Here is a 72,089-nt window from a genome sequence, read left to right as displayed (position 1 = left end):
AGCTAGTCGCTGCTAGAGAAACATACATCGTGGCCTTTTCTTGCACAAAAATAAACATCAAAAATTAAAATAAGTTGAGTTAAATGCTATTTAGCTCTACTACGTGAATCAATTTGTGGTCATTACAGCCAAGTTATAAATTGGAATTTATTAGCAATAGATTGGATATTTTAAATTTAAGTAAATTATAAACATAAGCTTTTTAAAATTGAAAAAAATTTAAAAAAATAAAATTAAGACACAACATTTCGATTAATACAATGTGTAAAAATTCATATAGTTAGTTATTTATTTAGTTTAAGTAAAAATTTATTTTAAACAGTTTGATGTAAATTAGTTCTCATTTTCAACTAGTTAATTAACTAAATTATGTTATCTACTGTTAATAATTTTTTATGGTAATTGTTTACGTAGCAATGATGTAAATTTGGATCGAATTAATTGTTTTAACCAAAAATCAACGAATCCACATGTGTTTGGTCACGTAATATTAATAAATTAATCGATCTAAAATCAGTAGTGGAGACTTTTATTTTTATTAATAAAAGTTATTAATCAGTGTAAGATTATGTGTTACTTAAAGGAATCAAAATATATTTATATAAAAAGTGGTGTAAAGGTGTACCTTACACCAATATAATTTAATATTCCTATGATTATTTATGTCAAAGTTGGTTGAAATTAAACAACTACAAGAATACAATCAAAATATTCTCATTTTCATATGTTTTAAATGTATATATTATATTAGTTTTGATGCATAAGAATAAAGTATAGAATAATTTAGAAGAACAAACTTTTATAATTATATTTTATAATGAATGATTAAGATTAAAAGATATAAATTATGTAAAGTTTTTAAAAGTGACGTGATTTCTTAAAAAAGATTAAGCAACTTATTAAATCTAACATTTAATACATCTCTTATGTATATACACACAAATATAATAGTTTATTATTTAATTATTAGAGTGTATATATATATTATATTTATTTTAAAATAAAATATTTGTATATTATATGAACTAATACTTAAATAATTTAAAAACATTAGATTTATTTAATATTTTTAATTTGATAATTAGAAAAAATTATAAAAATTATAGGAAGAAACTTTGAAGTTATTCTTAATAATTTGATGGAGTGAAACCTGAACTTTTGAAAAGTAGAAGTACGTATTAGTGAAATGATTTTGATGAGAAGCTGTGCAAATTATTGAGTTGGATAGCAATGATTGTTGGAGATATCTACATGAATGAAGCGAATCCCATTGTGAGTCGTACCCTACATTTTCCTCAGTTGGAGAAACTTCAATTATTGGTGCGCGCAATCTCAAGCCCCACCCATTAAAACTTCTGTCTAGAGTCTCACATTTAATATTTTAAAAGATAAATTTAGCTCATAAAATTTAAAAGATATTAAAAATATAAAACTTAGGATACTGTATGACGTGAAAATTTGTCAATAGTAAATGTGTTAAGTGTCTTCAAAAGCCTTAACATTGGTTAAAAGATTTATTCATTTTTCAAATCACGTTGAAATATATTGAAAAATATATAAAAATGTGTATTAATAATCATACTGGTTAATAATATATCAAATAACATTATAAAAAAATATATGAAATGATAAAATTTAAATATACATTTTTAGATATTAACACTATTTCTTATTCAAAATTAGAATTTTACTTTGATAATACCTAAATAATATTAAAAACAAATTTTAATTAAAATAACACTATAATTTTAATTAATAATACCTAAATAAGAATACATAAGTTTTATTCTATATAAATTTTTTATTAATTAATACTTTTGCTATGCTAGTTATATGTGCATGTTTAAGTATGATAGTGTCCTATCTTACCCATATTCTACATAGCATATTTATTATATTTTAAATTTAAAATAACTAAAATTTTAATTAAGTAAAATACATTTATTTTTAATATCTTATACTTTTAATTAGTGCTCTCTTATTTTTTTCCTTTATTATTAGTGTTTGTATTGTAATAACATTAATTTATGCTTTTTAACTTGTAAAAAAATGCATACAAATTAACAAGAGTCGTATTCAAGTTAACTAAAAGAGTCGTTAATTAGCTAAATATAATTTTTAAATACCAAATAAATAAAGGTATAAATATTAAAATGATGACCCACAAAAAAACAATCAAGAACAAATATTTTCTTAAAACGCACGTCTAGAGTTGAATATTAATTAATAATTTACTCAAACTCATTCGGTGTCATCCTTACTTGCAAAGTGTAGTTACTTTTTGACAATTGCTATCATTAAAATAATAATAGTACAATTTGTTATTTAATATTTTTATATATCTTCACAATATTATTTTAACAAGTGTGATTTTCGTAAATTTTACATAAGCCCATGGTTAATATAGTTGGTCAACGAAGAGATAAATAAATAATTAATTGTCGTTTTTAGTTCACTTACTACACTAAGAAGAAAAGAAAAGAGCGACAACATGTATCAGATGCGGCATCTCGAAGGAGATGCGTGTCTTTATAATAAATAAATAATAGTTTTGATAAAAAGAAAAAGTCAGCAAGGCAATGTTTGATATACCTTTTGATTAGTTAATGATTTTAGGTATCTTTTATTTAAAAAGAAGTCCTAATTTTTACGGAGTCATATAAAATTTTATTAATAAAAAATATGTGGAAAATGTGTAATCAATTAAAAAGCTTTTGGCTTTACTATCCGTGTGCGATTTGGACTTTAGAGTTACGACATTGAACTAATCGACGATGCGGTTATGAAGCCAATTTTCATATCTGAGATGTCATCATCGTATGGTGTTGCGGCGTATACGACACGACACTGTTGTTGGCAAATTGCAATTTGAAATTCCATAAATTCTACGAATTCGAGTTGGTCATGCAATGTTGCACACACACATGTGTCAACACATTGGCACTTTATGATGATGATGTTACATACACATGCATGATTCAATATTTGGTTTCAGTAAAATGATTGGTTTGCTTTGGCCGTTTGGTTCGTTGAGGAGCTCACTTTGGGGTTTGGGCCCTCTCTCGGAGCTACTCTTTCACTGCTTCTAAGAGCCACTTGGGGGAATGTGAATAAAGTCATCAACCCTTCAGTCGGTTGCTAACCTGAAGTTAGTAACATGTAAAAATAAAGCAGCCAAGGTCAAAATATAAATTTCAATTATGATGGGTGAAATTGATTTTTGGCTAAAGAATAAAATGATTTTCAGTGACTATCTTGATATAATGGTGGAGACGAATTTTGTAGTAGTTTAAAATTATCACAATTTTAAAACTCTTTGCACAGGTAATATATTTAGTCTCACATATTACACATAATTGAAATTAGTTATGGATACAAATGTACTGATGGTTTACAATTGCCACAAAATTAGAGACAATAATGCAAATGCAATACTAATTGGCAGGTGTTAGGTGTGCGATAAGTCTTGTCTCTATCGAGTGCGAAACTATTAATGATACGATAAATTGCTTTTCAAAAAATATTATTTTGATAAATAGTCTTTAATTTAAAAAATAAGCTTTGATTTTGTGACAACTTAATTTCAATTTTTATTATATACCTTTATTTATCTTTCAAATAAGTCTCTTACTATTTTATTGCTTTCGTTAACTTGAATTTTTTAAATTAAATTTAAATATTTAAAAATAACATTTTTAAATATATTTATTTTATTAAAAATATAATAAATTATTTTTAAATAAATTATTTTATTATTAGTTTTTTAAATTAATATATTTTTTTTCTATAAATGTAAAAGTGTATACGTTTATCATCATGAAAACATAAAGTATATTTAACACTTTCATGATTCAGTAATTAAAAAAAATTGTAAGAATAAAATGTAAGAGAACTTATAATTAGTCTCTTTTGAATAAGACCCTTTCAACCAAATTATACAAATTAAAAAATATATTAAAAAAGTAGTTAATGTATAAGTTTTTTTTTTTTAAATAATCACATTTTAAATTCACCCCTAATTAAAGTCAAACTCTATTATACCTTCACTACAAGAAAAAACATATTTAGTTACGAAAAATTTTCTAGCTAATCTCTAGCTAATAAATTTAGCTATGGATTAGCTACGAAATTGTCCGTAGCGTAAAACAAGTCGCTAATTAGCTACACGGATTAGCTACAAAATTATTCTGTAGCTAAGCTATAGCTAATCCATAACTAATTCATAGTTGATTATTCAGTAAACAAAATAACAAGTCCGTAGCTAATTAACTAGGGATTATCCTAACTATTCTGTAGCTATTAATTTTTAGGTTCGTAGCTAATCCATAGTTAATCCCTAACTGACTTTTAATAAATAAAATAACAAATCCGTAACTAATTAGCTAGGGATTATCCGTAGCTTATTCCATAGCAAAAGTTTCTAACTATTTCTAGCTATTTCATAGCTATTCTGTAGCGAAAGTCTCGAACTATTCTGTAGCTATTTCATAGCTAATCCGTAGCTAAAGTCTCTAACTATGCCGTAGCAAATCCATTGCTAATCTGTAGCTAATGTTTTCAATTATTTCGTAGCTATTCCATAGCAAATCTGTAGCTAAAGTTTTATTTTAGTCCGTAGCTATTCCATAGCTGATATGTAGCTAATGTCTTCATTATTTTGTAGCTATTCCTTAACAAATCTACAGCTAAAGTTCTATTTTAGTCCGTAGCTATTGCGTAGCTAATATCTTCAATTATTTTATAGTTATTCTGTAGCAAGTTTGCAGCTAAAGTTTCTATTTTAGTCCGTATCTATTCTGTAGCTAATTTGGTAGCTAAAGTCTCTAACTATTCTGTAGCTAATCTATAGCTAATGTTTCCAACTATTTTGTATCTAATTCGTAGCTAATCTATAGCTAAAGTTTCTATCTTAGTTCATAGCGATTCCATAGCTAATTTGTAACTAAAGGTTCTATTTAGTATCTAACTATTTTGTAGCTAATCCATAGCAATTGTGTAGCTAATTTTAATCCAATATCTTATTTATCATTCATAATTAACTTCTAACCACAACATAAATAATTTAAAGTCCGCTATATTAAATATCCAAAAGCTGTAAATACAAGAAAAGTGTATTAAATATCTGATCATTAATACAGAAACAAAGTCTAAATTCAAGACATACAAACATAAAGATAGTAATCAGTCTAATCCTAAATCATTGTCATCATCTTTTGCCTCAGCAACTTGATCTAATGGTTCTTCACCTCGAGGGGGTTGTACTGGAGTTAAATTTGGAGCTCGAAGGCCAGTCTACTGGGATAAAATTCCCTCCAACATCAGTGCCAACTAAGTACTAAGAAAAGATGTCGTTGCTGCATTTACAGCTGCATCTATGGCTACTTGTGATGCAGTAGACATAGAAGAGGAAGTAGCACATGCTGGGGTTGTAGACATTGATGATTCATCAGTTGACAGCTCTAAGCCGTGACCCAAGCCATGAACCCGTCCCTTTTTGGTGGGACCCGCAACCTTTAACCACACATCTGGGTTAATCTTAGGATAAGATGATTCTTCACCATACTTTTGTGACATTACATTATCAAGGTTGTCCTGCATATATTACAAGCAAAATATTTACCAACTCTACAAATATACTTTATCTATAACTTCTATGATTATACTACAGGAGCAAACAACACAAGATGATGTAGTGTCAATCTAATGCAAAGGAAAGAATGTAAAAAAAGCAGCTGAGAGATCATAATAGGAACACCAAAAACATTAAACAATATGATTATTATATTACAACTCTATATTCAGTGATAAGGCCACACATTCATTACTCACTATGAAACCCAAATAGAAATTATTGATAAGTAATAGACAAAAAGTCTTCCACAGCTAACAACACATGACCAAATTCAAAACAAACAAAAGATGTACATCACGCACTTTAGAATAATATTAAGTTCATTGAAAAAGAGAAGATAACTATATGTTTCTTGAGATCTTCAATCCATATTACAGAGCACACAAGAAAAATAATAACAAAGCCAAGAATCCTGAAACTGAAATCTTCAACAATCAGAATAGTAAAATCTCCCCTACATATGAAAGTCAGCAAATGATACAAGAGAAATAGCAAAACCAAAGGCATGGGCAGCTAATGATAATGTACAACAATACTATAAATCATATGTTCTTATATAGCAAATAGTATAAAATAACTAACAGTATAAAAAATTAGGTTTAAGCCACATACAGCAAATTGCTTAGAGTGCTCAGATACAAATGCTCTAGCATTGTTCTTATGTGTTTTATGGTACACATCTCAATAAGAAACTTGCTAATTTCTCTCTATCTCCTGTAATCAACATTCAATTAGATAGAATACATAAAAAAATATAATTACTGAATCAAATTTGTTATATCATCTTCTTTTGTGTTCATGAAAACTAACGGATCCTCTTGTGTGCAACATTACATCAGGCATGGAGGCTCTATTCCTCCTAGCAACTTCTGACTTCCTTTGTCATTGAGGGGACAACTAGATGTCAACTGTAACGCTCTGAATTTTTGTAATATTAATTATAATACATAAATCTAAATGTATATATGTATGTGGGTATTTTTGGATATGTGTTGTGGATGTGTGTATATATATGTGTATGCATGACTGGATAGGCTGAAAATAGGCTAAATGCCTAAGTGCAGGGTGTAATTCTGAACTGTTCTCGATGTAGCGAGAGGGCCCTAAGAGGACAGACAGTAACTGTCGCCTTCTCGCTGTAGTGACAGAGCGACAATTTGGGGTGCATTTTTGTAGTGAGATTCTGCAGAAACCAGAGTGCAATTTCGTTTGAGATTTTCGCTGTGGTGACAAAGGGTGTCGCTGCAGCGAGAGTGTCACGACCAGAAAGGATTTAAAGGGGGTTAGGATTCGGGGAGAGTTATTTCTCCCTCTCCCTTCAAAATCCCTTGGATCTTCTCATACCCAAAGCCCTATTCCACCGATTAATTGCCTCCAAAGTCGTTCGGGAGCTTGATTGAAGGTTGAATCAGCGTGGAGAATGCTTGGAGGTGAGTTTTAATGATTAGGGTTTCGTTTCTCATCCCCTTTTCTCTGTTTCTTGGTTTCCTTGGATTGTCATAGAGTTTTTCCATGTGTTTTAGGCTGAAATCTGTGTAGGGAGCACGTCCGTGGTTGAATCTGAGTGTGGGTCTTCAATGCAAGGTAAAAGGGGACTCTACCCTATCTCAATGTATTGTAATTCTTGTGTGTTTTGATGATTAATGCAATGTGGCTAAAATAGAAGATAAAAATTGTGTGTTTGATAGAAATTGATATGCAAAGTAATGTGTGATAGAATAATTGGACCTCGTGAGGGTGATTGTGTGTGATGGAATGTCATTGATTGGTGAATTAGTAATATTGTGAATAAATGTGGACTATGTGCCATGTAATGTGAAATGAATGTGGGCCAGGTGCCATGTATTTGAGTGCCATGTGGGCTGTGTGCCGTGTGTAAGCATAACTATTTCATGCGTGAATGGGCATGTTAGTGTCATGGTAATGTGCTGTGAATGGTTTAGCGATACATTGGGGATGTGGGAGATGAGGACGGTAGAAATACCTTGGGAAAGAAGGAGTGGTGGTGACACCGACTGCAAAATGGGTGCACCACGGGCCACACACTTTCTTCCTGACTAGACCTCTGACCACTATCTTTGCTGAGCGACCCGTGACTGCTCACATGGTATCCGTAAGGCAAGAGTAACCGGCGACTATTCATGGTGTAAATCTGTGATCACAGTGCCACAGTGAGTATGGCTAGCGTGCATGTGCATGGGTTTATGACTTGTACTTATGAATGTGAAATGCTGCTTGTGATTGTGTTTGTTTAATGTGTTGGAAATGTTTTGGAGGTGAGACTCTACGTTGATTGTGTGTTTTTGGGTAGTGTAGAGTACTCACCCTTACATTCATTTTTCAGGTAATTAAGACGATTAGTACCAGACTCAGTGAAGGGACAGATGGACTGCTATAGGACTTAGATTTATTTTGAAATTGTTGTAATTGAACTAATCCTGTAGTAGTTATTTGATATTAATTTGTAACGCTTCACTTATTTCAAAATCTTTTATAAAAATTTGGTTTTCTGATTTGTGAAATTATTATTTAATTGAAATAAATTTAAGGTGTTGCATCAACTAATCCATCCTAAACTTCAATTTTCATCCCCTTAGGCCCATGACCCTTTGCATCAGTCAAATTTGTAGAGTTTGCAACCACTAGTGCTTTAGCCCTTGCCTTTTTCAACATGTCTGAATAGCGATCATTGCATGTCATCTCCCATACCTGTCTTGCCATATTGCGATCATGTTATGATGCAAATTGATATTTTTCCTACAATAATAAAGGAATGAGGTAATATCTCTTTCATTTTTAAAGCATATATAAAGAACTCAATTAAGATATTACCATAAACTCTTGAAATAATGCATCTTTCATATCAGTGGGATACTCTTTCCACTTTTCTGCTGGGCTGGGCATCCTCACTAGCACAGAGGACATAATGCCACGAGTCATCTCGTTAGGGACAAACTGTTTCCTATATGTTGTGAAATATAAGAAAATAACAATATGATACATAATTAAAATTATAATATTACTATTACTATTACTTACGGATTAGAAATGACCTCTATAGATATAACTTTTCTCCTATCAGTTACACAAGACTCAGTTGAACCTATTGAAGTTGGGCTACCCATCATTGAGTCAGGTATGTGGGTGCTTGCAGTCTACAATTCCGGAGATAGAGAAATAGTAACAGTAGGAGTAGAATCACCTGGGCTAGAATCACATGGCCTGGCAACATCTGATGGGATAGTTAGTGGGGCAACAGTTGATACGGTAGCAGCTGGTAGGGCAGCATCACCTAACATGTTTATTGCAAAAGAATTAAAAATATTATGCAATACATTTAAGTGGAAAGAAATATAGAATTAATTATTCAATGTATAATAAGATATACCGTGAACAGGTTAAGAAGACCGACCTCTGCCTTGGACTCGTCGACTGCCTCTACCTCAAATTGGCATAAATATCTATACAATGCATTATATAAGGTAAAACACTAAATGATAATAAAGATGAATTTGAAATAATTAAATAATTATATAAAGTACCATTTGCAAGAAAAATCAAACGTTCAAGAGTCACTACTTGAGTCTGAATCAAGTACTTCATTGTCTGAATCCAAGAACTCATTATGGTTAGTTTCTTCATTGTCATCAATAAACTGATCAACAAATGAAGTATGATTCAAATTAGATAGCTCATCTACATTCACTTCTTCCATGAGATCATGTGCATCAAGTAAGCTAATCACTTCATTGTCTAAAGTGATATTATGTACTCTTAGAGATTCATCATCTTGGTAATAATCGGAAGTAGATAACTCATTAGATACTTCACCAAGAGACTTAAATGACTCATCCATGAAGAGTTTTGCTCTAACCTTACAAGCTGTCCACCATTGGTCATTAACTCTACTCCACTTACTTGGTTTTTCGTATAGTATACTTGTTGTGCTTGCTTAGCTAATATGAATGGTTCATTTGATTGAAGCAGTAATCTACAATTAACATCAACCACTCCATATCAGACGTGCTCCTAGGCCCATGCATGATAGTAGAAGAAATCGCCTCGCATTGACGCGGCGCTGGTGAAGTATGCACCACAAAATGAATAGGTGGTGAGAGCTAACATTATCTGTGCTCTGGCTACGTGCAAAAATAGAATGCACAAGCCACCTGTGGACCACTCACAGAGCTGGGTCTCGAATGGCTGTGCTCTTCGCGAGTCAGGCCCTGTAGACGTCATGGGTGCCAGTAATCTCCTGCCAAGCTTTGTCCTTAGAATAGCCTGGAGGAATCTCTACCAATGCCTCTCTATATGCTTCTGCCTGGACTGACTCCTCTGTCTCAAATCGGTAGTGGACGTTGAACTGTGCCAACGTCATGTCGCGCTGGGTGGTCATGTGGAAACGCACCCGTAAGTCGTTGATGTATGTGATAGAGCTTAGGAACTCCAAGACTGGCTCCCTGTATGTTAGTGCTCGCACAACTTAGACGCCTTTCCATCCTATGGCTGCAATGTATCTGGAGACGTCCTCCCACAGACCATGTTCTTGAAGAACATTCTCATCCAAATAGTATGTTGGGAGGAGCTCGAAACCTAGCAAAGTGTCCAGGCGCTTGCGGTATCCTTCTACTGTACCCTAGTCACCTTGAAACTGAATCTCGTACGCTGTTGGTATAGTGGAGGTGCCTTCACGAGCTCTTTTAGGAGGCATTTTCTGCAAGAAAAATATATAGCCAATGTTAGTCTAAGTGAACATGCACGACCGTTCTCCTTGACAGCACAGTCGTGCTTGTAATGCAAGCATGCCATGCTCGTCAGAGTGCATCATCCAATTTTAGAGACCAATCTTTCGTGGAGTTGTTAATAGTGTGCTCTAAAATTCTTTTCAATTCCTTATTAGATATCTCAACTTGCCCACTAGTTTGGGGATGATATGGAGTGGCCACCTTATGGGTGACACCATATTTTGTCAAAAGAGCTTCAAATTGTTTGTTGCAAAAATGGGTGCCACCATCACTAATAATAGCTCTAGGGGTGCCAAATCTGGTGAAAATATTTTTCTTTAAAAATTTAATCACAACTCGAGTATTATTGGTGGGTAATGCTACAGCTACTACCCATTTGGAAACATAATCAACAACTACTAATATATATTCATTATGCATGGATTTGGGGAAAGGCCCCATGAAGTCTATGCCCCAGACATCAAATAATTCACAAATTAAGATATTACTAAGAGGCATTTCATGTTTCCTAGATATATTTCCACTTCTTTGACACCTATCACACGACTTAACATATAAATGAGCATCTTTAAACAAAGTAGGCCAATAAAAACCACACTGCATGACCTTATGAGCGATTTTCGATGGGCCACAATGACCTCCCACCTCCCTAGAATGGCAATGGTTAAGAATCTCATTAACTTCACTCTCTGAAACACACCTCCTAATCATATTGTCCCCACAAATCTTAATGAGATAAGGTTTATCCCAAATATAATGCTTCACATCAGACCAAAACTTTCTAAGCCTGTGCTTGTCAAGTAGTTTAGGAGTTACATTACCTACCAAATAGTTTACAAAATTCGCATACCAAGGTGCCTTAGAGATTGCGAGGAGCCTCTCATTAGGAAAAGAATCCTTGATCTCCTTCACCGTGGGTTCCCTTACTGAAGCATCTAATCGAGACAAATGATCTGCTACAACATTTTCACTCCCTTTCTTGTCTCTAATTTCTACATCAAACTCTTGAAGAAGAAGAATCCACCGTATAATCCTTGGTTTAGCATCCTATTTTGACAACAAATACTTGATGGCAGAATGGTCAGTAAAGACAACAACTCTGGACATTATCAAATAAGAACGAAATTTATCAAATGCAAAGATAACAACCCTTAATTCTTTTTCTGTAACGGTGTAATTACGCTGAGCGTCATCTAAGGTTTTACTTGCATAGTAAATGGCCTGAAACACCTTATCTTGCCTTTGTCTTAGAACTGCTCCCACAGCTGCATCACTAGCATCACACATTAGCTCAAAAGGTAAAGACCAGTCAGGGGCCACAATCATAGGAGCAATTATTAATTTCTCTATTAATTTCATGAAAGCAGATAAACATGTTTCATCAAATTTAAACTCTACATCTTTAGCCAATAATTTAGAAAGGGGTTTTGTTATTTTTGAGAAGTTTTGTATAAACCTCCTATAGAACCCAGCATGCCCTAGAAAACTCCTGACTGCCTTGACACTTGTAGGGGGAGGTAGTTTAGAAATAACCTCAATCTTGGCAGGGTCTACTTCAATACCTTTTCCTGACACCTTGTGTCCCAAAACAATGCATTCATCATCCATAAACTGGCACTTCTCCCAATTTAAAATCAAATTAGCTTTCCTGCATCTCTGTAAAACTAAATTCAAGTTATGTACACAACTATCAAATGTGGTGCCATATACAGAAAAATCATCCATAAAGATTTCAATATAATGCTCTAACAAATCTGAAAATAAAGCCATCATACACCTTTGAAAGGTAGTAGGGGCATTACATAATCCAAACGACATTCGTTTATATGCAAATGTACCATAGGGGCATGTAAAAGTAGTTTTTTCTTGATCTTCAAGAGTTACAGGAATTTGCATATAACCAGAATAGCCATCTAAACAACAGTAATACTCATGCCCAGCTAACTTCTCTAACATCTAGTCAATAAAGGGTAGAGGGAAGTGATCCTTCCTGGTGGCTTCGTTAAGCTTCCTATAGTCAATACACATCCTCCATCCAGCTACCTTTCTGACGGTGATGAGCTCCTGTTGTTCATTCTGCATAACAGTAGTCCCTCCTTTCTTTGGTACAACCTGCACAAAACTCACCCAAGGGCTATCAGAGATTGGGAATATGATATCGGCATCCAATAACTTAATTACCTCCTTTTTCACTACTTCTTTCAATTGGGATTTAATCGCCTTTGGGGTTGTACTTATGGTTTTAACTCCTCCTCCAGGTGAATTCTATGAGTGCATATGGAAGGACTGATGCCCTTAATGTCATTTATGCTCCACCCGAAAGCCTCCTTGTTCTCTCTCAATACTCTCAAAAGCTTCTCCTTCATGCTACCTATCAGATTGGCAGAAATAATTACAGGTAAGTGAGATAGAGGGTGTAAAAAGGCATATTTAAGATTCGAGGGAAGAGGTTTAAGTTCTAAATCAGGAGGTTCTTCGACTGATGGCTTGGTTCTTTTCTGGGGGTGTTCTCCTAAATCTTCAAATATCCTTCGCCCGAACCATCTTCCAGGCGCCCCACTGTTCAATGCTAAGATCTCATCTATTATTTCTTCAAGGTCGTGCAGATCCCTCCTTTCCAATGTAAGTATCCTCTCCAATGCATCTTTTATTAATTCATCTTGTACCTGTGGTACATCCAGGGAGAGGGAGGTAGCATCTGCAACTGTCACAAAATTACATGAATCAAAAGTAGAGGGATGATTAAGTGAATTAAAAACTCTGAATACTACTTCCTCATCATTCAATCTTAATGTAAGCTTCCCCTGCTGAACATCTATTATCGTTCTTTCTGTGTCTAGGAAAGGCCTTCTTAGTATGATGGGTACTTCGTCATCCTCCTCCATGTCAAGGACAATGAAATCTGCTGGGAATATGAACTTATCTACCTTGACCAGGACATCCTCCACTATGCCCCTAGGATACGTTATCGAGCAATCAGCAAGCTGCAAAGAAATTGAAGTTGGCTTGGGTTCTTGTATACCCATCCTTCTAAACACAGAAAATGGCATTAGATTAATACTCGCGCCTAAGTCGCAGAGCATTTTATCAAAATAAGAGTTACCTATAGTGCATGGAATCGTAAAACTCCCTAGATTCTTAAGCTTAGATGGCAGCTTCCTTAGTAATATTGTTGAGCACTCCTCATTCAATCTAACTGTCTCGAATTCTTCCAATCTCTTCTTGTTGCTTAGCATCTCCTTGAGGAATTTAGCATATTTAGGAATCTGTGAGATGGCTTCAACAAAAGGGATATTGATGTGAAGTTTTCTGAGGATCCTAAGAAACTTATTAAACTAAGGGTCTCTTTAGTTACCCATCAACCGTTGTGGGAATGGAACTTTCGGCCTTGGCATCACTAATGTATCTTTCCTTGCTTCTTTCTTCGTATTTGGGTGGCAAGCACGACCTTGCTCATCATGCAGCATGGCCGTGTCTTCGGTGTGTTGTTCAAAGCATAGTCATTCTTTGTTAGCCAACATGAGCGTGTAGGGTGATGCAAGGGCGTGCTAATCAACAAGCACAGGGGTGCATGAATCATGTGTTTGTGTTCCATTCAAGTTTTTTCCACTTCTTAAAGTAATTGCCTTAGCTTGTTCCCTGGGATTCGGTTCTGGTTGGGACGGTAGTGCTCCTAGTGCTCTTTGACTGAGGAGACTAGTGATTTGCTCTAACTGGAATTCAAGCTTTAAGAACTGAGTCCTCATCTCAGCTCTGATTTATGCAAATCTCTTATCTTCCCTCTCAATCTGTTGTTCCATTTGTGCCTCAAGTTTTGATATTCTCTTGTCAGAGCTATGCACGTATTGCATCATCTGATCTTGAAAATTGGATTGGAGTCTAGGAGCTTTTCTTCTTTCTAGCTTCTCCCCTTGATTTTGCACATGGGGGGTCGATAGGGCGCATTCTGATTTCCTTGGCGGCTTCCCCAAGGAGTTGTATTACTATTGCATCATCCTGGGTTATAATTATTACTCATAAAGTCTGCCTTTTCCTGATCAAACTATGTATTCTGTGCTGACTTTGTGGGTTAATCTTGTGCTCTTATTAAGCACTCTAGCTGCTTTGTGACAGCTTTCATTTGGGTTACCAGTGGGTTGTTGCTCTCTGCTTGATAGACTGGTGCAACTTCCTTTCTCTTGAAGTTATTTGTGTCAGCTGTGTGCCACTGAAAGCTAGCAGATGCCATTTCATCTATCAATCTGTATGCATCATCTGGGTCTTTCCTTATAAGAGATCCTCTTACGACGGCATCAATCGTGGCCCTGTTATGGATGGATAGGCCATTGTAAAAGATCTGCACTTGCCTCCAAGTTGGAAAGTCATGATGCGGGCATCTTTTTAATAATTTCCCAAATCGCTCCCACGCCTCGAATAGTGATTCTGTCTCATTTTACTGAAAGCAACATATTTCTGTCATCAGCTTGGAAGATCTTGATGGAGGAAAGTACTTTCCCAAGAAGTGTTGAGTGAGATCCTCCCAAGTTGTTATGGAATTGGCTGGGAGTGAGAAAAATCATACATTCACTCTTTTAGACACTGAGAATAGGAATAGCCAGAGTCGAATAGCATCGTTGGAGACTCCGTTGTATTTTATAGTGTCCGTCAATCGGAGGAACTTTGTCAGATGCAGATTGGGGTCTTCGTTAGGCAAGCCCCTAAATTGTATGGAGTTCTGAACCATGGTTATGAGTGCTGGTTTCAACTCAAAATTGTTTGCCTCCACATTAGGTGCCGCAATGCTTCCAGGAGCGCCTCTGGCATTGGGTGTCATGTAATCTTGGATCGATCTCCTTCCCTCTTCCATTCTTTGCTCCCTCACTTCTTTTCTTTGTCTACGAACTATCCTTTCAATTTTTGAATCAAACAAATAAGTTGTAGAACACTTAGAACGAGTGAGCATACATCAAAAGTAATTTAAAAAAATGAGAATAAAATAAATACGAAAATTATAAAAATATAAAAGAAAATTCTAACAATGAACAAAACAAAATAAAACAAAACACAAGTTGCTCAAATCAATTAAATTCAAGATTTTCTTAATATTGAAAAAATAATAATCTCTGACAACGGCACCAAAAACTTATTCAGAGGGCAAGTGTACCCATCGAGAAGTAATAAAGAGTTTTCAACTAAGTTCCCGAAATATCGTCCCACAAGGATTGTTTATCAACTACTAAGAGTTTTTCTAATTTAATTGTTTGAGCTTCAAATATGCGAGACTAATCAGGATGAGAATTTATAAAATCAATTGTAAAAACTAAGAGCAAGAAACACAGAGCACGTCTTGGTTACACTTATCAGAGAGAAACCAAGGGCGTATGGGTGTTCTCATTCAATCCTTTATGTTATTTTTCTATTTAGATCTAAATTCGATTTCCTGATGATTACTAATCATTCATACTAATACTATTAATATCCACTGGTCATGCAATATTAATATTCTTTTTTTTAAGTTAATATCCCCAATGGTCATGCGAGTTATCAATTAGAAAAAGCCTAAAGAGCCTATGAATTTGTTAATTCAATAACGATTAGAAGATGAAGATTGGTTTGGTCTACCTAATCTTTTATCTCGTTTTATCCTATAGATCTATTAATTAACCGAGGTACGATTGCCTGACGATGTAATTAATTAGGGTTAAGAATGAGAAACGATAAGATAAATTCTAATTACGAAAGCGGAAATCAAATTTAGATTCAAATATCAAAATTCCATAAAGTCATGAACAATAATTCTCATATCCCTAGCTATAGATTTAGTTACTCATGTAGAAAGAGAAAGCTAAAATAATCAATAACATATCCATAATGAAGAGAAAAGCAAACGAGAACAAGAGATGAATCTTCGGTGTTCGAGTATGGTCACTTGAATCTCCAAGTGTCGCCAAGGGTGAGCCAAAGGTCTGTTCAAGAGAGGTGAAAGTGATCAAGAATCTTGAAGGGCCTTATGTGAAATGATGCTTAGGAAAAAGATCATTTCTACGATGCCTCCCCCTCTTTATTTATAGAATTAGAACTCCTTTAAACTAGGCAAGTTTGGCTAATGCAAACAAGCACGGCCATGCATGATGGTGCAGCACAGTCATGCATATTGTCAAAGCACCCCTATGCTTCATTAGGCGTGCATATTGCTGTGAAGCTTTTAAACCCATTCATTTGGGCCTAAAATGAATCGAAATCTACTCATGGCCTCTTTATATCAAATTGCACAACTAAAAAATAAATTAGTGTAAAATCCAATAAAAATAAAGGTCAAATATGAATAAATGACTGTAAAAGAGGGCCTAATTACAAACTTATTAGGACTCAAAATAATATTTATATGACCAAAATAATTACATCACAAAAAGTAATTTAAGTCCTAGAGCAGCCCCAAAACATATTCCAACATTGAGAACTCGATACTATTCATTTCCATGCCAACTCTCAATCTCTACTAGGTCGTTAGAATCAAGATCATCGTCTGATCCAAGATAACGATTACCTGAATTAGCTGTGACCTCTGTGCTAGTAACTCGCTCAAAAGTCTATCTATACAGTCTTCCGAGATGATCATGGTCGTGATATGTAAATAGATATGTGAAGGCTATTGGAGTTCTAACAAAACCTCTATAGATATGGATACATAGGGCATGATGTATTCTACCTATAGGAAAAGCAAAAGGAATACTATAAAAGAAATCTATCTCTAACATGATAAAAGTCCTAGTTATATCTTCAACAAGGACAACAAACTTAAAATAACAAGTCCTCTAATATTCATTAAACACATAATTAAGCCTATTATGTACAAAACTATCTATTAGTCTAATTCTTTCCTGATGCTCTATCATCCTGATTTCCTGAAAATGTTAGTAAGGATGAGATTCTATTTTATCATTTAAACATAACACTAATTTAAAGACTAACATTGCAGCATAATCATAACCATAGAATAAAAGATAACATCAATTTCAACAACAATGTATTAAATACACATATATTCCATTATAAATCATTATGTTCCCTTTTTTCATATACGCACTTCCAGTGTGCTGCGATCACAGATATACAATGCCTCCAGCAGTTCTTGAGGTCTTACACAATTAGGTATATAGTCGTCGATTACCCATGCATACGGATACAACATATACAACAACGGGCCTCTTAGCAAAGATATAGGTAGGAGTCTAGTCAGAAAACAAGTGTGAGGCCATATGGCGCATTCACTCTCAGAAAGAGTGTGTACACATGTGCAAATGTTGCTCACCACCCTATGTTTCTCCTAGATTTTCCATCATTTCCAGACTCTATACCCTCAGTGTATTTTTGTAACTATTCACACTAGCTTCATTCAGCTTTTTACACTTATCCCATACTCCTTTTTGTACCAAATCCACCATTCAAGTAAAAGATCGTGCTTAGTAAAGCACTTCCGGGCTAAGTTCCCAACACTTATCAGAATATATCATTAATACCCAAAATCAACTAAACATACTTTCATAACAATCCAATGTCATTCAATCATAAAAAATCATAAAAAACACATACACAAAGTACTATCATGGGTACAAAATATTTATTATGCTTTAAATAACAAAATAGAGCCCTCATTACCTTGAAACGAAGTTTTGAAAGAGGGTTTATGAAAGGTTTTGATGAAAGAACCAAGATCTTCTTGAAGTTGATTGATGTAGTTCCCAAGCTCGAATTCAGAGGGGAATTGAGGTTTTGGGGAGATTTTTCTGAGAAGAGAGGTTAGAAATCGAGAGAATAGAGGAGAGCTCAAAACTTAGATTGTAATCCAAGTTTTCTAACTTGAAAAAATTAAACAAAATTTCACTTTGCTATCTGTCATTCTAGCTATAGTGAGAGCTCCTCGTTACAGCAAGAGAGCATCAAAGAGCTTGATTTTGGACGCACTTTCTCGCCACAACGAGAAATATCTTGCTACAGCGAGATATCTGTAATCTACATCATTTAAACTCTAAAAAATTCAAATAACTTCACATATACAATCAACATTCAATGTTATAATAATAAATATAAAAATAAGGATGTTATAGGTGTTACGGATATTTTAATCTCTTAAATTTTATTATACTTTTAATGGTCCTTAAGATTGTCCTTTGTCTATCAATTTGGACGTTGAAGTCATCTACCATTAGAAATTAGTAAATGAATCCTACGAATAAACTTTTAAATTGGTCCTGGAGATTGTTGGAGTCAAGAATTTTAGTCTTTAAGAATTTAAAATGCCTTTAAAGGTCCTTGGGAATTTTTTTTGTTCATCAATTTAGTCTTTGAGGCACTAGTGCAAGAAACACATTCTACAATAAGCTTTTACATTGTTTTTGCATCAATTATGAAACAAATGATGTAAAAAAAAAAGAAGGTAGTGACATTTTTTAAATTTATGAAAACTTTATTACATCATATCTATATTAACCAATTTTGAAAACACTTATTACATAATTATAAAAAAAAATTAAGCCTTTTGAAAATAGCTTTCACATTGTTTTCTTGCTATATTTTGTTTGAATTTTATGAACAAAACACTTCCTCTCCCTCACATAACAGTACATATCAGCTTTCTAGGCTTAAGTTTCTCTCACTCAAACTGGCAATAATGTATGTCATTAATCATTGGACAATAGCAACAAAATGTCATTAAGTAATATGTAGAAGAAAAACTATGTTTCCCAAATATCCTAATTTTCATTGTTCTATAATCGCCAAAGTCGTTTCAAGAAATATTGCTTCAAAAACTACTTAACCTCAATATCTTAATCCATTAACAACATTTCTGACAATCACTCCCTTGTCAACCTTTTTTTGAGATTTCATTGCTAAGTTCGTAGATAGAACAAAACATTGATGAAGTCGCAATTTCAGTTTGGGTCAATAATTGTGACTTCATGTTAGCTTTGAATATGGTTATTGTAAAGATTTTGATGGTGGTGATTTTGATATTGAGTATGAAGAGGGTCCCAATTAGGATTAAAGTGTTGGCATTTATCCTTATATTTCTTGAACATGTAGGGAAACACATTGTTTCATCTTCCAATTTAAATATTTTTCAAAGGATCTTTGACTGTATGTGATTCTAGAAGATTCTTTTTCAAGTTGGAGAAGCTAAATTAAATTATAATTCATTAGATTCTGTTAATGATAACATGACTTGGGGTTGCAAACACTTGTTAAAGGATGTTGACTTTTCACTGAATTCTTCTAATTGCTCCTAACAATCTTAAGCTATGTTTGGATGTTACGTTTAGGAGGGGAAGGAAAGGGGTTAGTAGAGTTTAACTCCCATTTGGAAGTTAACTAAATAGGAGAAGAGTTAGGAAGTTTTTCTAAACCTCCTAAAACCCTCCTAACATTAGTTTTTTGAATTCTCCGAGTGTTTTTTCTTTTCCACTCTCTCGTGCTTTTTCACAATTAGAATTTTTTTTTTTCAAAATATATTGGTTTTTAAAGTGAGAATATTTTTAAACAATTATAAAAATAAAATTTTTTTATTTTAATAATATTAATTTTTAGAGAGAGAAAAATATTTAATTTTTTGTATTTTGAAAAAAATATGAATAAAAGATATAAAAGAAAATAATATTATTTATGATTAAATTCTCTGGTACCCTTCTCTCTCAATATTAAACATACAAACAAGGAAAAACTTTAACATCTCTTTTCCTCTGCTCCTTCCTCCTCCAAACTCTTTCCTTCTCTTTTCCTCCAAACAAAGTCTTAAGGACCAATTTGGAGGTTTACTCCTTTTATACAATGTTGTTTTTTTGTTAGAGGATGTTGATCTTTCATTGAATTCTTATAATTGCTCCTAATATTCTTCTATTTTACTTAATGTAACATCTCATAATTTTGTTGCTATTTTCTATCGTTTGATGTTCTTAAGGACTAAATTGATGAAGAAAGAGAAATCTCAAGTGGTGTTCCTCAAATTTTACCAATTTATGATTATTTTAGTAAATTTAATCATAAAAAAGATATTTCTTTGATTAGACAAAAGTAAGAAATAACTCAAGGAGAAAGAATTATATTTCTCATGTAATTTTCTTAAAACTAAATTACCAAAATAATTTATTAGTTTTAGAATTAATACGCAATAGGATTTAATTTTTGGATTTATTTAAAGATTAGTGACCTTATTTAGTAAATTTTATGAATATAAAAGAATAAAATAAAGTTTACTATATCGTATAGGCTTTAATGTACAATTGAAGTGACAAAATCAACATTCAAAATGAATTAATCTAAGGCAATGAATATGATTAAAAATCAAAGCATAGAGACTTAAAAAATAATAGTCAAGGAAGGTTTTAGGTGTGAATTGATTCAATTTGGATTTAGTGTAGCCTTGGGAGGTGAAGTGAAGACCTTGATAAAATCCAATTCAATTTGAACTTAACACTAGAAATTGACATGTGAACATATTGTTTAAATTTAATTTATTTAATATTAACTGTATCAAAATAATTAGCTTAAGGCCAGAGGAAGGGATGACCAAGTCCAAAGAATTAGGTATATAGTTTATGATAGAAGTTATAAGAAATTTTATTTAAAATGTAATGATAAAAACTTGATTAAGAAGCCAAAAGTAAAGTAAAGGGAGCCCATGTAAATTTCTTAAACACACAAAGTATCCCAATGATGAAAATTAAGCTTCTATGCACAAGTTTAAGAATTAAATGAGGATTTTTTTAAAGTTAAATTATAAGTCAACGAAGGGAGGTTATGTCAAAACGGACCAACTAAGTATTGAAGTAGTATGTCTAGTTAACCAACCAAATTGATTACAAATTAACTAAGATTGGATTAAGGGAGTATAAGTGAAATATAACTAGAAGACTTAGTGAATAAGCTAACAAGTTAGGGAAAATGTAGGATTTTGGTGATGTAAGGAATTAGATCAAAATTCAATTAGAATTAAACTTAGCCTATTAAGGTAAATGAATGTGACACAAGATTTCAATTTATTGTCAAAAATCATAATAAGGATTAACCAAACTTAAGTTCAAAGTCATTTAGGGAATCCTATCTAAAGTACACCCATTAAATATTTATGAAACATATACTCATTATTTGTGTTTATGTGATCTTTATTCCATAAATTCATGAGAACATATGCATAAAAGACTGGACTGAGCTAGGGAAGAAGCCCAAGAAGACATTAGGTTGATAAACATTTTTTATCTTTTGAAAATAGCAAAGTCTTGGTCCTTAGTTATGTACTTTTTATTTCTTTTCCATTTTATAATGAAAAGAATGAGTTATAATAATTCAATAATTGTAAGCTATAATGTAAAGTTTTTGTTGTGGATGAAGCTAGTACTCACCATTATTAGCTTAACTCTTTTCAAGCTCATTTAACTGTAATATTTAATTAAAATGAGATGATTAAGGAGTGTCTCATCACGGACCATCAAAAATATTTTAAAATATAAAGAACTAAAATGTACAACTCTAACAATCTTATATACTAACTTCATAGTTTACTCAATTTTTCTTTTGTCAAAATGTGATTAATATATTACATCAATTAAAAACTTTTTAGTGCCTATTTTAGAAAAGTTATGAACAACTTATAAAAATAAGTTATGACTCTCAAAGTTGTTTTTAGCTTAATTTATTAAGCTTTTTAGTATAAATTATCAAAAAAAATTATTTTTATCTCATGTTAAAAATTGTATCATTAAATTTATGACATCATTTAAAAAAACTTATTAGTTCACTTAATAAATAGTACTCAAACACACATTTAATCTATGTGTAGGAACCTTAAATAACAAAACATATGGAATGAGAGAATTAGTATATTAATTGTCAAAAAGTTAAGCACCTTCATGTGCTTATAAATTAAGCATGACTGCTATAGAGACATGACTATAACAGAGACGTGGATGCCACTACCATGTTTGTGTCCACGTAAACTTATTCAAATTTTGAGTGTTCCTTTTCTTGCTTATGTCACAAGAGTAATTGAGAATCTTTGATGTTCCATTACACTACGTGTTCAATTTCCAACAACATTAGATTAAAAAAAATTCAAATAATAACATCTTTTACTTAAAAGGAATGACAAAAGATGATTTATATGATAAAAGTATAACAAAATGTAGTCTCAACATTTAATGAAGTCATGTACACAACCATGCATGTCTGCAACAAAGAACATTCTTAGACCAATACAATACTTTCTTCATATATTCTTGTACATTATTCTTGTTATACTACGAAATCAATTTAACTCTTAATTTATTAGTTTGCTACCCTTGCTCATCTTTGCATATACGAAGATAGTAGCAATTTTTTTTCTTATTTTTGGCGAGATATGTAATGCCCCGAATTTTGGTAATATTAATTATTATTATTATATATGTATATATATTCATATGTGTGTGAATTTATTTGATAATGATGTTTATGTGTATTATATGGATGTGTGTATTTATGTGTATACATGACTGAATAGGACTGAGATGGGCTAAGTACCTAAGTGCAGGGCGTGATGCTGGGCTGTTCCCCAGCGAGAGAATTCTTGCTGTAGCGAGCTGGGAGGAAGGACTAGAACTGTCGCCTTCTCGCTGTGGCGACAGAGCAACAATTTGGGGTGCATTTCTGGGTGCAGTCTTGCTGTAGCGAGATTCTGCAGAAACCAGAGTGCAATTTTATCTGAAATTTTTGCTGTGGCGACAGAGGGCGTCACTGCAGCAAGACACCTCTCGCTGCAGCGAGAATATCTTGTTGTAGCGAGGGTGCGCGACCAGAAAGGATTTAAGGGGATTAGGGTTCGGGGAGAGTTATTTCTTCCTCTCCCTTCAAAATCTTTTGGATCCTCTCATACCAAAAGCCCTATTTCACCAATTAATTGCCTCCAAAGCCATTCGAGAGATTAATTGAAGGTTCAATTTGTGTGGAGAATGCTTGGAGGTAAATTTTAATGGTTAGGGTTCCATTTCTTATTCCCTTTTTCTGTGTTTCTGGGTTTCCTTGGGTTCTCATGGAGTTCTTCCATGTGTTTTAGGCCGAAATCTGTGTAGGGAGTAGGTTCGTGGTCGAATCCGAGTGTGGGTCTTCAATCCAAGGTAAGGGGGGACTCTATCCTACTCTTTTGTGCATGAATTGTTGATATTCTGCTGAATATTGTGTTGTGACTGAGTTAGGAAATTGCTGAGAAATGTAATGTGAGCCATGTGCCGTGATATGTGAACATTATGTGTGTGATCTGAAATTGATGGATTTGGATTATATGTAAATGTTGTGTGATAGAATGAGTATGAGCACTTGTGTTGTATATTTGAATGAATATTGTGAAAATGTGAGCCAAGGGCCGTGTAATAGGAACAATAATTGTAAACTGCGTGTCGTGTGCTGTGAATTGAATATAGGCGGTGTGCCATGTGCAAGCATGAATATTGCGTGCGTGAATGAAATGTTTGTGAATGGGGCGTGTAGCGCAGTTGTAATGTGTTGTGAATGGTTCAGCGATACACTGAGGGTGTGGAAGATGACGACGGTAGAAATACCTTGGGGAGGAGAGAGTGGTGGTGACACCGACTGTGGAACGGGTGCACCACGAGTCACACACTCTCTTCCTGACTAGACCTCTGAGCATTACCTTTGCTGAGTGATCCGTGACTGCCCACGTGGTATCTGTGAGGTAGGAGTAACCAGCAACCATTCATGGTGTAAATCTGTAATCACAGTCTCACAGTGAGTGTGGCTGGCGTGCATATGCATGGGTTTATGTATTGTATTTATGCTGTGAGTGCATCGGTGTTAAATTAACATGAGCTGTGTGATAATGCTGCTTGTGATTGTATTTGTTTAATGTATTGGAAATGTTCTGAAGATGAGACTCTACGTTAATTGTGTATTTTTAGGTAGTGTAGAGTTCTCACCCTTACATTCATTTTTCAGGTAATCAAGACGATCAGCACCAGACTTAGTGAAGGGACGGATGGACTGCTATAAGACTTAAGTTTTATTTTGAAATTGTTGTAATTGAACTAGTCCTGTAGCAGTTATTTGATATTAATATGTAGCCTTTCACTTATTTCGAAATCTTTTATGAAAATTTGGTTATTTGATTTGTGAAATTATTATTTAATTAAAATTAAATTTAAGGTGTTATAAGACAACCTGTAGATCTAACCTAGTTTTCCAAACAAAAGAAAGAGAAAATAAAATTTTCTTAAAAAAATATTTTCCTTTCTTTTAGGAAAATTTTAATGTATTACAAATAGAACTAAAAGAATAGAATATAGTAGTTTATACTAGTTCACACATAAATCTAAGGGCTATCTCCAGTTGTTGATACATAGTCAAGAATTTCACTATTAATCAATGTTAAAATGTACCTCATAAACCAGATCTTTTTACACTAAACTTGTCTAGGAAATCCAACTCTAAGTATTCTTTTACAAATGTGCTTCTTGTATTCTTGATCTTTTCTAAATTTTAGCCTAATAAGCTAAGAGGAAGAAGTTGTAGAGATGAAAAAGATGAACCATAATTTCTAATAGAATTAATATTTTTAATGAAAAAAGACTTATTTAATATAATTTTAAAAATTAGAGGTTCCAATTAAAAGTTTTAAAAATTATATAAGGGTTAAGTTGTGTGTTTTTCTTAGTCTCTAAAAGATTTATAAAGTGCATTTTATCACTAATCAAGAAGTTGACAAAATGAATTGTTTAAACATGCCTTTCTTTTATAGTTAGTTTGTTTTTGTTTTTCACCCTCAATTTTTTAATATTTGATTTATGATATTAAAAATAAATTATTTATATTTAATATAAACAATAAGTGATATCTAACAATATATCACTATTTTTTAATAATATCATTGAATTGACACAACTTATTTATTTGATAATATATACTATATGATTAATTCATTTGCTCATATATTAATTAAATACAAGGCATAAAATATATTTTCTTATAAAATCTAATTTTATTGTCTTAATGCTCAAGCATACTTTTTTTTTAAAAATAAATATCTCATATTTATCTTACTAACTATAACCATACAATCATACGTTGATCTTATAAAAAAGCCACCTTATAAATATTACTCCTATTTTATAGGAGAGACAAATTTCATCTAGATCACTCACATTTTTCACATAATTTATTCTATCTCTAATCTTTAATTTTATGATCACATGGTTATGGGTGTTGTTTCATTGGATTAAAATGTAAAGTTTGTCATGTAAGATTAAAACATAGAAAATTGTTAATTACACTCATGCAATGATCTATACAAAATTCACAAGATGAGTTAATACAACATTTTATTCTCCTATTATGCATTGGTATGAAGACTTAATATCTTATATCAATGATTTAGGAGATTGAATCATCAATCCATCCACAAACTAGTCACAGTGTATTTATATTGTCTTAACATTGATATTTGACTAACAATATTTTAAGAATAACACCAAGCTATTTCATACAAAGTTATGTTTACTATTATAAGGATATTAATATATTCTTATAAAAATAAATAAATTTAAAATGTCTCATTAAAATAAATAATTGTGATACAAAAAGTAATGTTCGTTTCATAAAAATTACTAGTGCTTACACAAAAATGAAAGATATATAACTAAATGAAAATAATTTCAAGCTTTAGAAGTTAAAAGGTCATAAAAATACTTTATTAGAAAACATTGTACTTGAAGATCCAATATAATTGAGCCCTCTTAAAGTTTGTGTTAATATGACAAGGGAAGAAACTTTTGTTTGTCTCTAAACTGTAGATCCTACTTTTGAAGATAAAAAGAAAATTATAAAAATGTGTTTTCAATAATCAAAAGCTTGTTGCCTTTTTAGAAGACTAAATATTAAAAAAATATTTGAAGCAGATATTTTAGATTGAAAGTCATCACACAAACTAGCTTTGATGGATTTCAAGCTAAAGAAATAATCTAAAAAATTGTTAAAGATAATTAAAAGACATATTTTTATTTCTCTATAAGCTTGACATTAGAAGATTTTGAATGAATTAAATTAAATAATTTATAAACTTTGTTCTATTAGTTGATCTTGTGTAGACTCTCAAAGGATGAGCAATTTATTGAAGAATTTCAAAAAATTTGTTTAATGCTTGAAATTATTGCTTTATAAGAATATTTACTAAGATAAAAAAAAAAAAAGTCAATCTACAAAATATGAGTTGTCACTTATACTGAGAGACAAAATAAAAGACTTATGACTGTGACAACTACAATGTATATGTAATAAAATTTGAAACATTTTTTAAGTTTTTTATATATTATCAAGATCATTTGAATGAATATTGTACATGCCCTTATATAAAACTTAAATTGAAGTAGGTTTTTAGTTGTCTTGATATAAAAGAATTATTTTACTTTAATGAGTAAGTGTTGAATATTTGAAGAGAATAAAAAAAATATTACAAAATAATTTTTTTTGAATTAAACAGGAATAAAAAAAAATTGTTGACAAGAAGTCTAATACCTCTATCTAATCATGAAAGATCTCAAACTCACTCAAACAATTTAAGTGAAGGAAGTTGCTTAGCCTATTAATTTGATAGTGAAATTTCATTGGATTAAGTAAAACAAATATCTCCTTTTATTTACATAACAAAATTGAAAAATAATTTAAAACATAACTTCATGTTTACTAATTCAACTTGAATTCAAGATTAAAAAAACTCAAAATTAGTCCAAGTTTGTGTGTGTAATTAATTATATTTTATTTGCAATTTCATATGTTACTTTATGTTAAAAGTATTTAAATGGATTAGTTTGATTTGAGGTTCAAGTTTCATTGGTTTCAGTAAATTGAATAATAATTTTAAATCAAATTTGTATTTTACATTTAAATAGATTGAGTCAATTTTAATTCAACAAAAAAAAAATATATTTGAACAAAATTAGTCTAATTCATTTAAATGAGAAATAAATTAGTTGAGTATCATATTCAAAGTTCTTGATAGTTGTCGATCGTTTTAAAAGAAAAAGAAGAAAAGGAAATGAACTAAAAAAACAGACAAAAGGAATTGCTTTCCATTATCATTTTAATACTTGTGTAAATTTCGGTATTAAAAAATGAAGCATTTTTTTAAAAGGTGCCAAAGTGCACTGAAAAGTAAAAATCTAGCAAATGAAATAAGTGGACATCTGATATTCTATTAGGAAGACAAACAAAAAGCAGATGGCTCAGGAAATTTTAGTTTATCAAAAGCATAGATTTGCTCCAAATAATTCAAATTTAGTCAAATGATGGATGGTGGGTATCAACTCAAACCCCTTCGAAAAGCAATTAGATGGCTTTATTTGACTCAAATTTCTTGAAAGTGCTTTCATTGATTCTTTGTGGATTAAACAACTAAGCATCCCTAAAACAATCTTCTAAACAATTCAATAATGGACAAAGAATAATCAAAAGATGAATGTCACGCCACTCTCTCTCATGATTCCCAGAGGAAATTTTCATTTTAAAACAAAATGGAATCCTAACCGTTTTGTTTGGAATCTTAGTAGTACATATTTTATTTATTTCTCAAAACCTTGTGTTATTTGATGAGGTCATGCCTCAATAGGGTTAGATGGTGTGGTAGGTTGGTTATTAGTAGGTGATACATCGTTCACAATCATTGAGTGGTAGCTGGGAAAGTTTCAAACAGTAACTTAGTGAAAACTCTAGTTTTACTCCTCTTTTGATTATAAACTTGGTATCAGAAAAATAGTATCCTAATCCTAATCCTAATCAATTAAACTATTTCACCTACCCAAATTGCCTTATTATTTTTAGCAAAAAATAATAAATAAAAGAACTCAAATTGCCTGGCTTTGTGTATCGTTTTGTTTTGTACAATGGATTAGTCAAAACCAAATTCCATTCCTACTCCATTTTTTTTTTGTTTTATTTATGAGAAAGGTGTTTGGAAACTTTCAGATGTTGTTCATGACACTGACATTTTATGCCACTGGCTGATATTTTTATGATGAAATGTTTTGGTTTTTTTTCCATAATAAACCTAACTGCAATGATGTCAGGATATTTGCGTGTAATTTACACACTTGATTTGTCAAATGGGTACGGTGATGTAGGAATCAAATAAAGCTTAGGAGAGCAAAATCATAGGTTATAAATGCTTATTTGTGGCATGTAACTCTTTTTATTTCATACAAATGATTTTGTCTAGAAACGTTCTTTTCTTTTGGTCACTGGAAATCACAGAAAGAAAATGTAACTTGTGGCTGGTCTCTTAATATTAGCCAATTATTTATTGAGAAATAATGATAATATTCTGAAATTTAAAAAAAAAAAACATTCATGTAATGTTATTATTTTATTTATTCTCATATTATTTAATGAAAAATATTATGAATAAGTTTGGTTGAAGCTGCAACTTATAAGCACACGTACTTTTATATTGGGAAAAAGAAAATTGAAAAAGAAAAAGTTCACCAACCTTTTACTCTTGTGAGGATTATTAATTAATGTAAAAAGAAAGCAAAGGCTTTGTACCACGTGATAAGGACCGAATTATTCTATCCACTCTTCTCACTTTTTATTTTTTGTCATGTATCTCGCTATGATAAGCAAGTTGATGGCTTAGTATAAGGATTGAAGTTAAAGGACCGGTTTAACTCGGCCTTAAAAACTGACTTCAAGTATTTAAAAATAAATATTTATTATTTAAGTAATATATTTGTATATTAAAATTATAAAAATGTAATATATACTTATTTCTTTAAAAACATACTATTATTAATTTAACACATGTTACTCTTTTTTACTAAAATAACTAACTATATTTCTAATATTAGAAGTACCGTTAATATTTAATATATGTTAATTTTAAATAAAAATATATAAGTTGTGTATGTTATTTATGACTTGTTTTGTTTAATTATTGATAAGTAATATTTAGAGAATACAACTTACACTAATTATGAAAAAATTTCAAAATTTATAGTAAATACCTAATGTTGAATCAAAATTTATGGTAAGTGGCAACAAGCACTAGGACCCAGAAAGAGGGTGAGATGTGTAACACATAATAAAAGGGAGAGCTTTTGATAGGAGTTAAAGATTAAAAGGATATATCATAAAATAAAAGTGGGTTGTAATTCCAAATCATTAATTAATTATCTCTAAAATAAGCATAAGATTAAAGTGTAACGACACTTGAGTTTTCCAAGTCAAAAAGAATGTGGGTAGTTGAAGATTGACTCATGTTGAGCACACCCACCATTCACCACTTCTCTACCTTATCACTTTTTTCACTTCAACTTCAACATGGTTCCAGTGAGAATTTAGCTGAAATCGTTTTCTTCAACAGTTGTAGTTTATAAACACCTATCAACACTCATTTAACGTTCTCCATCTCTCTGAATCTGTTTCTTCTTATCATGTCACATTATCTAACCATATTCATCACTTTTTTTTTTCTCTTATTTGAGTGTTTAGTGTCTATCAACTATTTTCCTTCGAACAATGAACCCATCATGTCGTTTAGAGAGTTAAGCCCTGTGCTATTGGGACACACAGAAAACTTATTGGGCTAAAAATTGATCAAGGACCCAAAACTCGAAAATTAAGAATTAAGGGCCATATTTTGCTGTGACTTTCATTCAGCTAATAGCATATTTGATTTTAGTTGTGGAAACTCCCAAACCATGGTTTAGGAGAAGTCTTACCTTATAGACCTTCTGCTCATACCATAATTTGACTAAACACCTACTTAATTGAAATATTTTTTTCCTTGTTTTTTGGTTACAATTGAAAGACTTCAATTTTTCTGGTCAAATCTGAAATGCTCGAGTAATCAGCAGCTTTCTACGCCCCTTTTTATTAGTCACAGTTCCTTTTTTTTAGCACCACTTCTAAAAAGTTAATTTCAAATATATTACACTCTTCCTGAAACATAATTCCAAATATAATTTATAAACAACTTCCAGAATTTTCAAAAAGTGATTAAAGATATACTGCAACAAATAATTTCCTCTTTTTTACTTAATTATTGTTTTTTTTACATTACCAAATTACAATATTTTCAAAACTAATTGACTCCGGACAGAAAATTAGTTTTGAAAAAATTATAATTTAATAAAAAACAATAATTAAGCAAAAAAGCCGTAAAACTTTTACATTAGATTCATGTCATACTGACTTTTTAACATGTTTTAAACATTAATAGAAAAATGCACTCAGCTTCTTCTATTCTTGATTTTTCCTGTTCCTTTTGGCTAAAGATACGGTTCCAGGTCTGTAATTTACCCAGCAGTGTACGAAAAATTAACCCCCTCATAGTTAACGTAAGTAAAACTGAAGAACCGACAATTATTAAATACGTTATCTATTAATAAATTCTAAGTGACTGAGAACAGCCACTTGAGTTTATATAATGAGTTTTACGAAAATTGCGGTGTATACCAAACGATTCCCGAGACACTATGTATATAAATTACTTAGTACATGTACCCTTTTTACACCCCTTTTCTTTGTATCATTTTCAATAATTTTGTGGAAACAATTTTAATTCATTGTTTATATATGTTTTGTTAGCGTAATTATATGGATACACCAAATTATAGGAGATTGTGAAAAGAAATATTTAGCAGATTTTGTTAGCAATCATATATCCTTTGTACAATTTCTAAATTTTCATAATTAGTTCCTCCGCTAATGTATATAACTCGATTGTATCATTATACATGGTGTATATAAAACAATACTTTTCTTCGTATATTGTACTTTTTTCTGCTGTCATGGTATCTAGAGCGTAAGTTGCAGAACCCTCCCTGTTCTCGTTTTTTTTTCTACAATATCCCTATTCTGTTTCTCTGTTTTCATGGAGAAATCTGATGTCTCAAAACCCATTACCATCACCTTGAACAGTTCCAATTATAACATGCGAGTTCAAGGAATGGAAAGTTTCTTGATCGGTCGCTGACACAATTTTCAGACCGTTTAGAGGATTGGGATAGCAAAAACCATCAAATCATCATTGATCTACTAGAGTAAGAGAAACCCATTATTATCTCACTGATTACCATTGCCATTTGTTATTCCAACTGTCCACAAGCCCTCTTCTTATTGAGAGGCTAGCACTAACCCCTTTGGCAGCAAGCCATGACTACAAAAAGCTTTAGGGGCAACTCATACTTGGGATTTAGTTTATCTTCCACCTCATAATACTCCTATTGGCTGAAAATGTGTATTTATAATTGACTCATTCTAATGGGACTATTACACACTAAAACGCCTGTTTAGTAGCCAAGAGATATACTCAAAAATATGGAATAGACTTCAACAAAACTTTTGCTCCAGTGGCTCGCTTTACTTTTGTTATAAGTCTTTTAGCTGCAGCTGCAGTTCGTCAATAGAAGCTTTATCATATGGATGTCAAAAGTGCCTTCATTCGTGGTGATTGACACAAAAGATGTCTATATGCATCCACCTAGTGGCTATCATTCTCCGCATGAGGTTTGAACCCGACTGTATCATTATACAAAATATATACAAAACAACACTTTTCTTTTTCTGTTATCATGTTTCAAGTGTTTACAGAAAGAATTGGGACAGGAACACGAATCCTCATTAAGACTTACATGAGGCTTCACGAACACAAAACTAACATAATCAATCAGTAATACCAACTGAACCACGAATTAGTCTACAAAATCAAAACCCCGAGCAACCACCTTTACGAGAAAACATGAAAAATCCTTATTTTGCTTTGTTTCTTTTTCTTTCATTTATTTTTTTCAAAGTTCTGTATCACACAATCGGATCATCAACTCAGAAACCATTCTCCGAGCAAACGGTATATAGCTCAGGCTGTACCTGTAAGAACTAGGATCTATTAATGATCTACATATATGTGCAATACAAACATGTTATGATAAGAATTTTCATTCTGAAATGATCTTCCATAAAAACGGTTTTCATGTCCCAAATTTATGTCATGAAACAAGGCTGCTAAAAGCAAACTTACCAAATTAGGGCGCCAATCTCAATTATGATAGCAATTATGGTCAACACCTTGCTATGGACCTACAAAGTATGAAAAATGTATGAGTTAGCCATCCAACTAAGAAAGGCTGCAGAGTCATGATGTCATTATACAAATTGAGACATCTTGGTCGATTATAGAAATAATTTAATAGTATCAACAATAAGAATTGGTCAGTGTGCATTATATGATTAGGATGATAGGCAAGCTGAAAAGATTGTTCAAATTTACACACTCATCTCGTTTCTAGAACATTTGTGACTCATAAGAACATTAAATAATAAAGTTAGTAGTATACTCAAATCATACGAACTTAATTAATGGTTCTTTCTTATAGAGATCAAAGAAGTAAGGCTTACCCACAAAGCACAGATAAGTGCTATAACCACACATACAAGGTATATGGCTGTGGCAAAGAGACGAACAGGGTCAAACATCATTTCCAGTTGCTGTATAGGTCCAAGAAGAAAGGCTGTACTGTCACACATACAAAACAAAGTTAGATAATCTATTGAATTAAATCGAGGACATTGGAAGACAAAGAAAAATGACTCAATCTGGCATAGCAGTGTATATACTGAAAAGTCAATTGAAGTAAATGTTAGAAGAAAATAAGTTGAATGAAAATAAACATCTGGCCTACATATAAGAAGAAAGGAAGGAAAGGAAAACAACATCTAGCCTTATCAATAAAGAGTAAGACACTGAAATAATGAGTTAAGAGCTCTAACAGTGAATAGGACAAGGTGGGCAGAAAATGCTTCACAGTTAACATGGTTATCTATTACATGGTTTCGTTTTCTTCAGATTATTTGGTTTGGGGGATGGTTATATACATTAAAAGAATCTTCTAGACATTAAACTGGACATACCCAAAATATCTTCAACTCTAATATTATCTTGCTTATGTATATAGCTTTGAGAAAAGTTATTTCTAAACTATCACAGACAAAAATGAGGTAAATTGAATCTACCTTCCAACTGCTAAAAGGTTGCCAAATGTGAACAATACAGCAAATTTGATGGGTTTGGCAAAAACGATCATTGACTGCAAAATAGAACAAAATAGAATTATTTGAGGATGCTAAAGTTTTGAAACTAATAGAGAACAAATATATCAGTATTTTTGCATTAATCACTACAAGTTGCTTAGGATATAATATTCAATTTTTTTCTGGCTTTGATTGCATTTATATGAGCCACTTTACCAAGATTTCAGAAAAAAAGAAAAGACATGAAAAATTGCTTTAAGGTTTAACTAAAAGATAATTTACTTGAAAAGGTTGGAATTATTTATTGATAGCATTACACTAGAACTTTCTTTAATTGTCTTCCCAAAAGCAGTTTCCTAGAATACATGAATTTTTGTGGATATGAAAAGTAAACTTAAAATTTCATGGCTTCTGAACTGAAACCAAACTTAGAAAGTCAAATCCTTTTTATTTGACTTAAAATCACATTAATTTTAAAATTTATGTGAAGGTAATTTTCCAAAACTTGTTAAGCATTTTTTTAATTTCCTTCTTTAAATTTAGGGAACTTGTACCTATAATAATTGCAGAAATGGCGTTTGTTTTAAAATGCTATTTTCTTTCAAATGAACCTTTAAACAAAAAGTAATAATCAAGTCTTTTACTACTAGGTGAGGTTAGTTACATAGATCACATGACGCCATTGAACTCAATCAAAAATTAAATTTTCAAAAATATTATTTATCAAAAGGTTTCTTTTAATAACTTTCTTTAAAGCTCTTTTGAGTCTCCCTTTATCCCTTTTTATCAAACTAAAAGTTATGCCATCCACTCTTTTCACTAATGCTTCCAAAAGTCTTCTCTGCATGTGACTATATCACTTTAGATGGTTTTCAGTCATCTTTTCCACTATAGGTGATACTTTAATATTCTCAAGGATACTATCATTTCTTATCCTGTATACTATCATTTTTTATCCTGTTCTTTCTCATGCAACCACTCATCTACCTAAATATTCTCATTTTTGTCACTCCAACTAATTTTTCATGTTATTTGCCTAACATTTACTTTCATATAAGATAGTTGATTGTATTGCAGTGTGGTAAATTTCTCTTTCAACCTAATAGGTACTTTATGGCTACAAATAACTCATGATATCTTTCTCTACTTTCATCACTTAGCTTGTATTCTATGAGTAACATTTTCATTAATTTCTCCATCATTTTGTAAAATCAATCCCAAGTACTTAAACCAGGAAACTTGTGATATAATATTATCTTTAATTTAACTTTCAATGCATGACCCTTGTCTTACTTTTTGCTTAACTTACAATACATATACTCGTCTTACTTCTGCTCAAGCAAAAACTCTTAGATTCTAAAGTCTTTATTCATAATTCATGTTTAACATTAATATCTTTTTTTTTAAATCCTCAACCAATATTATGGCATTCATAATCCTAGTTTTTATCCTGTAGTTTATGCTCCATCACCTTTTACCACAATTTCATAGTGTGATTCATAAGTCTAATCTCTCTATATAAACAAAAAGTAACTAGAGGAAAATTTTGCTAGACAACTTGAGTGGTAAAGTGCCAACAAGGCATAGGCAAGGTGCCAAATGAATGTGTTTTACCTATTAAGAAATTGATGATGGAATCTTGCCTGTGATGATTTGGCCACGTGACAAGACAAGATGACCAACAGAAAAACAAGTAAGAAGAGTTAATCAGAAGGAAGACAGCCCAATAACTAAGGATAGAGAGGAAGAATAAACAGTTAAAGCAGAGCTACATCTAAATGGCCCGTTGAAAATTATTCTTAGATAGATAGATGACATTGTTTGGTTCATGTGAAAAGGCTTTGGTTGTTGTTGCTGAACCAAATTCATTCTTTTCTATTGAACATGTCAATATTTAGGAAATATGCAAAACTTCATGGTCGTATGTTGACATTCATATCTTTCTAAGTCTAAGACGGAAATCAAAGTAATTATAGGGCAGAACATAGATAATGATTCATAGAAGTAAAAAGATCTAACATGAATCAAGGGAAACAGGATCCTAACAAAGAAAGAATATATAACAACCTCGGGAAAGGAAACAAAAATAAGGGAATAGCATTTACAATATGGCAAAAGGCCAATGATAGAATGGGATGTAGTCTTCAAGTTAATCATCACTAATCATCCTAAAGATAAAAGAAATTTCTCATTTTTAGTCATCTTTTAGGTTACAAATCTTGTTATTGTGGCAGTGTCATTGGACAGGGCCTGCACTAGATGTATATAAATAAGAACATTGGGATAGTGTTTGTATTAACACCACGTCACATGTAATTTCAACAATTACAAAGATACTTGAATCTTTTCACCAAGAGCATTCCAGATACTTCATGTGACAAATACTGCCAGTGGCAACTTGTACATTGCCATGGCCCAACTAGGATTCTCTCTAAGCAGGTTCCTTGAAGCAACTACATGGCAAGGTCCAACCCTCATAAACCAGTTTGCAAGATGTAGCATCTTTTTTAGGAACCAAGCTAAGAAACTCACTGCATCAAGATAAGGAGAAAAAAGCATGACGGCAAAATGAAACTATTGTTACACCTTCAGTCAGTGGTAGTGGGAAAGTTTCCTCTTACAGACAAAATGTCAAAAGAAAATTGATCTCAGTTATTTGTTGTGTGGGTGAAGCACAAAATATAGCTGATTTCATATACAGGAGAAAGAAACATCATTAGTTGCCACAATGCACCAAGACAAATTGTAATATCAATGGCCAGAATACGTAGACAAAAAGTCTATATTTCATTTAACTAAATCTTTGCCCTTAATCTAACTTTTTATCACTAATTAATATGGGATTTATGGCTTCTTTTACTACTTAAATTTTTACTAGTTAAATTCTACATTTGACAAGTAAAAAACAGCAATTATAATAATATAGATATGGGAAAGAGATCCTCTCAAGTCACATTACCACCACTGCATTATAAATCTCCATAATCAAATATATATTATTATAATATAAAATTTTATTAAATAATATATTTTAATAAAATTAAAGGGGAGATTAAACGCTGCAAATCTCTCACGTGAAACTTCACATGAGAGGATCCTAATCGAAAGTTATGAAAGGAAAGGAAGACACAGATTTCTCTCACCAGTAACATGCAAACCAGACCAGCCACCAAACAAGCAGCGAATCCGTAAATTCTCTGTTCAGTGAAAAACTTGAATGTTAAGGTTACATAAATGTAAGGGATGAAGATTTGTGAGTAAAGTGTTAACAGCACCTGTGTTGTAGAGAGCGAGCAGAGGCCACCTGAGTCCTCACCCAACAAACTCTCTCCTTCATCTTCCTCATTATCTCCGGTTATTGACCTACCAATTTTCCACATTATTTACAAGAAGAGGGTTTCGATCCAGAAAAGAGGGAATCTTACAGAAAATGACCGCGAAAAATGATTTGATAGTGAGAAATTTCAATGCAGAAAGCAAAGGAAAGGAGAATTATAACATTTTTCATGAGAATCACCGCAACTGTTTCACTGGACAACTCAGGGTATTGTATAGAAGAGGAAAGTTTGGAGGTGGGGATGGAGATGATCACTGTTCTGGTCGACGCCGAGTTAGCACGTGGCACTGTACAGATTTAAAATGCTTTTAAGAAATAAAAAATAAAGTTATTTATTTTAATTTTAGGTAGGAAAGTAATTGTCACTTGTTCACTTAATAATGTTTTATAAAAAAATAATAACCTTAGTTTTTTTTTCTTTTTTCATCGTAAGAAATCATCATAACAATCATGTCATAAGAAAGTTGAGACACTATTAATAAGGATGAAAACGCTTGTATGTGTAAACAATAAAATCGATTATGTAAAGAATGATAGATGAGAATTCAAGAAAGTAGACAATTTTTTCTATCAAACCAAGAAATATAAATTATATTAAGAAGTTTTATTTTTAATATTTTTTCCAAAAAAAATGTTAACTAAAGATTAAAATGTACAATTAAAAAAGACAAATTTTTTATTTTAAAAAATATTCAAGAATAATAAATGTTCTATTTTTTTATAAAAATTATTATTCTGAGCATATAAAAAGACTTTTCTAAGTTAACATATATAAAAATTTAAACTATTCCTTAAATAGATGTATAATTATTGTAATTATATATTTATGGTATATTCATTGATAATTAAAAGAGAAATAAAAATATGACTTGATATAGTTCCTTGCATATAAGGAAGTATTTTTTAAAATTTTATATTTATTTTGTTATAAATTAATATAAATGAGTATTTATCTTTGTACGTTCTTGTATTCTTTGAAATTTAAGAAGTTGTAATACTGTTTTATACAAGGATATGAGACTTTTCAATTATAAATTTAGGCTTATAAATGAAAAAACTTATTATTATTAAGAATATCTGAAATAAAATTAAAATTCTTTGTTTTTTTTTATTTTGTTTTTTTATTTTTTATTTGCTCATTATAGTTTTATGTTAATTTTATAACATATTAATATCAAGATCTAATACACACTTTTGCAAGGAAGGAACTCTCTCATAAACAAGTATGATACTTTTTTTTCTTATAGAAATGTATTATTACTTATTTGTTTTAATTTAAATTATAAATTTGTGTCTACAAAAAAAATTTGCTAGTAATTTAAGATTTGCAACACTGCATCAGTACAATATTTCATGATATCTAACTTACTTTTATATTGTTATAATAGTATTAAATATGCTGAATATTACAAACCTTGAATTTGTGATACTTAATATTACACAAAAAAAACATACTTATCATAGGTATTAGATGTTAAAACTCATTTAAATACAAAAGGTATAATCAAGATAAGGTTAAAGTTATAATCTTTTTTGGTCACAAAAAAATAGTCATCTTACCAAAAGCTTGTTATGATTATATGCATTTACACTCATAAGATTTTAAAATTGTTAGTAAGTATAATTTAACATTATTTAGAATCTCATCTTACTTAAAATTATTTGGAGAAAAAGGTTATTGATGAGGTATATTAGAAAAAGCATCCTTCACTTTTCATGCATCTAATACGCTCATGTAACAACAATATCATGAAAAAGATTTTAAAAAAATTGAATTAATTTTTTATTTCCTTATAGTTGAACAAAATGACAAGCTTTTGATGAAAAATTATAAATCTCATCCGACTAGCATTACTCTATTATTAAAAGTGAATGTAACAACGTAACTATTATAATTATAGACAAACTTACGATCATGGTCATTGTTGTGGTTGTAGATGTAACAATAATTGTAATCTTTGTAATGGCAATGGACATGGTGTGGTAATAATAAGAAATATACATTTTCTACTAGAAGTGGAAAAATGATGAGAAAATTAAAAAAGGTAAAGGTATCCAAAGTAACAAAAATATGGAAAACATGCTATTTTTGTAGAACCAAAAGTCATTGGTCTTATATTTATTCTACATCAAAGTATCTTATTGATCTTTATCAAGAATTGTGTAAAAATAAATAAAATTGAAACCAAATTTGTTTGTGAAGATAATGATTTTGATTATGATCATATGAATGTTACTCACTTAGATATTAATTTTTTTTTATTGAAAATAAATTTATCATATTTTTATGATATTAAATTGCTATGTATTTCTTTTACATGTTAATTTATATTTAGTATATTTTTCTAAAAAATAATAATGATTAAAATAAATTATCAAGCATCGTAATAATTTTTTTACTAATATAGTTATTATTTAAATTAAATTATTAATATAGTTATTGTAAATAAATAAATTTTAATTTTCAATTATTGTTTCAGTATCTAAGTTTATTTGTTATTTATTTTGCATTAAAGAATGAGGGTTTTTTTGGTTGATAGTAACAATGAAAACATAGCTTTTGTTGATAGTGCAACAACTCATATAAATTTTAACAATATTTTTTCCTCATTTAGTAATGCAATAAGTCAATGTTAGTACTATGTCTAGCTGTACAAAAATTATTGAAAGTTTTGGTAGAGTTAATTGTTGCTTAATGGAATAAAATGACACATTCTTAATGCATTATACTCTATTACACCAAACAAGAAAACAATTATATGGGTACTTCTTTAGAAGTTCTCTGAATTGCTTCTAGGCCTCATATAGGGATTAACACTCATACTGCTTGTAGCTGGAGATTTATGTGATGAGTTCAATAGAACGAGATGGGGGAAAGTATTTTCTTAAAAATTGGTGGGTCAAATCATCTCATGTCGTGATGGAATTGGTTGGTAACGTCAAGAACTATGCATTAACCTTTTTCGTGACAAAGAATGAAAAAAAGGCGAAGTCTGATAACATCAGAAGTGATCATATTGTACTTTATGGTATTTGTAAACTGGAGCAACTTTTTTAGATGGAGGTTGGGGTCTTCATTAGATGAACCCCCAAATGGCATACAATTTTGAACAATACTAATCAGAGTCGACTTTGAACCAAGATAAATGCTACACAACCTATTTAATACATCACAATTTTCAAAAATAATTTTCTAAGTCCTATAGCATCCATCCTATTCACTGAGCTTGGTGTTGATCATTTTATTCACTTAAAAAATAAATGTAAGGGTGAGTACTCTACACTATCACAAACACGACATGAAGACTTACCTTACATATTCAAGCATTTCTTAATAGAATTAAATCATACATTTGAGCAAATATTAATCAATTCATTCCAACAATGTACTCACCATATTCACACATCAATCATTCACACCAATTCATACACAGGTACACTCACTACACCTCAAATCAATCCACACACATATGTATGCTCACTGCATGTTAGTCACGTTCATCGTGGCACTGTGATCACAGTTTCCTGAAGCCCTCAACCTCAGGGACTTACTCAATTTCACACCATGGATGGTCGCCAGTTAATCCCCACCTCACGGATACAATGTGTGCGGTCACGGGTCCCTTAGCAAAGATATTGATTAGAGGTTGAGTCAGGAGAAAAGTGTATAACCTGTGGTACATCCACGCTCACTATTGGTGTCACCACCACTCTCTTTTTTCCAAAATATTTCTACCGTCCCCATCTTTCACACTCAAATGTATCGCTGTAACCATTCATAGTTTTCAATCATTTCAAACACATCCACAGTCAAAATCACATGCCATCTACACACATTCACCCAAATTCTCAGTCATGGCACGTATATACACATTCGACCATTTTCATCACACATATTTTTCTACGTTCTATATCACTCACATTGCAATACATAACAATACAAACAAATTCTAAACACCAAAAGATAGGGTAAAGTCCCCATTTACCTTGGAATGAAGACCCACTACAAAATCGATGGTAGATTGCCCCCTATACGGATTTTTGTCCTAAATACATGGAATAATCCATGAGAAATCAAAAGAAATGAAGAAAGGGTAAAAATAAAAAATCCTAACTCATGAAACTTACCTCTAAATGCCTAAAACACAACCACAACCTTCAATCTAGGGCACGAATGGTCTTGGACGCAATTTAATCAGTGAAATAGGGTGAGGGGTTGAGAGAATCGAAGGAAAGATGAAGGGAAGAGTGGGAATTATGTTTTCCCGAACCTAAATCCCTTAAATACTCCAAGAGTGGGAATTAAATCTGCACCTTGTTTTCTGCGTAATTTCGCTATAGCAAGACTAAGCCCAGAAAATTACCCTTCTCTGTTACCTTCTCGCTACAGTGAGACTCCTCTTGCTACAACAAGAATGCAATAGAGGCTCCCTCATCACTTGCACCTTTCTTGCTACAACGAGAACCTTCTCGCTACAGTGAGAGACACACGAGTTTTCCCAGGACCTTCTCGCTACAACGAGAATCCTATTACTACAGTGAGAATATTCCTACCGCACCACATCAGCCTATTCTCAAGCATTTTCAATCCAATCACAAGTCAACAGCCACATTTTAATTCACCACATACACATATACTTATATATATTCATATTCATTTATATACATACATATCCACATTACTAACATAAATCACAATGCACATCTAAATCACAACACACACACACACACACACACACATATATATATATAATTGTTATAAAGAAATTATAAAACTTAGGGCGTTACATTGGCAAGTGTACTAATCGAAAGGCAAAAGGAAACGAGTGATGAATTTATGGCTCTTATGGGCATAATGTTCATTGACAAGTTTACTAGTCAAAAAGTAATAAAAAAAGGTTCTTGAATTGAGTTTACCTTACATGGATAGTTTCCAATTGCCGAGAATATTGAGATTTAATTGCTTGAATAAAAATAGTGTGTAAGAAAATAAGATAAATTTGTGGAAGGTTTAAACTAGAAAGAGTAATTACAAAAAAGAAAAGAACATAATGCAAATTTTGACACAAAAATAATTTGTGTTGAACTTATGGCATATAGTTTCACATTTACATCTCTTTATGTTCACTTTTAGTTTAACTTCCGATTTTTGTATAATTGCTAACCCTCATAATAAAGCTACTAACACTCAATGTTCATGCAAGGTGGAGAGAGAGGAATAACATAAAGATGTAATGAGTTTCTTAATTCAATAATCGATTGAAAGAAAAATTAAGTTTGGTCCACTTAATCTTTTGTCCTATTTTACCATACAGATTCATTAACTACATATGGTACGGTTGCCTATAATACAATTAATTATGAGATGTTAAGAGTGGTCAATTCCTAACATACAAATATACAGACATTAGGGCAAAAACTAATCATTAAAAGAAACCATAATTATTATTAAATATAAAGATCTTACAAAGTGGCAAAAGATCTATCATAGCCTACCAATAGATTTAGTTACTCATAATGAAATAGAAAGAGAAAATAATAGTAAAAAATTCATATCCATTAAAAAAAAAATGCAAAAGTTAGACTTCAAAAAGGGCTCCAAAAAGCACTCTCAATCACTTGCTTAGACTTCAAAAAAGTATTCTTCGTCTTCATTAATGATCTCTGTTACCAAAGGGCTCCAAAAGTCAACTAAGAAAAGGTTTCAAAGTCTCCAAGTGTCAAAGTGTCTTTGTATCCCAGGGTGATTTTTAAGCAAGATTGTGCTTTCTATTAGCGTGACCATGCTTTTTATCAAATTACAACCAAAGTACTTCCATAAATTGTTAGTGATTGACTCATTCTAAATTATAATAATTATTAAATAAATCAATGTAAAATTCGCATCAAATACGGGTTGAGCTTATAAAAAGTTATAAAAGCACCCCAAAAATATAGACTTATCACATGGGCACTTGGACTTTAATGGCACCTAAACCTTACTATAATGTTATAGGCAATAAATGGGTATTCAGATTGAAGTGCAATCTAGATTGTTTAATTGCTAGATATAAAGCAAGATTAGTTACCAAGGGGTTTCATCAATGGCTAGGACTTGATTTCAATTACACTTTCACTCTGGTCATTAACTCAGAAACCATCAAGGTAGTATTATGTCTTGCTTTTTCAAAAGGGTTGGCCACTAACTCAAATGGATGTTAAGAATGCATTCTTGCTTGGATCCATTAAGGAAGAGGTCTACATGACTTAACCAACAGGCTTCATTCATCCTACTCTTCCTAATCATGTTTACAAGCTTCAAAAGTCTTGTATAGCGTTAAACAAACCCCAAGTGCTTAGTTTCATGTGTTATGTGACTTCCTCACTAATTATGGGTTCAAGAACTCAAAGTTAGAGGTCTTTCTATTCATCTACAAATCAGATTTCATCATTGCCTACATTTTAATTAATGTAGAAGATTTATTGGTTAAAGGAAATAATTTGATCTTTCTTCAAGAGTTTAAGCCATCTCTTGCAGGCTCATTCTCATTAAAAGATCTTGGTCAACCAAGTCATTTCTTAGCAATTGAAGTAGTTCCTACCTTTATAGGACTAATTCTACCCTAACATCACTACACTAGACAACTCCTCTTGCAAGCAAACATGGCTAATTCCAAAAACCAGTGTCCACACCCATGACCACATCATTCTCATCAACCATCATTCCACCCTCCACTATATATGATAGCAACTTGTTTCACAACATTTTGGCTCATTGCAATATTTGTTGATCACTGGTCCAGATGTTTCCTTTCCTATCAATAAATTGGCTCAACATATGCAATCCCTAACTTTAGCACACATGTAGGCTCTCAAGTGAATTTTATGCTATCAAAAGTCATCGATCTCATATGGTCTTCATCTCACTAAGTCATATGATCTCACCATCATTGCCTTTTTTGATGTTAATTGGGATGGTGATACCCAAGATAGGAAATCCATGAGAGCTTACTTGATCTATTTTGGTCTGAATGTAGTCTCTTAGTCCTGTAAAAAGCAACCAACAGTTGCACGATCTTCTATTGAAGCTAAATACAGGATAATTGACAATATTATTGCCAAATTACTTTGATTACAACAACTTTTTTATGAGATAGGTTTACCTACCACTACTTCAACAAAATTTATTTTCAAACAACATAGGAGCCATGTATGAATGTGCTAGCCCAATTTTCCACTCTAGAATGAAGCATTTGGCCACAGACTATCATTTTGTTAGAGATATGGTTGCTTAAAAGAAACTACCTATTTCTTATGTGTCCACTTGTCATCAACTTGCAGACTTACTAACCAAGCCTCTTCCCTCCTCACGACACCACTTTCTCAAAATTAAGATTAGAGTCGTTGAAGCTCCTACATCTTGTAGGAGCATGTATGAGTGCTAACGTAAACTTAATTTTGTCATTAATTAGCATTTCAAGAAGATAAATTATGTTGTTATGTAGTTTTACTTTATAAGCATTAATGATAAGTTTGTATTTTGACATACTTTTATAGCCTATATGTTTATGTGTGAAAATTATGTTATGAGTTTTATACTAATTTATATATTAATTGTGCATTTCAGTATAAGAAGGCTACAGTTGGATTTTGATTGGATTTTGGGCCCAAATTGGTTAAAAATTAGAGTTTCGCAGTAGGGAGCACGCCCAAACCCAAGTAGTTAGCATGAGAGTGCTTCGATCACATGCACAACTGTGTCTATGTCTTGAACAGCCGTGCTCACCTGTGAGAAGCCTAACTGGAAGAAATTTTAGGGCTTTCAAACCCTATTAAAAGAGACCTTAGGAGCAGCGGCTCAGGCATCTCGTTTTACATCTTATTTTCATCTCATCCATTCCTCGCTTTTTACACATCTTTTTCACACTCCTGCTCGTGACCATTAACACATTCTTAGCAGAACTTGAATATTTGAGTGATTATACTTGAAGACCAAAAACTCTTCTTATTCTCAATTCTCGAGAATAATCTAGTTTTCTATTTTCTTTCGACTATGACTTTGTTTATGATTGTTTTATTTATTTTCTTTATTATGAGTAACTAAGTCCTTAGTTAGGTTTATGGAAACTCTTTTTCATGAATTTATGTGATCTTGATGTTTAAATCTAAGTTTGATTTCCATTCATGATTATTGTTTGTCCTATTGTGCATAATTATATTTTGTGAATTAGTCATTCGTAATATAACTTAATTAATTACATCGTAAGTGACTGTACCACAATTAGTTAATAAATCTTTAAAATAAAACAAGACAAATGATTAGGTGGATCAGACCAATCTTTCTTTTCTAATCGTTATTAAATTAACAAGTTCATAGATGCTTTATGCTTTCTTTAATTGATATCTTGCATGACCATTATGAATGTTAATTTAGAAAAAAAGAATATTAATATTACATGATAATTGGGTATTAATAATATTTGTATAAATGATTGATAATCACAAGGAAATCAAATATAAGAGTTAAACAGAAAAATAACATAAAAGATTGAATGAGTAAACTCATATGCCATAAATTCTTCTCTTATAAGTTCAGCCACGAAGTGTGTCATGTCACTTGGTTTAAACTCATATGCAATTGAATTAAGAAATTTTTGATAATTAGAAACAATCCTTGTGAGACTATAATTCAAAAACTTATTTATAACTCTTTATTACTTTTCAATGGGTATACTTGCTCACAAATAATAAATTGCCTAATTATCTTTTTTGTATATATATATATATATATACACCCATCAGCTGTACTCAATAATTAGATGGAAATATACAATTCACTTTCCTATAGATACAACAAAGAAAATTGAAGTAAATATTGACCCATTAATAACAAAACAAACCATCATAACAAAAACCAGATGGGTTAGGATTGCCAAACTAATTGCCATATATTTTTAACCAAATGAAATCCATGGAGGCTAGAAACTAAAAAATCTACCCATCACTCATTAGCAATGGAGAGTGGGACATACCTAACATAAATACGAGTAGTTCTTTGGTATGGCGCGTATTAAATACCGATATAAATTGAATGTACTTTGGTAATATATGCAAGGTAAATATGACTTCAATGAAATTAAATAAGGTTTCAAGTATAGTTAATTATTCCTTAAGTGCTAGCTAGCTAGACCATTTATTTTCTAAAAAAATAACAATTTTTTGGTAAATTTATAAATTATTACTTTTCTCTTAATTTTCTCATATTTTTACATTTTTTTAATTAAATCATTAATCATTAGTTGTAAAATGTGTGATATGAATATGTTAAATCCTTTTATTATAGACATTTTACACAACAATATGCTTAATGTATAACTTTTAAATTTTAAAAGTTATTGTATTTTGTACCAATACTCATGCAAACAACTTTGTCTATGAAAGATTAACCTTAAGCATTGCAGTACCATGTGAAGGAAGTTGTGCACATCCATGAAATTACAATATTCTTGTATCCTAGTAAATGATAAGGCTCTTGTATTAAAATATTGACAACACTTACTTTTGGAGGTCAAGAGAGTCTTGTAAAAATTATCAACAACCAGCCAAGGTAGAACAATTAAAGCTCTCAAACTTTGAAAACTATTCCATAAACCATCTTTGGCTGTAGGAGTAGGGCTGGCATAAACTGCACTTAACACCTAACTTTTGAAACCTCTACTAACTTGGATTGTGACCATTTGGTGCATAGAATCCAAAACTTGAGTAACAAGTGATGAATGCTTGTCAACGATACAACAACCATTAACTTCTTCAATAGCAATAGGTAGATATCCTAAACACCTCCAAAAAATTTGAGTGAGAGAAAAACATGAGTCTCCACAAGAATTAAAATTTCAAGATAATGACTCATTCAAAAGCTTGATAAGAACTCTTCTTACATTAGTGTTCCTTGCCTTATAAATGTTTCAAGCAAGGATTTTGACATCTTTATACTCTTATCATTATCAAAATGGATGAAAATACAGAAGAAAAAAAAAATGGGATTGAGAAGATCCATTTTGACATTCCATAACGTGAACAAAACAAGGAGGTTCTAAACGAAGTAAACCATTACAAACATTAGAGGGCAAAAACACATTCAGTATAGAAATAGATTTAATTGGAATCTTCTTGGACAGTTACTTAATCAAATGATCAATTTAGGAGGGTATAGAATCATTAATCACCTAGATGATGCTTCTTCACAGTTGGAGAAGTCTCTTTTCAAGTTTCCTATTTTGAAATTGAACAAAACTCACTACAATAATTTAAAGGCTTGGCGACAGTGGCTTGGAGGCAGTTTCTTCCAACTGCCATCGCTCCTTCATTTTTTTCCAATTTTCCACACCTTTTTTCGAACTGCCGTCGCTGCATTTTGGGAACTGCCATCCTTCACTGACGCAATTTCTGTTCTCCCTTTTCCCTTCACGCCACTCACCCTATTCTTCTCTGAAAACTCATTTCTGCTTGCGCCAAAACCATTGTATTGTGAAACCCACCCTAAAACCATTTTCTTCGTACCGCTGAGAGGAGCAAGATGACGATTGATATGACCCCATCTTCACCTGAACCCATTTCTTTCCTAAACCTATTTGTTCCCTAAACCTATTTCTCCTTTGCAAATCCTTCATTTAGGTCCTATTGAAACGACCAATCCCATCAAGTTCTTCTTATTTTTCCTCTGTCTGTCATTACCACTAGTATTCATGACATTAGAGGTCTTGCTCTTCTTCCTCTCTCGGAATTGAAGCTCATAGGATTTAAATTTTTTCTTTTTCTTGATAAAATGAGTTTCCTCTTCTTTCCATCACTACCGCAGTTCTAATCCCTAAACTGCGAGTATTCTCCACAGTCACAGTTCCCTTACCTCTGTAGCCGCCATGTCAAGGCCTCTGACGAAAGACACTACATAGGTAGGTAATTGCTAATTCTTTCACTTTCTCTGTTGTTTTCCTTTTTTTTTTTTATTTGCGCTACATTCTTTGTTGCTTAGCAATTTATTGATTGTTCTTTTAAGACTCCAATCTAATAAAGCTTCATTATTGATGTTATTGGGTTCTTATTGTTATAAACAACACATTTAAGAGCCTAACCAATTTAATATTCAATTGTTCTCTCATTTTCAAAGAATAGGAGGATGATACATTGTGATTTCTTTTGTTTTCTTAATTTTTCCATTTTTAGTCTTAATTTTTCCTAAACAAGTCATGTATTGCTTCATTTCATTGACTGTTTTGGTGATTCATATTTTTTCTTTATATCTATATTGTTGATGGGTTAATCAACAATACTTGTGCCTGTAAAAGTTTGCATTGTGATGTGCTTGTCAGCAAACACTTTCTGTCCTTGAGTGTTATTTTTGTATGATTATGGGATGTTGTTGTAACGCCCCAAATTTTGGTAATATTAATAATAATAATTATTATTATTATATGTGTGTTGATTTATTTGAAAATGATGTTTTATGTATATTAAGTACATGGATGTGTGTATATATGTGTATGTATGATTGGTTGGGCTGAAATAGGCTAAGTGCCTAAGTGCAGAGCGTGATACTGGGTTGTTCTCACTGTAGCGAGGGGATCCTGAGAGTAAGGACCAGAATTGTCGTCTTCTCGCTGTAGCAGCAGAGCAACAGTTTAGGGTGCATTTCTGGGTGCAGTCTTGCTGTAGCGAGAGGGTCTCGCTGTAGCGAGATTCTGCAAAAATCAAAGTACAGTTTTCTCTAGTTTTTTTGCTGTAGCGAGAGTGTCGCGACTAAAAAAAGATTTAAAAGGGGTTAGGGTCCAGGGAGAGTTATTTCTCCCTCTCCCTTCTAATTCCCTTTGATCATCTCATTCCCAAACCCTTTTCTACTGATTAAATTGCCTCTAAAGCCGTTCGGAAGCTTGATTGAAGATTGAATCCATGTGGAGAACGCTTGGAGGTAAGTTTTAACGGTTAGGGTTTCAATTTTTCATCTCTTTTCTCTGTTTTCGTGGTTTCTATGGGTACTCATGGAGTTTCTCCATGTGTTTAGGATGAAATTTGTGAGAGGAAACACTTCTTGGTGGATTTAGCATGTGGGTCTTCAATCCAAGGTAAGGGAGACTCTATCCTACTCTTTTGTGCATGAATTGTTGTTGTTTTGCCGAATATTGTGTTGTGATTGAGTTAATGAGTAGGAAATTGCTGAGAAATGTAATGTGGGCCATGTGCTGTGATATGTGAACATGATGTATGTTGATTCGAAATTGATAGATGTGGATTGTATGTAAATGTTGTGTGATAGAATGAATATTGTGAAAATGTGGGCCCAAGGGCAGTGTAATATGAACGATAATTGTGAGCTGTGTGCCGTGTGTAAGCATGATTATTGCATGTGTGAATGGGTATGTTAGCACTGTTGTAATATACTGTGAATGGTTCAGCGATACACTAGGGATGTGAGAGATGAGGACGGTAGAAATACCTTGGGCAAGAGGGAGTGGTGGTGACACCAACTGCGGAACGGATGCACCACGGGCCACACACTCTCTTTCTGACTAGATCTCTGACCGCTATCTTTGCTGAGCGACCCGTGACTGACCACGTGGTATCTGTGAGGCGGGGGTAACCGATGACTATTCATGGTGTAAATCTGTGATCACAGTACTATAGTGAGTGTGACTATTGTGCGTATGCACGAGTTTGTGTGTTGGGGCTTGTGAATATGAAATGTTGTCTGTGATTGTATTTGCTTAATGTATTGGTAATGTGCTGGAGGTGAGACTCTATGCTGACTATGTGCTTCTGGGTAGTGTAGAGTACTCACCCTTACATTTATTTTTCAGGGAATCAAGATGATCAGCACCAGACTCAGTGAAGGGACGGATAGATTGCTATAAAACATAGAATTTATTTTGAAAATGTTGTAATTGAACTAGTTTTGTAGTAGTTATTTGATATTAATTTGTAACCCTTCACTTATTTTGAAATCTTTTATGAAAAAAAAAATTGGTTATCCGATTTGCGAAATTATTATTTAATTGGAATTAAATTTAAGGTGTTACAATTTTATTCTAAAAAAGATTACTCCATCAACTAGAGTTGCCCTCTGCAATGACAGTTATGTTCTTCATTTAATTCTACCAAGCAAAGTTGATCCATTGGTTAATTTGATGAAAGTTGAGAAAGTTTCTAATTCTACCTATGACATGATAGGTGGCTTAGACTAGCAAATCAAAGTCTAGGAATTTATTTATTTATTGAATCAATTTTATCTGAACATTGCAGGTGTACAATTTTAACTTTGATTAGTTGGAGTCTCAATAACAAGCAGTAGCAAGATCACTATCATTCTAAGATCAAGTGGTTAGATTGTCCTCTTTTAATGAAACTTCATAAGTTAAAACTGTCTTTTGAACTTCAATCTAAATACATGCTAAAAATATACAATGTTTGGAAGATGCTTCTGTAGTTGTGAGCTTTTGTAGGATATATTGACACTAGGTGATACTTTAATTTCCTGCTTATGGATGGTCTTTGCCTTGTTGCATTAGTTACCAAAGCTTACCAAAAGATTTTTAAGTAGTAAAAGTTTTGTTGACGTTTGAGGTAAATAATTGGCTTACATTTTAAGTTGAGTTTGAATTCAATAGCTACCTAAGTGATCTTTTATGTCTTGTGACTTAAGGCTTGGGAGCTTGATGGTAATATCATGAACATATTTATAGGATTGTAGAAATTTAAAATATTGTTGTTTCCATTTCATAGTGTCTCATGTAATATAATGATGTGTATTATTATTGTTTCAATTTTACTATGTAAGTTGTGCATGATTATTAAAAGTATTTTTTTATAAATAGGATTAATTAGTCATGCTTGAAAGTGAAGGGACTTCTTCCCAACATACTTCGCATAATGATACTTTTACTAAGGTATTTGGAAAAGAACACATGGGTCATGTTAGAGGTATAGGCGTGGGTGTGCCCATCTCAAGTGTTGACTTCTGCCCCAAGATATTGCGAAGGGATGGCATCCTCATCCTATCATACCTCTGAATATGCTAACATTCAACAAATAGAAGCAACGGTTTTAGTGCTGCAGGCTCAAAAGTCAATTACTTCATCACGCACTATATGGGTGGTGTAGTACCATTGAATTTTCCTAATACCGAAGAGAACGGGGTAATTATTTTTATTTTCTCTCATTTGTTTCAAGGTTATTGATGACATAGCTCTTGTGTGGATTGTGAAGTTTTCTTACAGCTTTATATTAGTATAGAATATTTGTTTTGTTGGTATAGTGTAAAATCTAATATTGTAACTTTTTCCTACAACTTCATATTAGAGACAAGGAATCGCCGATGCCAACCAGACCCTTTTCTTTAGCTAGTCATAACTCATAGCACCCTTCACCATTCAACACTTAGTTTGTTTGAGAGATTTTTTTGTTTGTAACCTAGGATTATGGCACCCAAATTTTTTGTTTGTAAGATTTTTGTGGATTTTTTTAATTTAGAATGACCGTGAAATTTTATCTAAATATTATGTTTTATTTTTTTTATATGAATATTTTAATATTTAATATTCACATTTTAATATTTCAATCACTAATTCAATTCAAAATATAAATGTAAAAAAGAGAGCGTAATTGACATTTTACGGTAGTTTGAAACTGTTGTTATATTCTTTTTGTTATTACGACTGTTATAAATGTCACTGCTAGTATGAATTTTTTTCTAAAGTGAATGTTGGCGGTGATTATAAATTGTAGTTAGTTTTATTAACGAGTTTCATTTTCTGTATTTGGCGGCAATTTTATAACTGCTGCAATAATATTTTCTTACTATCTTGATTTTTTTTGCAGCAGTTTTACAAATATTTTTTCTTATTATCCTCTATTTTTATGGCGATTTTAATAAATTTTAATTGTTACCATCATTTTTTGTGTGACAATTTTAAAATTGTTGCAATAGTTTTTAATTATTATTGTCATTTTTTACGGCAATTTTACCATTGCTGCAATATTTTTGTCATTTTATTCTTAATTGTATTTTATAGCAGTTTTTAAACTGCCGATGTCTCAAAACTGTATATAGCGGCGGTTGGTAAATGTCGCGAGTGTCAAATTATGGCGATTTGAATCGCCACAAAAGGAAAAAAAATTGCCGCTAAGACCCTTTTTTCCTATAATGACTTAAGCATTTCCTTTCTTTACATGAAAACAATTTTATTACTTGTCACGACCCCATTTTATAAAGAGTCAATAACATTTCCACTTATCTTTCTTAATTCATTTATTTAATTTATATGGCACTAGTATATGTATATTAGTAAAAGAGTATAATTTTTTTTAAAAATAGAACTCCAATATTTAAATGAACAAATAACGACCCTCATGGGCCTTTGATAAGTCTGTAATTAGGCCCTCTTTTATAACCCATATATTCATATTTGATCTTTATTTTATTTGAGTTTTACACTAATTTATTTGTTAATTGTGCAGTTTTGTATAAAGAGGCCGCAAGTATATTTTGGGCACATTTTGGGCCTAAATTGATAGAAGATTAGAGCTTTGCAGCAGTCAGCATGCCCAGCCCCTTTAAACAAGCACGTGGTGCTTCAAGCCCATGCACGGTCGTGCTTAAGGCCTTGTATGGCCGTGCTTATCTGCAGAAAGCCCAATAATGAAGAGTTTTTAGGGTTTTCAAATCCTATTAAAGGAAGACCTGATGCACCATTGAAGATATCTTTTACACACAGTTTTTACATCTTGGCTTTTGCTCTGGAATACATCTTTCATCTCGTCTCTCTTGCACGGAATCCTTGGCACATGCTTGGCGAGACTTGGAGTTTCAAGCGATCGTACTTGAAGACTGGGAACTCATCACACTCTAGTTTTTCTATTTCTTTTCTTTATGGCTTTATTCATGAATGTTTTAGTTCTTTTCTTTAGCATGAGTAACTAAGTCCATAGCTAGGGCTATGGGAACTATTGTTTATGAATTTATGGGATTTTGATGTTTAAATCTTAATTTGATTTCTGTTATGTGATTAGATTTTATCCTATTGCGCTTCTTTCTTAATCCTAATTAATTATATCGTCAGGCGACCGTACCTTGGTTAATTAATAGATCTATAGGGTAAAACAAGACAAAAGATTAGGTGGACCAAACCAATCTTTCTCTTCTAATCATTATTAAATTAACAAGTTCATAGGTTCCTTAAGCTTTCTTAAATTGATGTCTTGCATGACCATTGAGGATGTTAATTTAGAGAAAAGAATATTAATATTGCATGACCATTGGGTATTAATAATATTTGTATGAATGATTGGTAATCACAAGAAAATCGGATTTAGAGTTAAATAGAAAAATAACATAAAGGATTGAATGAGAAAACCCATATGCCCTAGGTTCCTCTCCGATAAGTTTAACCAAGATGTGCATTGTATTTCTTGCTCTTAGTTTTATAATTGATTTTATAAATTCTTGTTTTTAATTAATCTCGTATCTTTGAAGCTTAAATAATTGAATTAGAAAATTCTTAGTAATTGGAAAACAATCTTTGTGGGACGATATTTCGGGAACTTAATTTAATAACCCTTTATTACTTCTCGATGGGTACACTTGCCTTCTGAACAGCCTTCATATACAGCATTCAAGTCTTTACATAAACTTTCACGTTTACATCATTTAATTCGATGCAAATTGAATACAAGTATTTAAAACATAATTACATTTGTTGACAAATTAGTAACCCAACAAACTAAACATGGACCAACACTTAATATTTTACTGTGTACTAGAGTTGCCTTTTATAGGCTACAATCTATAATTAATAATAGTAAATGTTTCTTAATCATGAAGAAAGTGGAAAGTGCACCATGTGATTTGTTTGCAGCCTTTTTCAATTTGAATTTTTTCACAATCAGTGCCTATTTCACTGCCGCCTTTTACCAGGCCAATGAAATTGAATAGCTTTGTGATAAATTAAGATTTGGTCCAATAAAAACTTGTGGTGCATACTTGATTTATTTTTGACATTGCCTCCCTTATATCAAGTGTGTAATTTAATCATTTCGAGTATCTTCTTCAACTTGTAAAATAGCTTAGCTTTCAGTGGTTTTGTAAAAATATCTGCAACTTGTTCTTTAGTTGGACAATATTTGATCACTACTTCTTTCTTAGCTACCAGTTCTCAGATTTTATGAAACTGAATATCAATGTGCTTGGATCGTCCATGAAATACTAGATTTTTGCATAATACAATTGCTGACTTATTATCACAAAATATCACTATAGGAGTATCTTGCTTCTGATGCATCACTTCAAGCATTCTTCTCAACCACATTGTCTGGGTTGCACAACTAGCTGCTGCCATGTATTCTGCTTCGGCTGTTGAAAGAGTGACAATAGGTTGTTTCTTTGAGGACCACGATATTGCACCGCTGTCAAGATGAAATGTATATCCTAACGTGCTCTTCCTTGTTTCTACATCTCCTGCCTAATCACTATTTGTATACCCAACAAGTTTCACATTATTATTTTTAGCATAAAAATTCCCTCTGTTAGAGTACCTTTGATATATCTCATAATTCTTTTGGCTCCTTGCAAATGACACACACGTGGCTCTTCCATGAATCTGCTCAGCAGTCCTACTCTAAAGACAATATCTGGTCTAGTAGTAGTCAAATATCTGAGGTTTCCAATCAAGCTTTTGTAATATGTTGAATTAATTCTTCTTTCATCACTATCCTTTTTCAGCTTCAACTTCTCTTCAACAGGTGTTGAGATTGACTTTGAGTTCTCCATCTTGAATTTTTTCAAAATGTCTGTAGTATATTTCTTTTGAGAAATGAAAATTCCATCATTCTGCTAACAACCTCAATGATAAGAAAATATGACATTAGGCCCAAATCTATCATCTCAAAACTTTTAACCATGGCCTCCCTGAATTTTGCAATCATCTTTGGATTATTGCCAATGAAAGTCAGATCATCAACATAATAGCACACAATAAGAATATTATCAGGGTCAACAGATTTGATATATATAGTATGTTCAAACGGGCATCTCTGAAAACCATTCTGCACAAAGTAAGAATCAATCTTCTTATACCATACCCTGGGTGCCTGCTTCAAGCCATACAATGCCTTCTTCAATTTGTAGACTTTATATTCTTTTCCTTCAACTTCATATCCTGCAGGCTGCTCAACATATACTTCTTCCAAAGTGTCATTCAGAAAAGCAGACTTAACATCCATTTGATGAATTTTCCAATTATTTTAAGCTGATAGAGAGATAAGCATACGAATTGTATCTAATCTCACCACAGGAACAAATACCTCAAAATAATCAATACCTAGCTTTTGTTTGTATCTTTTTGCTAATAACCTCACTTTGAAGTAGTCAATTTCTACACTGGGTTTGTACTTAATTTTGTATACCCACTTTACTCCAATTGGCCTTTTGTTTGTTGGTAAGTCTGTCAGCTCCCATGTTTGATTCTTCTCAATGGCATGGATTTCTTCATCTATTGCTTTTATCCAATGTTGATTATTTGAAGCTTCTTCAAATGTTACAGGCTCACAATCTACAAATAAGGAAAAATTGATAATTTCTTCATCAGATGGGTCATTGTCATTACCCACAACATAATCCTCCAATCTGGCTGGTGGTCTCCGATGCCTTTGTGGTCTGCTTGATGTTTCTGTCTCATCAGGTGTTGGACCTACATGTTCGTTCTCCTCTTCATAATTTTCTGGAATTATTGTAGTATCCTTTTGGGCTTTGGAAGACCAATCTCATATTCCTTCTTCATCAAAGGTCACACATCTTTGCTGATAATTACTTTCTTTGTCATTGGATTGCAAAGCTTGTACGCCTTTGAGTTGGTGCTGTAACCAATGAAGGTGCACTTCTCTCCTTTGTCATTGAGCTTCTTTCTGAGTTGATCTGGTACATGGGCATATGCTATACACCCAAAAACTTTGAGATGCTGGATTGAGGGCTTCCTTCCACTCCAAGCTTCTTCTGGTGTTTTATCACAAACACTCTTTGTTGGACATCTGTTCAAAATACACAACAGTAGAAACTGCTTCTGCCCAAAATTCTCTAGGCGGTTGTTTTGCCTTCAACATGCATCTTACCATGTCCATGATTGTCCTGTTCTTTCTTTCTGCTACTCCATTTTGTTGGGGAGTGTATCTGGTTGTCAATTGATGCTGAATTCTATGTTGATCAAAGAGATCTGCACAAGCGAGATATTCTTGGCCTCTATCTGTCCTTAATGCTTTAATTCTACAGCCACTTTGTTTCTCCACAAATGCCTTAAAGGCATCACAAGCTTTTGATTTCTATTTCAAAAATACACCCAAGCTTTTTTGCTAAAGTTATCAATAAAAGTAATAAAATACCTGCTACCGCCATGAGTTGGTGTCTCAACCATGCATAAATCTGAATGGACAATTTCCAATAGCTTTCTTGCTCTCCAGGACTTTCTAGTTGGAAAGGATTCTCTGTATTTCTTTCCAATTTCACATGTCTCACATATACCTTCAGGAATATTTATAACAGGCAAACCAGATACATATTCTTTTCTAGATAAAAAATTTAATCTAGAAAAGTGATAATGTCCAAAGCGCATGTGCCATAACCAGTCAACATTTTGTATAATGGAACTCAGGCAAGGAATTTTATTATGTTGAAACTTCAAAGGAAATAGGCGATTAAAAGTCATTTTTACCTTGGCAATGAATCTCTCATTTTTATCAATCAACGTACAGTAGCCATCACTAATCTTCATGTTGTAGCCTTTCTCTGATAATTGTCCCATGCTCAACAAATTGTGATGAAGACCAGGGGCACAAAAGACATCAGAGATGAAATTTTGAGAACCATCCTTTAATTTGATAGCAATTTGGCCTTTTCCCAAAATAGGAATATTTGAATTATTTTTGAATTTTAGGTAGATTTTACCGTTTCATCTAGTAAAGAAAATAACTCCTTTTTCCCACACATGTGGTTGCTGCAGTTTGTATCTAAGTACCAGATATTTCCATTACCTGCAAAATTATTTGCTGCTAGAAGTAAAGTTTGGGGATTATCAGAACTCTCACCAGCATATTGATATTAATTTTCTGCTATATCTGCTTTTTGTTTGTATCTACAATCTGCAGCTTTTTGTCCAAACTTTCTACAGTAGTAGTAGTTAAAGTTTGTCCTCTCTTGGTGGTTGAAGCCTCTTCTTCCACGGTTGGCAGATCTGAAATTGTGTTCACCTCTCCTTTTATTAGATGTCCTGAAATTGTTGTCTCTCCATTGTTGATTAAAATTACAACAACCTCTTCCTCTGAAGATACCACGTCCTCTACTTCTAAAATTTATATTTCCACCTTCACGACCTCTACTATCTTCACTTTGGTTGGATTCTGCTACGTTGGTAAAATTCACCTGTCTCTTCAAAGCTTCTTTATTTACCTTTTCTGTTTTCTCCAAAAATCTGCTCACATGGCTTTCAATGCTACCTTGCAACTCTGCAACTGTCATGGTGTCAGTGTCATGGGACTTAATTATTGTAGTCACCACATGATCGAACTTTATTGGCATGATGCGTAAAATTTTCTCCACCACCTCGCTCTTAGGGATGTCTTCTCCATACACCCTCGTCTTATCGACAAGTCTGTTACCTGTGAAAAATATTGTTCCACAGTTTCTGAATTGGACATCTCATATCTTTCGTATTCTTGACGCATGGATTGCAGTTTGGATTTCTGAGCTTTCTCTACTCCTTTGTATGACAGCTTCAAAATGTCTCACGCTTCTTTGGCTGTTTTGGCATTTGCTATTTTGCCAAAAATTGAATAATCTACACCTTGGTGAATTTGTGATAGCGCCAAGTGGTCCTTTCTTTGGACTGCATCCTTAGCTCCTTGTTGTAAGCCTGGTTCAATAAAGCTTCAAATATTGTGAGCTTTCAAATGGGTGGACATCAACAATGCCCAATAATTGTAATATAGTTTCCCATCTAATTTGGGACCAGACTAAACAATATTGTAGTTTGTGCCTATCTTTCTCTCTCAAATAGATTCTAAACTTTTTGATAAAGTGGGGACTCTCTTGTTCCTTACACACTCAAACCTTTTGACACAAACTCTCTTACAAACTCACAAAACCAATATTGGATCTAACTAGCTCTGATACCAATTTGTTGTCAAGAAAACATAATAATACTAAAATTTGTGCACACAAAATTAAAAGGAAGAGAATATGAATTTCAATCAATGGATTTTTGGAACAAACACTTAATATTTTGCCATGTACTGGAGTTGCCTTTTATAAGCTACAATCTATAATATAATAATACTAAATGTTTCTTAATCATGAAGAAAACAGAAATTACACCATGTGATTTGTTTGCAGCCTTTATCAATTTGAATTTTTTTCACAATCAGTACCTATTTTACTGCTACCTTTTACCAGGCCAATGAAATTGAATAGCTTTGTGATAAGGTAAGATTTGGTCCAATAAAAACTTGCGGTGCATACTTAATTTATTTCTAACATTAAGGATAAGTCATGATAAGAGAAGAAAAATAATATAAAAATTAAATAAAATTTATTCCATAAATTAAAAATAAATTATCTCTTTAAATTTTAGAAAAATTAAATAACATTAATTTCTAAAAAAATAGAGAAATATTAATTAATTTTAACTCATGAAAAGAATTTAATTATTTTTTTCCCTTAGAAGTACTTATCCACAAGCTTATTAAAAGAACCCCTTATCCCAACTTTTCATTACATTAAAGATAAAAAGACTCTGCATTTTGATTTAACGGCATCATTAGTATGAGAGATATATGATCTAATAATGGAACAATAATTATTTCTCTGAAATATGTTATATCGAAAAAATGAAATTTATTTAAAGTGATTTTTCAGTGAAATCTTAATAAATATGTCAAGCCATATTTCGCCCTTTAACGTATGTGTAGTTATTACCGAGCAATGAACTGAACAAATCCGTGATTTTGAGTTGAATAGACAATGGAATTGCGAATGAGATCGGAAGAGGAGGAATTAGGGATCGTAGATGAAGTGTTGGTGAAATTTTAGTATAGATTTTCTAATAGTAGATCAGACATAATGGTTCAATTTTGGAGAAGATAAAAAGAATTTTTGCGTGTTTATGTGTCATTTCAAATTTTTGTTCTTTTTAGTTCAACAAAATTCCTTGTTTAAATTACAAACAAGAAATTTTAATGTACAACATTTAAAATTTCTTCTTCTTGTCCTGTATTATGTTGGGCCTTAGCCTGTAGGGCCCTCCTTTATTACACTCTCCTTAATCGTAGTCTCCTTCCCATTTTTGACATGGACTCAACCTTTCTCCTCACCACTTCTTTTTCTTGTTGGGCTTGAAAAAAAACTTGAACCTGTGTTGGTTCAAAACATCTCCAACATTATGTGCCCTTTCTCAAGACCTTTTTCCATCGCTCGAGCTAAATTCATCAACTGAGAACGTGGAATGGGACCCAATGCCTAGGGACTACAAATATGATTGCAGATTTCTTCTTGCAACTGGTGAAACTGGTTATTGGGCAATATCTTCTTCACCTGTGCTGTAAGCCGCTCAAACTCGTGTGTATACTCATCAACACTTCCCTTCCATTGTAGCGCCGATACTTGTTCGTAAATATCTCCATCTCGTATACTTCCGTACTGCTCCATCAACTCCATTTTGAATTGCTCCCATATCAAATCTCCATCGTCATCCAACAGGGAAATAAAAAAATGGATGGTAGAACCTTCCCTGCAAAGTTGGGCTAAATTGATGTGCAAATCTTGATGGGTTTCTTGCACTCGGAAATAAAGATAAAATGATAATTTTGTAACTTATTTAGTAAACATAATAGAATGTAAAAGTTAGATAAAATAGGATAGGATAAGAATATACATCTTTTAATCTGATAATCTTATTCTACGATTAATGCATACTAAAATCTCAAATTAGATAATATTATGTTATCTATTTATTTTTATCCAAGCATATCATAAATTATTAGTTAGATAAACAGTAAAAATAAGATAGTATAAAAAAGTTATCCTTTTGTTGTTATTACCAACAATCGGAGTCTTAAAGAGTCTAACTTTGATACGCCCAGCAATTAATCCCTATTTATACAGAGCTAACTTTCCCGGCATAAATAGATGAGTAAAGGACAACATAAGCGAAGCTCGCAAAAGCAAGGCAGCAAGAATTGGTTTAACATTAAATTAAGAAAATAAAGTAATATTTTCTGCCACATTTACAAAAGAGCCAAAAAACTGCTAAATCTATAGCTTTTATTAAGCCTTGATGAATGTCAAAGGAAAGCGAAACTATAAGAAACCACTAGAGGGGTAAAAGACAAATCTATGCCACAATTTTCTTTTTCCTATACTTTTTCATATACTTTGACTAAAATTACAGCTTGGGTTTAACTGTGAGGTTCCCGCTGATGAGGGGATGGGTTAGTACTTCCTTGCGGAGAAACAATACTTGTCATCACGATCTGAATAAATCCTAATTCATGAATTTCCGGCAATTCGGAGCGTTACATAAACAAGGGACTTTAAATTCATCAGGTTCATCAGGATCAAACAAATAGTCATACCTGCCAGTTACAATCAACATAAGTTTAAAAAGGAATTTAATAAAAGAAAAGAGAAGAGCTAGTAACATAATTCTAATAACTCTCTGGTATTGGTTAAAATTTACGTGGGTTCCATCAAAACGGAGAGTTGGACATTGAGACCCACGTCATCTAGTGAGACCAATATGGATTATAGTGTGTTGCATAATATGTTTGTGTATTGCTAGTATTTCTAGCATGCTGAAATGCACATGCACACATGAACATATGCAGCACAAGTGAGAAATACAAACGGGGATATACGTTAGCTCATCGCCAGCAGGTACATCAGTCTTAGCAATGAGAGCAATCCGGCTCTCATCATCACCCACACTCATGATCCTTGCATAGCAATTTGGCATACACTGTGTAAACATGAACAAAGAAACTGGTCAGATATCACGACAAATAACCAGTAATGAGGTAACAACCGAACAAGGGAAGCAATAATGCACAAAAATGAATATCAGCAATGTTTGGCTCCTACTGGAGGAAAATGTATCTCCTGCTTTTAAGATTGCTCTCTGAATTTTTGAAGGGAGCAATCTCAAGTTCCAACCAAGAAAACTGTGCAGTGTGTTATCCAGTGAGCTTGGTTGACTTACAGAATGGTTAATTAGCCGCGCTATGTTTCCTTTATCAGTGGCATCTACAACCACTTCTTCACTTATCTTGAAAAGCTGCAAAAATAAAGAAACCAGGACAATTTAATGTGATAAGATACAAACAATTAAGAAGAGCAGAGAAAACCTAACATAAAGAGAAGTCCAATAATGTTTTGGTATTTAAATCTAGTGGTCAAACAAAAGGAACAACACGGGTGGGGCAAAAGGCTCACATAGCAGTCTTTCCCTTCCAATCTATATTGTGCCTCCCTTAGATCTGCAATGCTGCGCCTCACTTGTTCACCCCGATATTCTAGAACCTGTTTGGTTATAAATCGTACTCATTATTATTACAATAAAGGCTGTATTCTGATTTACATGGAAATGAAACACAATGGATGATCATTGAACATAGATTTTATGCTTCGGCAAATATTAAAATCATATTTCATGCCAAAATAGATGTAAAAGAGAATTAATTTTGTCAACATCTAAACCAGAAATCAACACAAAAGGGTATATTCTTAAGACAAAACCAACCCTATAAAAGAAAATATACAAAGCAAAAGAAATGGAAATTAAACTTTGTCAGGCTTTGCAGCATTTCTACATCTCAAATTCATGCAGAACACGAGACAATAAATTATGTCCAAAAGACTTCCAAATTCTCAAATAGGCCAAGATATCATGTGTAATCTTTATAATTTATACCATTTCTCCTTCTTGAATATTTCGACGTGCAAAGAGGCCCCATCCATGTATGCCTGATCTACCAAAGCAAACTCGTTCATTTTCAGTTCTCTGAAATCATGCAAGACAATCAGAAAATTGATCATCGGAACCAATAAAACACTTAAGAAAGAGGGGATTTACCTGTAAATGATAAAGGCGTTCTCTGAAAGAAGAAAATGCCTGGGGCTCTTCTACCACCTGTTTGAGGGAAAGGGATGAGCAAAGAGTGAAATGGGGTGGTGGTGGATGGTGGGGCCTGGACATGTTTAAATCACACATTCAAGCTAAAACTACGAATAGGAAAATCCCATTTAATTTGGAGAAGATAAAGGATTTACTCTGTGTGCACTTAAACTCCGTATTGCATCTAAAGGATGATTGTAGTGACCCCTTACGTGATGAGCAATGGCTTCATCTGCTGTTCTCTACCAAGTAGAAAAGATAAAAAGAGATTTTATTTTTCATCAACTGATAAAGATGCAAAACGACAGACAGTGGTCCAAACAAGGTCTCGGTAGTAAATATAGAAGTAGAGGAATCAAAATAAAAAGCAGTACGCATGACTTTCACCATTGCATCACATACAAGTGAGTCTGCATCCATGCAATAGCCAGCAAGCACATTTGGCAAGGTAACATTAGTTGTTAACAAAATGCATTATATATAGGTAACGTTGATTGACATTGGGTAACAATATCACAAACATTTAATCACAAAAGCACTTTCACTGGAAATACAAGTGATTTTTTAACATCAGCCTATAAGAAAACTATGGAAGAAAGGTTTTCGCTAGGAAAGAAAGCATTAATTGTATTGGAAATATGGAACTCCATTATTTCTTTTTTCTTAATAAAAACTTTCTACTTTTGTTTTCTTAAAATTAGCCTTAAAGAGTAATGTAAACAAAACTAAAACATAAATAGAATAAACAATGTAAAATAGAAATTGGAGAATGTTATTTTGATTAAGCCGAACATTTACCAAGAAAAAACAAAACAAAAATCTGAGCTACCTTTTTTGCATGATTTGTTCTTTGAAAGATACGACACCTAGCAGCAGAGAATGGCTCATGTCCAGTGTTATCTGCAGGAGAAGTGTCTTCAACCTTTATTCTGTTAGCTGAAATTAACCTTGACCCAGCTTTCTTCTTATTTTGGAGAAGGCTTTTGGTTGAAATGACTCCAAGAGGGGTTTGCATAATCAAAACAGTATCTGGATTGGGAGCTCTGCAAAAAAATATAGACATGATTAAGATGAAAAAATGAAATAATGAATTTCAAATAAGCCCATTTTCTATGTGCAATTTTAAAAACAGTGTTTGACAAAAGCTACTGCGGTAAAAGAACCAGTAGAAAGGAATAAAAGTAAAATCATGCAATTTAGGATCCTATACCTGTGGTAAGCACAATAAGAAACCATTTTTGTTGTCTGTTTACCATTCTTCTCCATACAATGCAACTGCATTTACAGGGGACAAAAGTTAAAAACCATTTCATGGATCATAAATTGTCCATAAGAAAAAATGCAACTTGTCAACTTAAAGTAAGCCATGATACAGAATAATATTCAAGATAATGAAGTATATTTTAATGTTGACTATTGGCAATGCTCTGCTTGAAATTAAGCATTTTAATTAAATTAAAAGTTCAAACAAGAAAAGCAAGGCAAAAATCTAATGGTGACTAACTGCAATCAGTCATCAAATTCTATGATAAAAACTAAAATCACATTGCATAAATCAGGATAATAAAATGAATATGACATGAAGTAGGAACCAAGTTAACCCGAGTGAATCCTCACCTCCATGCGATAACCAGCCCGAGATGCACACATGGCATGGAAATAAGTGGAACACTTGCAACATTGTGTGCACGAACCATGAATTTGCTTGCAAATAACACAAATCTGGAATTCAATTAATGCAGGCTTTAGATTGCATTGGCATATATAAGTTACGACCAGACTAAGAGACATCTATATCATTCAAGATACTAGATTTGTTGAGAGAAATAATTAAATCAGATAGATACTGATAATCTTTATAACGTGGTACGAATGAATTCTGTAATGTGGCATAAAATATGGAAAGAATAAATTACACCAATCAGTGATTAATACTATTTAGCTGTGTAAAAATCTTATTTTTTATTTGAAATCAAATGTTAAATACACCATAAAGATATAGTGATGTACTATGCTTTTCCTTAAAAAGAAAACGATATTAAGTACATTTTGAAACAGAGTAAGAAAGGTGGTAACCAATATCCCACCTTCACAAAGGAATTTGACGGAATACTCAAAACACCCAAAGCAGGCTCCATCTTCTCATCACTAGCAAAAGATACTTCAGGTCGAAACCAAGCACAAGTGACATGAACCCATAATGTGTCAACATCAGTTGGCTTTAGAGCACCACCTGAGAGGTCCAATCATATTTCAGAGGATAAGACTATAGACGTTATAACAAAGTAAAGATAAGTGAAAAATAAATTTACCAAAGTTGCTTGCTAGTATCATAAACATAATAGTCAAAAGAGGGGAAGAAAAATAAAACTGAATTATATGCATATACAAGGTTTAGAAAATTGAGTGGGGAAATTGTGCAAAATATAATTCACAAGGCGATGGTGAGTCTATGACTCTATAGCATCATCAAACAAGTAAAAGGATAATTTATATAGAATACATCTCAAATATTATGGAAGACACACCTTTTACTGGACAAAGACAACACTCCCGCTTGATCTCAGGCGTTTCACAAGCTTTACAAACCCATGACGTAAAGTCTCGAACATTTCTTGCTCCATAGCATTCTTGATGAACGGCTATTTGACATCTATAAAATATATAATGCATTCCTATATTAATTGCAATGCAATTCATCATTAAGTGCAAAAAAAAAAAGGAAACGAGAAAGCCTTGCTTGATAGTTAAAGCTTGCAGAAGAAAATAAAGGTTTTATAAACAAACTGTTTCATTGTTCTAACTGATAAGTGATGATGGAAAGGCTGCAAAAATGTTTAGGCAAAGCAAAATGACAGACTGCCGTACATAGAATAAGAACAACATAAGAAAGGGTGCATATTATTGTCAAATGCATTTGACGAAAATACATTTGACAAAAATGCTGGTGGTACCTTTTCCATAATATCATTTCAAGATATTGACATAAATTAAATCCATTGTTAATCGTCCAAACATTTATCTGATACAAAATTTTTAGACCTACGCATTTTAATCCCTATAAATAACTGAAGATGCTTACCGGTTGCAAATGATGATTTTGTTGTAGTCCCAATCTTCAACCCATCTACATACAGCACATCGTTCTGTAGTCCACTTAGCACAAACTGGTTCATACCTCTCTGTCAGAGAAAATAGCAGTACCATTATCATTCAGAAATTCATCTAGAAAACTTACCACATTGTAAAGTTGAACATAATAGGAAGGAGTTGAAAGGTACCTTGCAAAAGAGTAAGCAACTTCTGCTTCTTTTCTTTCAAGGAAGGCCTTTTAGGTTTCACAGAAGCTACAGCATTAGCATGAAACTCAGCCAATTGTAGCATCTGAGATGTCAAAAAGAATTGGATTAGTTTCTTACAATAAAGGCCTTTCCCCCAATAAATCTGCAACATGAATCTTTCTTTTAAGCGTCCCTTATGCTAATCATAAGAGACTAATATTATAAGTTCCTACATATTCTTAATAGGCCAGTATCATAGGCATTTTGACACTGAAGACTTTATAATAAAAATAATATATGAATGTTGATGAACAGTGATATTATAAAATTTAATATGTAAAAAATTTCAATTAACAATACTAATTGGTAAAGTAGAATATAATAAATGTATACAAGAACATCAAACGTCTTGACTAAATTACAAGTCTAGAAAGAGGATGGTTTGGACACTACAATAGTCATTATAAGAGTGTAACCACATAAATAAGTAGCATATTTTCACGGCAAACAAATAAGGAGTAAGGAGTAATATGCACCAAAATAAATAATATAGTGATATACGAACCCATTTTTCCAGTGATAACATGGATGCTTTCACCCGAATACTTGTTCTCCAATTTCTATATTTGGAACCAGTGTGGTGTTCCCATTCGCCAAGTGCTTGTTTCCTATTCTCGCAAAAACCACACTTGCACAAAACTCTAAAGGAAAACATGACCAACAATAAAAAAAAATCATTTCCTCCATATCACAACCAAAAAGAAGAAACAGATTATTTAGACATGATCACCATGTCCCATTAAAAACTAACATCAAATATCAGTAAATTTAAAACATGGCAGTGTTTAATTATTTAGGCATCTCTCAAATTTTACTTTACCCCCATCAGATCAACACAAAAAAGCCCAGACAACAAAAGCCACTAATATTTCCTACAAGCTCACATTCATGGAACATGTTAGGATTCAGAGACAGAATTCAGGAAGAATTAAAGAAGAAAAAGAACTTTTATTAATTATTTGAAGAAGGGATTACAAGAATCCCCCAGAGCGACAGCTCCTCCCAGAGAATGAAATTCTCCCTTCTCTTATTCCAAAGCCATCCCCTAATAACCAAAACTGACTGCTTAAATAAAGAATAGCTAAACTAATCTAATCCTTATCTCTTCTAACAAACTATCCCAAGCTTATCTTATTCAAAATCCCAACTAACTTCCTATTAAGCCCTTGTTACTGATTATTGGCTTTCTTCTTATGGGAATAAACCCGCCAAACAGTAGGCATCATCGGACTAGCATCCAAGAGGCCTTTATTGCGGGTTTGAGTCCCATCAGAACATACACAAGATCATGTGTAAAACTGCAAACTGTCATCATCAATTTTCATTTATTGGAGTCAGGGTCCTAAATTTCATATTCTGAATGCGGAATTTTCATGAATTAGAATTGAAGAAAAGCATATAAAAAAATAAAATAAAATTGGGAATCAAAGCTAAACATGTCTAACTAATAATCCATTTAAGTTGATATGGAATTTGACTTGTATACTTAAACATATTGTTTGGCATGAGTGTGGGTGGAAACTTGGCCAGTATTCAAATTAATGAAAATTAGGATTCCTTCCACTAGAGCAAGATAAAATATTCTTTCAGCATAGCTTTTCAGTTAGCCATCAGGCTGCTAATCACAGGGAACTTAAGCAAAAGAACTTAAGCACCGATGTTATTAAATTTCTCGTCAGTATTTTTTTTTTCTGTTAAATAGAAAAGCCTCATAAAGAACTAATGTCACCTTCTCCCTCCTTATTAAGAAAAAAATAATCAGCGTAAGACAGGCAAGTGATTGGATGTTTTAATTACCAATCTAGAAAAAGTATTAATCTATTCAACTTGCTACACCATTTTAAATATAAATGGTGATAACTGGTAAGTAATAAATAACTATAGTTACTAGAGAGCAATGATGATAGGTACAAAAAATTATATAAAATACTTCTGAAGGAGTTCATGCTTACAAGTGAAGGCTTGGAAAATATATGCCTTCCACACCATTGCAGAGAACAGTGACCTTGTTCGGAAGCAATAGTTTCCCCCTGCTTTCATTCAATCTATATCAACACTATAGTCAGTAATAATAATCCCAAGAATAAAAACGACAGTTTTAAGAAATCTAATAAAAATATGATAAATTGGTATATGAACTTGAATCCTAAAATTACAAAGAACTTACTAAGTTAAGCTACAAATAGGCACAGAGAAAAAGAACCGCATAACTTACTTCACTTTTGACTGTGATTTTTCTGAATCGGATAACTCAAAATCAAACTTCACTTTGCATGTAGGGCAGAAATAATCAGTGCCTCCCAGAGTCTTCAAAAAAAAAATATCTCAATCAGAAGAAAACAAAATGTCTTTACTGAGCTTTGAATGTGGAGAAGGGATAACATTTAGATGCAAGAGTAATGGATAAACCTTGAAAAGTTTGCCGTAAATTTTGTCGCATTCTGCATGCACCCATACTTTACATCCATCGCAGCAAGCCTAATTCAAAGAGAATAACCCAAAAGGGGAAACAAAATCAATACTAAAAAAATAAAAGTTGACATGAAAACAACATAACCTTAAGTAGCTGACAGGATCAAACTAACTCACCCAACTTCCGCTATCCGAATGATTCCAAATTTTCTTGCATATGCCACAATAATATTTTGATTTCGGTAACTGTCCAAAGGGAAATCGATTTCAAAGACAACAAAATATAAATTTTTAAAGAAATAGAGTAATTCAGTTATGTTTCCACAACAGACTTAAGTATAAACTGTAGGCAATTTGCACAAACCCTAGCACATGTTTTACATAGGAATTCACTGCCAGGAATCAAATCTTTCGTTTTCTTTGACATTTTGAAAGGAAGCTCCAATCCGCATACTTCACAAGGTCGCATGTCTTTCTTCTTATCAAATAAATTCTACACATGGAATCCAAACCAATAAACAATTAGTTTAACTTGTCCAAATGTCAGTTGGCGTCCTCACTTCTGCATTTTAGAGTAGTATGGAGTATGGACAATGGCATAACAATAATTACAACAGCAAAGTAAAATAAATCAGTATGTCAAATCTATAAGTCAGTATCAGGCCTACCAATCAGGAAAGAAAGTGCCGCAGTGAAATTTCAGAAGTGAATTTAAGTTCAAAATTATCAACTTTCCTTAATTATCTTCTAAACATGACACATGAGTACATTAATAGCCATGCAGATCTCCAAATGATGAAACAAATATATTAGCTGAATTATTGTTTACCTGATTCAGAAAGCGACATGCTGCATTTTGGTTTGAACCAGTGACCTCCTGAAAGCCTTTCGGAATCAAATTACCGCAACCAGCGTTACCAGCTGCAGTGTTAATATCTGTTATCAACTTCTCTGTAAAGCCCTGATCTGCCAAAAATGCCTCCTCTATTGCCGCTTGAAACTCAGCAGGATTACAGCAACTCAATTCAGACTGTCCCTGAAACCTAATTCAAGTAATATAACTCATAGTAAGCTGAAAGCACAAATTCTTCAGGAAAGAAAAGTAAGAACTATAATCCTAGACAACATAAACAGAAAGACAACCAGCAACTGTGCACCTGTCTACATGATCAATGAATGGAAAAATCATCCCATACTTGACCCATGCATAGTCCTGCCCAGTATCACAAAACAAACGTCATTAACTTTAAACATCCAGATTGCTAAACATCAAGCTCAAGCTTTTAAATTGCGGTTGAAACTGCATTACAATAACTGAAATTGTAGAAAACTACAGGACATAATTGCAATCTAGATGCGGAGCTTCCAAAATGACGACATTATAAGCCCCATTTCTGGTTGCGAACCGCAATTTAAAACCATGAGAAAAGAAGTTCAAAGGAAAACAGCAAATAAATAATAATACCCTATGATTTTCACTCCCAGAGTGGCCAAGAAACATGACACAAGCAGCATCAGGTATACAGGACTTCAAAACAAGCTCAGGTGCCTGACACATAGGATCAATGACAATGGCAGGCCAAAAGGGCTCCTTCTTCCTTGCCTTGGCCCACACTATATCCCCAGCATAAAAGTCTTCTGGTCCATACAACCCATCCTTCTTCTTCGTCTCCAAAACACCCTCATTGCCCCTCAACTCCACAAACCCCTTTCTGGCATCAAAATTCTTATGCAGCACCTCCTCACACAATGCAGAATACCCCCGACCCTTGTGACCGATATTGCTCTTCCCTTTTCTCTGTGGCAATTTCTTCACACTCTCAACCTCCTCATCATCATAGCCGGTAGCAATTTTGTTGCTATCCTTTCTCCAATCCTCAATTATCGAATCATTGAACCGCGACGGCAGCGCCTGAACCCGCCCCCGCGACGTTCGCACCAGCGCCGGCCGCGAACCGTTCTTCTTGTCACCTCTGTCTTCGTCGCCCTTGGAGTTCGGCTCCACTTTGCAGCTCTTCTCCGAAGCCGCGCCGGCGCCAAGTAAGCCGGAAAAACTAGCGGGAATTACCCCGGCGAAGAGATTCAAAGGGTAGCAATAACCATTCGTCTTTCTTTTCTTCTTCTTCCGCTCCGCCGCGGACTCGTCGCCCTCGCTCGGCGAGTCGCCGAGTCTGCGCCGTTTCAGACTCGGCATTTCGGATTTCAGGCTCCGCTTGATTATCATTATCGAAAGAAGGCACGATCAAATATTCGGGGTTGTAAATTTCACTCCCGAGAATCGAAACCGGAGACAGAACATAAACCCTAATTCTGAAAGGAATAGAATTCTTCCGCAAAACAGAGCAACAGGGGGAAGAGCGAAACCGGGACGCAAGTTGAAATCCGGAGCAAGGAAGCAAGAAGTGTTCGTAGAGAAAGAAGGAATTGAATTACGATAATGTCGGGAAGTTTCGATCAACGAGTCGAATGAAGCAGAGAAGAAAAGAGGGATCTGTTTTCGGCGAACTGAGGAGCGCTCTGAAGAGAAGTATTAAAAAAATACTTTTGTATGGAAAAAAATAAATTCCCAGATAAATTGCAATGAAATAGTATTTAAAGATAGAAAAAAATGAAGGAAAATCCAATAGGGGAAATTTTTTTAGGGAGGAAAAGTAGGAAAGGGTGACGACAGAGTAGGGCTAGGAGATAGAGAAAGAGAGGGAAGTTTCGGCGTTATCTTGAGCGAGTTAAATGTTTTATGCGCTTGTGTATAAATGAGTTCAATGGGAGTGCGTTACTTTGGCGTCACGTGTTGGCAGTGAGATTTGGTTCTTGCAAAGGAGTGAGTGAACCTGGTGAATGGCGATCGATGGTTCAGCAACATGGACCCGTGCCTGTGTCAGCGTTGCAATTGCAACATTGCAGGCTATAAGACACAGAAATATGGAATTAATAAGACCGCCATAATTTGTTCCCAAAAATATGGAGTCTTACTAATTTGTCACTTGCATGCGTGTGTGTTCATGGATGGTAAATGTCATCGTGTTCTTTTGTCATTATCTTCCCTTGCACCATTGTTGTATCCTAAAATTTGTGTTTCTTGTTAGGATTCCATTATTTTTAGCATGTTTTGAATTCTCCGGTGGCGGGGTTGCCAGATTTTTGGGTTGGGATGTAAATTTGCACTCCACGAGCATTTTTATTTTTTTGGGTGTTTGTTGTTTTATGTTAATTTGAAATGCTGTGGATTTGACCAGATTACGTTTTGAAATTCGATAATGGCTTGGTCCGAAAGTTTTGTTTGACAGAGCCTTCTCGTGTGCGGACGACGTGCAACAGTGCCTAGACCAGTCCCAAGCACATTTATTCAGAGTTAGTGAGCTTGAAGATTTTTTTTTTTTGTTGTTATTCATTGTGAAGTTTACCACTCACTAATTGGGTTTGCGATTTTGGAATTTGTTACGCTGTAATGGAAATTGAGCATGTGTTTGAATTGAAGAACAGCGTTGGCTAGTGGCTATTTGTCCGCGCGAAACATGAGTTTCGGTTCCCTACCCCACCCACCAATATATCTTTGCTATGTTTTATTTAATGGGTAGCTTTTTTGAGTCGGTGGCTGAAACGTATAAACTGATTTCAATAGAAATTACTCACTATTTCCGCAATTCACATCTCAATTTTATTTATTGTTTTCAATTTTTAATTTTGAATAATTTTTAAAGAGAGAAAGTCATCTCCCTCCGGGGCGGAAGGGCTGATTCCATTTCTAATAAATGAGTTAATAAAAATATACCCTTTGAGAAATTTGCAGGATTAAAGTGAAAGCCATGGAAGGACGAATCCAAAGCATTGATGAAGTCTCGTTTCTAAACCCTAGAAAGTAGGCATGTAAGGAGAATATACCCTTTGCGAACATCCAATTTCTTGCTAAATGGATAAGAATCTTATCCCAAAAAGGACTAGCATACGTACATGGGTTATTCAGTTCGAAAACTGCTCTAGAGGATTGATGGAAGATGAAAAGAAACCTGTTTAAAATCTATATAGGGGATAGATATAGGGGAGCAATTTAAAATAGACGATGTGGTCTCTGACTAATAGGGTGAGGTTTTGAAGGCAAATTGACATGTTATCGTGAATCAACAAAGCATGAGGTTGTAAGCACGTGGCAGTGGTGAAGGAGAAAGTCTGATTCAGAGGGCTTTATGAATACCAGTAGGTATAGGACCCACATAGTAACGGAGATCTAAGTATATCTGATTGATCCACCGGGAAATAGCATTAGAAATAACAACTATTTTGCTTCCAGTTTTTCACTACAGTGGATCTTAACTTTGCTTCAAATTCAGCAACACGATGGATATAATATTTGAGACATAAGATTTAGAATTGTGGGGATGCATTTTTCTTTTCTCTGTTCCCTGCAGA

At 32.8% G+C, this 72,089-nt stretch overlaps 3 protein-coding genes and 1 non-coding gene across 10 annotated transcripts; 1 reads left to right on the top strand and 3 right to left on the bottom strand.

Annotated features, from left to right (window-relative positions):
* Positions 1 to 14,446: 14,446 nt before the first annotated feature.
* Positions 14,447 to 15,100, bottom strand: LOC113851973. Its single transcript, XM_027482240.1, has 2 exons — positions 14,939 to 15,100; positions 14,447 to 14,713 (listed from the first exon to the last, which is right to left on the bottom strand). Exons 1-2 carry the CDS (start codon positions 15,098 to 15,100, stop codon positions 14,447 to 14,449), a joined length of 429 nt encoding a protein of 142 aa, XP_027338041.1.
* LOC113853384 lies at positions 14,736 to 14,842 on the top strand. The gene has a single exon (XR_003502556.1). It is a non-coding gene; the product is annotated as a small nucleolar RNA R71 (small nucleolar RNA).
* A 16,856-nt stretch (positions 15,101 to 31,956) lies between the features above and the next one.
* Positions 31,957 to 36,950, bottom strand: LOC113852624 (vesicle transport protein SFT2B). 2 transcript variants are annotated; one of them, XM_027482940.1, is made up of 6 exons: positions 36,690 to 36,950; positions 36,558 to 36,611; positions 33,397 to 33,470; positions 32,782 to 32,899; positions 32,405 to 32,463; positions 31,957 to 32,262 (listed from the first exon to the last, which is right to left on the bottom strand). In XM_027482940.1, the coding sequence occupies exons 1-6, from the start codon at positions 36,792 to 36,794 to the stop codon at positions 32,175 to 32,177; spliced, it is 498 nt and encodes a 165-aa protein (XP_027338741.1). In that variant the 5' UTR covers positions 36,795 to 36,950; the 3' UTR covers positions 31,957 to 32,174. The 2 variants fall into 2 exon arrangements, with proteins under 2 accessions (XP_027338741.1, XP_027338742.1); XM_027482941.1 differs by having other exon boundaries at positions 31,957 to 32,253.
* A 23,036-nt stretch (positions 36,951 to 59,986) lies between these two features.
* On the bottom strand, positions 59,987 to 70,450 carry LOC113863809 (histone-lysine N-methyltransferase ATX5-like). 6 transcript variants are annotated; one of them, XM_027497531.1, is made up of 23 exons: positions 69,148 to 70,450; positions 68,840 to 68,895; positions 68,512 to 68,725; positions 68,047 to 68,175; positions 67,860 to 67,928; positions 67,680 to 67,748; positions 67,486 to 67,577; positions 67,223 to 67,315; positions 65,776 to 65,911; positions 65,211 to 65,313; positions 65,012 to 65,111; positions 64,458 to 64,582; positions 64,017 to 64,162; positions 63,547 to 63,651; positions 63,140 to 63,204; positions 62,759 to 62,972; positions 62,085 to 62,171; positions 61,888 to 61,944; positions 61,726 to 61,815; positions 61,248 to 61,334; positions 61,015 to 61,089; positions 60,674 to 60,774; positions 59,987 to 60,391 (listed from the first exon to the last, which is right to left on the bottom strand). In XM_027497531.1, exons 1-23 carry the CDS (start codon positions 69,904 to 69,906, stop codon positions 60,301 to 60,303), a joined length of 3,063 nt encoding a protein of 1,020 aa, XP_027353332.1. In that variant the 5' UTR covers positions 69,907 to 70,450; the 3' UTR covers positions 59,987 to 60,300. The 6 variants fall into 6 exon arrangements, 3 of the variants coding, with proteins under 3 accessions (XP_027353332.1, XP_027353338.1, XP_027353347.1); XR_003504566.1 differs by having other exon boundaries at positions 59,990 to 60,391; positions 61,726 to 61,778; positions 69,148 to 70,199; XM_027497537.1 differs by having other exon boundaries at positions 60,301 to 60,391; positions 68,047 to 68,160.
* Between the last annotated feature and the right edge of the window lie 1,639 nt (positions 70,451 to 72,089).

Source organism: Abrus precatorius, unplaced genomic scaffold (genome assembly GCF_003935025.1).
Source record: "Abrus precatorius isolate BTA unplaced genomic scaffold, Abrus_2018 Scaffold10, whole genome shotgun sequence".
NCBI classification, from domain to species: domain Eukaryota; kingdom Viridiplantae; phylum Streptophyta; class Magnoliopsida; order Fabales; family Fabaceae; genus Abrus; species Abrus precatorius.
The sequence above is the reverse complement of the archived record's forward strand: the minus strand, read 5'-3'. Positions and strand labels throughout refer to the sequence as shown.

Bases quoted from the DNA above. Each gene is read 5' to 3' on its own strand.
- LOC113852624 (XM_027482940.1), bottom strand. From the start codon at position 36,794: ATGTGGAAAATTGGTAGGTCAATAACCGGAGATAATGAGGAAGATGAA. The intron at 33,471-36,557 runs GTGAGAGAAATC...TCTATTTTGCAG, and splicing joins GTCTGGTTTGCATGTTACTG to TCAATGATCGTTTTTGCCAA. The intron at 32,464-32,781 runs GTAAGCCTTACT...CATACTTTGTAG, and splicing joins CACTTATCTGTGCTTTGTGG to GTCCATAGCAAGGTGTTGAC.
- LOC113851973 (XM_027482240.1), bottom strand. From the start codon at position 15,100: ATGGTTCAGAACTCCATACAATTTAGGGGCTTGCCTAACGAAGACCCC. The intron at 14,714-14,938 runs GTATGATTTTTC...AGGCAAGTGCAG, and splicing joins CAGTGTCTAAAAGAGTGAAT to ATCTTTTACAATGGCCTATC.
- LOC113863809 (XM_027497531.1), bottom strand. From the start codon at position 69,906: ATGATAATCAAGCGGAGCCTGAAATCCGAAATGCCGAGTCTGAAACGG. The intron at 67,578-67,679 runs GTTTATCCATTA...TTTTTTTTGAAG, and splicing joins TTTACGGCAAACTTTTCAAG to ACTCTGGGAGGCACTGATTA. The intron at 61,816-61,887 runs GTAAATCCCCTC...GCATGATTTCAG, and splicing joins AACGCCTTTATCATTTACAG to AGAACTGAAAATGAACGAGT.